Below are 71,452 nucleotides of genomic sequence, written 5' to 3'. Positions count from 1 at the left end.
TATATAATACATACTTTCACCTAAATTATATAAAAATAAGCACAAAATCTCAGACAAAATTTGAGAGTATGTTTTATATGAACATCAACAAGTTTTAGAATGATCGATATAGTTTTATTAATGAAATTATTTTAAAATATTGCTCTTAGATGGGTAAAAATAAGTACAATTAAGAAAGAATCGAAAATAAGTACAATTAAAAAAGAATCGATCAAAGTAGGCAAATAGTTTGAAAATCAACAAGTATAAATGCACCATATGACGAAATTGAAACATAAACTAGTTTTATATGTATATTTTCAAGATATATGTACTTGTTTATGTGTAGTAGCACATTTAATTTTATAATTATGCAAAATATACAAAAATATAACAAAATTATTTTAGTTTTGAGCGGGGGCACTTGCCCCCACGTGCCCCCCTTTCCCTCCGTTCCTGTGAACAGCACTGCTTGGAAGCAGGGGATATTACGGAAGCAGGGGATATTAACTCAGTGGTCTATCATAGGAGATGTATAATTGAGAAGAAATAGAATCAGGATTGGTGGAGTAGACAATGAACAAAATAAAGAATATATATATATATATATATATAGAGAGAGAGAGAGAGAGAGAGAGAGAGAGAGAGAGAGAGAGAGAGAGAGAGAGAGAGAAAGAAATTTCCAGATCCACTCGCCCGGATTTTCTTATGGTCCGGATTTTCATTTCTCGATCGATTTACGATGATCCGAGCAGCTTAATGTGATCAGAACATGATTTTAAGGGTACGCGCGAGAAATCACAAAAAAAAATGACCAGAAAGGGCTTGATCCGAGCAGTTTTTTTATTGAACGGTTCAGAAAAAACTGCTCAGATCAAGCCCTTCCTAGTCTCTTTTTTTTTTTGATTTCTAGCGGGTACCCTTAAAATCACGTTCTGAATACATTGAGCAGCTCGGATCATCATAAATCGATCGGAAAATGGGAGCTAAGACACAAATTCGGATCATAAGAAAATCTGGACGACCGGACCTGAAAAGGACTCTCTCTATATATATATATGTATATATATTGCTAAAAAAAGCAATTACTCCACGACCACAGAAAAAGCTAAACTATATATCTCTTGTGGTATTTATGTATATAGAGTTAGAGGGAAATGGTGTTTACAAACAAACCTTCTCAGCCATAATTGAGACCTGGGGATAATCAGATCCGAAGCCAGAAATGAACGAAGTGGAGAGAGGGAGAGAGAGAGAGAGAGAGAGAGCGGGGGGGAGGGAGGGGCGCGGCGGGGGTGCTGGTTGAGGAGAGATCAAGAAGGCCTTGCTTTAAGAATGTTAAGAATGGAAGAAACGCTGTTGTCGTACGTAATGGAAATTAGCTTAAGAATGGAAAAGGGTAGAATTGAAAATTAGGCTGGAACCGACAAGGCGGTGACACGCGTTAAGGACGAAAAATTGTCTCCTTCAATTTCCGATAGAAACATCCATAAAAATTGTCTGCTGACTCTTCACTCTCCTCCACTCCACATTAGCATAACATGTTCTGCCCTTAGATTGACAGAACCATCTCACCTTCCAATTCTTCAATCACTTTGTGGACAAGACCCATATCCTCCATTAACAATCTATCTACCTATATTCTATCAGAATCTAATTACCTAATTATTTAAAACGAAATTCTCTCCTTGACTCTCTCTCCTATGTGACATTTTATAAGAATGTTGTTACTTAAATTAAAACGAAGCACTCTCCTTAACTCTCTCTCCTGCATGGAATAAGTGTGAACTTTGTGTGAAATTGAATAATTTCGAACACGTTCTGTGTCCCAAACATTTGTGTCTAGAATCTCCGCCGGCAAATGTTATGGATGTTGTGGAGGCTTCGGTAATCGTCTCGGTAATATAACCGGACCACCATCAACCGAGGCCTCATATTGACATGGGCCTGTGTATATCTTTCTGTTTACTCGCTCGGAGTCAAGTCTCCTGTTTACACTTCGGCTAGTTACCGAGGTGTACATTCCGCTTGGGACTTTTGGCAGAATGCAGCATAGCAGGAGGGGACCATGAGCGATACGTGGCGAAAAGGATCATCTGCCCATGTGCTTCGTAACCGTCTTATCCCGTGGCGTCATCTATGATGTCACCAAGGGCGGTTACCTAAGCGTGACCTCCACGCACTGGCTTGGAGCCCAAGTTAACCTAGGTCTATAAATACAAAGGGATATTCATCTTTGAGAGGTATGCCATCTTCCCCTAACCCTAGACCTAAAAGCAACTCTCCTTACATCTAACTTGATCGTCGGAGGGTCACAGAGCTATTCCAGCCTTAGTGACTTGTTGCAGGTCCATCGGCGGAGGAACGGAGCAGCGGAAGTGAAGTACAAGTTCAGGCGAAGGTCCTTCCTCCTAAATCGAACCCCTACAATTGGCGACTCCGCTGGGGACCTAGCCATCCTTTCAACTTTCACTTCCCCCCATCTGCTCCGTTAAAACATCCAGAATCAAACATGGTGGAGATCGACGACGCACATCACGGTGGTACCGCCCACGGGCTCGGTTCCCTCGTGGACCACAGCCTGGCTTCTGGAGGAGCGGCGGCCCATGGAAAGAACCACATATCCATCGGAGTTGGCGCCGGAGCATCAGCTCCAGACGCAGGCCCATCCTCCGAGCTCCACTCCTACATCCGCCATCTCGAGCGCAAAATCGATGATCTCACGACGGTTGTAGACCGCGACAGACACGTCCGAGACGAGTTGGCAGAGATTAAACACCTCCTCATCTCCCCATCTCATTCCTCCGGGAGCCGCGGCGGAAGAACAAACCGTCGCACCCCCCCACGCAGTCACGAAGCCGGTCACCTGCTAGAGCACAGATCCCGTCCTTCAGTCAAGGATCGTCTTGAGTCACCAAGACCGGTGGACACACGAGCCCCAAAAGAAACATCGCGCAGAGACCGTTCTCGCTCTCCTGCGCAACTTCGAAGGAGGCCATCGGCCTTTGACAGGCTCGGTGGTGGGAGCGTCTCTGCCTCCTCCACCCACTCCGTCCTTGTGGGCAGGACATGCCGGGAATCTACCCCTAGCCTCACAAGGGCATCCAGGGGAGATGACGGCCTTGTCGAGATCCAGACTAGAGGATACCGGGAGCGCCTGAAGGGCCCCCGAGCCAGAAGTCCCATCGTCTCGCACCCCGGCGTTGCAAACAGCAGGAGCCCGGTCACCGAGCGCCTCGAGGCTTCCGCTCGGGATAGCTACCGACATCATCGCCAGGAGCGTTTTCCCAGAAAAACGGTTAGTATCGATCCAAAGAGAAAGGAGCACGAACGATTGGACAAACTCGTCCCCAAGAAGCGTACAGCGACTGAGCGTCCAGACGGCCCCGACCGTTCGATCCGACCTCATCGCGATGCGCGACTTGCACGACTCTCGACCTCTCCATTCACAAGAGAGATCGACTCGGTTACCCCACCCAAAGGATTCTCCCAACCCAAGTTCGCAAAATATGACGGCAAGACCGAGGCGTACACTCATCTGGTCCAGTATAAAACCGTCATGTCTCTATTTCTTCGGAATGAACCCTCGGATGATGCTTTCCTGTGCAAAGTGTTTCCAGCAAGCCTCGGCAACCTGGGCCTCACCTGGTTCAATCAACTCCCGGCTCGGTCAATCTCCTCGTTCGATTCCCTCTGTGACGCCTTCATGGCACGGTTCGTAACGAGCAACAAGCACGAGAAGGAGATCGACTCCCTCTTAGCCCTCCGTAAGAGGAACGACGAAACGCTTCGGCAGTACGCCGGCTGTTATTGGGAGTTGTTCAATGAGATAGAAGGTTGCGACGGTGTCATCTCTGCCCGAGGATTCAAGCTCGGTCTCACATCCCAGGACGAGCAAGTCTACGACGACCTCGCTCGCCATAAGCCGAACTCTATGAAGGACCTTATGACTCGAATCGAGAACTGGTGTCAGCTCATCGAGTCCAAGGCAGAGAGAGGCATCGGGAAGCCTACAAGTTCAAAAGCGTTGAACACTTCGGTATCCATACCGGCCCCCGCACCTGTCTCAACCTCGAAGAAACAGGTCAACACGATCAAGCAGTCGCCGAGGAGGGGGCCGAAGCCAAGCGACTTCAACGCCGAAAAGACCGTCTTCACCATTCCCATCTACCGGATCATTGATCAAGTGAAGGATCAGCCTTTTTTCTCCTTCCCCAATCAAAAGCTCGGAACCGAAAATGGGAAAATCAAGAATCCCATCGTTCGATGCAGCTACCATAGCGAGCAAGGTCACTTCACCACAGCATGCAAGCCCTTCAAGGCCTACTTGGAACAGCTTGTTGCTGGTGGCCACCTCGGAAACTTCATCGATCACGAGAAGACGACGGCTCGGACACAGAGGACCGAATCACATACCGAGGAAGAGGTACAGACAATCAACGTCATACATGGTCCCTTGAACCCCGAAGCCGCTCGAGTCATCCGGGCAGAATTGAATGAAGCCTCCTCCTCCAAGCAGGTCATGATAGTTGGCCCCGAACCGAAGCGCCCAAGAACCGACGACGGCTCCAAATGGACGATAACGTTTACCGAGAAGGATCTCGACCGTGTCCAACTTCCCCACAACGACGCCCTCGTGGTCACGCTACGCATCGGAAATTTCAATGTCCGTCGCGTCCTCGTAGACCAGGGCAGCTCGGCCGAAGTCATGTACTACTCCCTTTTCAAGGATCTGAAGATTCCCGAGACCGACCTCCGTCCTTCCGAAGTTCCCCTTATCGGCTTCAACGGAGCTCCTGTCTGGCCCATCGGTATGATCACTCTTCCTGTCCGTGCCGGCTCGGTAACGCTTGAAATAGACTTTGTGGTGGTCGACGTCCCTGGCCCTTACAACGCCATTGTCGGTCGAACCTGGCTGCATAGGCTTAAAGCGATTGCTTCCACTTATCACCAAGTGGTACGTTTCATCGGCACTAACGGGCACCAGGAAGACCTGTACGGAGACCAGACCGCGGCCAAGCAGTGCTACGTCAACGCTGTCCGAAGCACCAAGCAGACCCCCCGGGTGAATCTCATTGAAGCACCAGAAGCCCCAGTTTTGGAGGACGTCAGCAGATCCCCCGACGACAAAACCGTCGAAGATGTGGCCACAATCCCAATCACCGAGGACGGCTCCCGCTTCTTCCTTGTCAGTTCCTCACTTAGTGACACTGATCGGAACGAGACGGTAGCTTTTCTCAACCGAAACATTGAAGTGTTCGCCTGGACTCCCTACGAGATGCCGGGGCTCGACCCCTCTTTTATCTGCCACGAGCTCAACATCGACAAAGCCAAGCGACCGGTCGTACAGAAGGCACGACGGTCCTCTCCCATTCACTCCGAGGCCGTCATTGAAGAAGTCAACCGACTCCTAAACGCTAGGGCAATCAGAGAGGTCCAGTACCCCAAGTGGTTGGCTAACACCGTCGTAGTCAAGAAGAAAAATGGCAAATGGCGTGTCTGCGTCGTCTACTCCAACCTTAACGATGCTTGCCCGAAGGACTTCTTTCCTCTTCCCCGAATCGACCAGCTTGTCGACGCCACCTCTGGCCACGAGCGACTCAGCTTTTTGGATGCGTACCGGGGCTACCACCAGATCGCCATGAGCGAAGGCGATATCGAGAACACCGCCTTCATTACCCCCCACGGGATCTTCGGTTACCTCGTAATGCCCTTCGGTTTGAAAAATGCCGGAGCAACCTTCCAGCGAATGATAACCAAGATGTTCGAGCAATTACTGGGCGACACTATGCTGGCATACATTGACGACATGGTGGTTAAAAGTCTTCGTGCCGGTGATCATCTAACCCACCTTGCCGAAGTCTTCGAGATACTAAAGCGCCACAAACTCCGCCTCAATGCCGAGAAATGTGTCTTCGGCGTCAGCTCCGGCAAATTTCTCGGCCATCTCGTCTCCCGGCGCGGTATTGAGGCCGATCCTTCCCAAATTCAAGCAATTGATCAGCTCTCGGCTCCCCACAACAAGCGCGATGTTCAGCGTCTAACCGGGATGGCTGCTGCTCTGAATCGGTTTATAAGTCGCTCCTCGGACAAATGTCAGCCATTTTTCGCTCTACTAAAGGGCAGCCGACGAAGCTTCAACTGGACAGAAGAATGTGACCGAGCCCTCCAGCGACTAAAGGAGTATCTTTCCACGGCTCCACTCCTCGTCACTCCAAGGGACCAGGAAGACCTGTTCCTCTATCTAGCTGTCTCCCCGCACGCCGTCAGCTCGGTGCTCGTCCGACAGGAGGGTCGGGAGCACCAGCCAATCTACTACTCCAGCAAAACCATGACTCCCGCCGAGACGCGCTACCTCCCCCTGGAGAAGCTCGTGCTCGCCCTAATCTCAGCCTCCCGAAAGCTTGCCCCGTATTTCCAGTCTCATCGCATCATCATCTTGACCGAGTTCCCCCTCAAATCTCTTCTCCGAAAGGCCGATCTCTCCAACCGAATTTCACAATGGGCCGTTGAGATTGCCAATTTCGAAATCCACTTTCAGCCTCGGACAGCAATAAAGGCTCAGGTTCTGGCTGACTTCATCGCAGAGCTTACACCGCCCAACGTATCTGCTTCGGCACCCCCACCGAGCACCGAAGCAGTACTCCAGGCCAACCCTAGCACAGCTTGGCAGCTCTTTCACGGAGATGTATGGAAAATGTACGTCGATGGCGCATCCAACAGCCGAGGCGCAGGTGCGGGCGTCGTTCTTCTCTCACCCTCCGGTGTCTTGCACGAAAGCTCCTTCTCCATCAATTTCCCAGCCTCTAACAACGAGGCCGAATATGAGGCGTTAATCTCCGGACTCAAGACTGCCGAAGCCATTGGCATCGAAGAGCTCGTCGTTTACAGCGACTCCCAGTTGGTGGTTAACCAACTCTCTGAAGAATACGAAGCTCGGGATGACCGCATGCGTACCTACCTAAGCGCCGCTGTCCAGCTCATTCAACGCTTTAAAGCAATCAGAGTCGAGCATATTTCAAGGGAACAGAACGCCCACGCCGACGCCCTGGCAGGTCTCGCTTCGGCATTCTCATGCACTGGGCACCGATCCATTTCCTTCAATTCTATTGACAAGCCCAGTTTTGAACTCGAAGACCTACAGAAGGAAGTACTCAACATAGAGCTCGGTCCGAGCTGGATGGATGAAATCGTCCTTTACCTAAGGGAAGACTCCCTTCCCACCGACAAAAAGGACGCCCACCGACTCCGCAACAAAGCTGCCCTCTTCTGGCTCAATCCCAACGGTAAGCTTTACCGAAGATCGTTTACCGGGCCGTACTTATTGGTTGCACACCCACATCAAGTTCCGGGCATTATCGAAGAGCTTCACGCCGGTGACAGCGGTTGTCACTCCGGTGGACGATCGCTCGCCCACCGAGCCCTCACTCAGGGATATTGGTGGCCGACAATGAAGAAGGACGCTGAAGAGTTCGTCAAGCGTTGCAAAAAGTGCCAGATGTTCGCTCCCATTATCCATCAGCCGGCCCGGGACCTGAGCCCTCTCACCAGCCCCTGGCCCTTCTCCCAATGGGGCATGGATATCGTTGGAAAGCTCCCAGTCGCTCCGGGTGGATTCAAGTTCCTTTTAACCGCAACAGATTATTTCTCGAAATGGGTCGAGGCCGAGCCCCTGGTAACCATCGAAGAAACAGACGTCATCCGCTTTGTGTGGCGCAACATCATCTCACGCTTCGGTGTGCCGTTCGCCATAATTACTGACAATGGAGGGCAGTTTACAGGACAGAAGTACCGGGCTCTGCTTGACGAATACGGTATCAAATGGGACACGTCCACTCCGGCTTACCCCCAGGGCAACGGGCAGGCTGAGGCGGCAAACAAAGCAATTTCATCCGGGCTAAAGCGACGACTCGAGTCACGGCGAGGAAAGTGGGCCGAAGAGCTGCCCAGGGTACTCTGGGGCTATCGTACGACGCCTCGGCGATCAACCGGTCGCACACCTTTTTCCTTGGCATTCGGAATGGAGGCGGTCATCCCACTCCAAGTCGGACTCCCAACAATGAGAACAGAAAATTTTGATGAGTCGGTCAACAACACCACCATTGCTTCGGACCTAGATTTAGCCGAAGAAGAACGGGACAACGCAAGGATAAAGCTCGCTTCATACCAACAGGAGGTTGCAAAGGGTTACAACCGAAGCGTGCGCCTCCGGTCGTTTAAGCCTGACGATCTCGTTTGGAAAAAGGTGGTGGAGAAGTCCAAAAAGCGAAAGTTAATGCCCAATTGGGAGGGTCCTTACCGAGTTCTCAAGCACCTCGGTTCGGGTAATTACAAATTGGAGAAACTGGATGGTTCCCCCATTGCTAAGTCATGGAACGCCAACAATCTGAAGAAGTTCTACGGATAGTGCTCGGCCACCGAAGCCCGTTTTGTCCTTATTACGTTGCATTTTCTTTTAAGAAAGTTTTGAAAGCAATCTGCTTATGTATTGACAATACCCCGAGTTTTAATGAGAATGCTCTTTGGCACTATTCGTACACTGATTGTTTAAATTACTTATACTTGGCCTATTCTTGCCCGGACCATTTTATACCGACTTCAGGGATATTATTCTCCCATAGGTGATACCCTCGGAGAAAAATCCCCACCAAGTCGCCCGGGCCTCTTCGGTCGTCTAAATTTCTGGTCACTCGCTGTAAGGATACTCGGCCTTTTTCTCCGAGCCCCTTACACCGACCCATCAGCAATTTCTCACTGTTCGGACTCGCCGCGTCACGAACCTATGGCAGAAGCCATACCACTTCATTACGCCGGCCTACGTCCCTAGCAGTAATACAATCCCGCGCCTGCTCGATAAGCTCATTTCTATTAATCAGCAGGGGCGTGCAATGTCAAAAGTTCATTACAATGAATGGTTCTGATTCGGTCCTACTAAGCTGGGGCTTCGGAACGAGTCACTTTTTCTTGATTGAACATCTTTTTTATGCTTGGCAAAACGATTCGGTTAACGCTTCGGTTAAACTTGTTTCTACAAACTTTTTAAGTCCCACCGAAGCAGGGGCATCATAACCTAAGGAGCAAACCAATCAAACAAGCATTTCAAAGATAAAAACATTCAAGAAAAGAAGAGCATTCATTCACGAACAATAAACAAAAGGGGTATTGCTTCAAGTATCAAACAATTACAATCCCTGGAACGGCAAACTCCAAATGTCCGGAGCCGTCCAGTAAACCGACCATTCAAGCAAAAATTAAAGTACTTTTTCAGAGTTACAAAATATAAAGTTCCTACGCTTCATCAGGGAACAGGGGCACTAAGGTCAGCTGGCTCCTCGGTCGCTTGGGGCTCCTGGATCGGCACCTGCTCGTTTTCCTCCTCCGGTAGCACGAGCTCTTCAGGAGGGGGCTCAGGCACGGTTCGAAGCTCCGAACCCTCTGGCAGAGTAAGCTTGCTTATCAAGGCCTCGTGGCCGTACCGAAGTCCGTCCAAGAACCGATCCCTGAAGAGCTCGGCTTCTATCTCCCGGACCTGCTTCTTATATTCTACTCCGGCAGCATCCCAGCCCTCATCGTAGCCTTTGTTCCTTGCAAACTCGACCTCCCGAGCCCCAGCAGCCCTCAATGTGTCAGCATCCTCCTCAGCTTTTTTGGCTTTCGCTTCGGCAAGAACCCGCTCCCGGTCGCACCGCTGAAAGTCGGCTAGGTAGAGGTCACAAGTCTCCCTCGCCACTTTCAGGTCGTCCTCTCTCTGAGCAAGTGTCTTCCTCAGCAGCTCCATCTCCTGCTCCCGTGCCTGGCACTGTTCGTTCACAGCGAGCACCCGAGCGCCGGCCTACCAACACAATTAAAATTGATCAAAATTCCAATAAAACGATCGAAGGAGTAAGAAAAGAAACTTTCAGAAGTAACTTACTTTCAGAAGTGCCTGCGCTATCTCTCCTGTCAGATCCACGGTGCACCCCTCAACAGCTCGGGCGTCCTTCGGAAGAATACACGACCGAAGCAGCCCAAACGCCGTCCCAATGTTAGAAGACGCGCTATCAGCATGATGAATCAGGCGCCCCGAGTAGTGACGAACCTCGGGGGCCCAGGGGACCTCCCTCGCCGGAACGCGAGTCCTCGTCTCGGTTCCCCCCCGACTCTCCACATCCCCCTCATCTCCTCGGGCCCCTGTTTCATCTATCAAGATCGGCTCCCCGCCCCTCCCTTGTCCGAAGCCTTCTTCCTCGGTGCGAGCCCTCTTCTCCGGCGGCTCCTGAGGAGAAACAGGGATCACCCTCGAGGTTCCGGTCCCCGGCGAGCCAACCCTGACGCCAGCACCCCGCCCTCGTGGCCTTTGGCGCCGAAGGTTGAGCACTTCCCTTCCACGACCGGTCATCTCTCCACTAAGTCCCGTCCTTTCTGGGGTCTCCCGGTCGATTTCTTCCCGGATCACGCCTCGGGGAACAGACTCACCAACTTCGCCTTCTGTCGCCCCGGCTCCTCCTCTCCTGCCTTCTCCTCTTCCTTGGTTTCTTCCTCGGCCACGTCCTCGTCCCCCTCGAGAAACTCCTTGCTGCCTCGGCTTCTTTTTCAAATAACCGGTGTAAGTCGGTTTGTATCCGAGCAGATCGGGTGCATACCGACTCGTGATAGGGATTGCGTAGGCCGCTGTTATTTGCGCTCGGTTAGCTCTTGCCCGAAGCTCTGCAACGATGCCCTCGGCTGAAAGATAGAGAATGGAAGAATCAGTATACAATGAGGAAAGAAAAATGTGCAAACATAATAAAGCTAAGAAGATGTTTCTACCGACCAGGAGCCCCGGTTTCGAACTGAACTGTGGTGGCTGTGTCCGCGCTCTCCCCGGGTCCAAACATAAAATTCCCGGTGACCGACACATAAATACTCGCCCACTCTTCCGAGTCAGGAAGATGGTCGATAAGGAAGGTGTCGTATCCCGTCCTACATGAGAGGTAGTGACGGTCGCTCTCCCGGTTAACTCCAACGAGGTATACACCGAAAAGCTCCTCGAGTCCGAACGTCAGGTTATATTGTCTCCTCAGCTCTATAATGCTCGTGATGATCCGATAGGAGTTCACCGTCAGCTGAGAAGACGTGAGGGAGAGAGCTCGGAGAACCCTTCGGACAAACTGATGAAGGGGGAATCTAACGCCCCCCTTTGTGATAGCCATCAAGGGGAATATATGAGTGCTCCCTCCCGGTGTGGAAGGTCCTTGGGGTCGCTGTTCGGTAAGATCCGAATGTCAACGTCATGAGGAACGCTGTATACCCTCTTAAATTCGGCATAAGAAGCCGAGGAGCCGTCAAAGTATTGATTTCGGTATGGGCATGGCCTCATCGCCCTCCTGCGTCCCCGTACCTCCTCGGGGGCATCGGCGAATGGACCCGGACCTTGGTTCGAGGTACTTGGGGCTTCCATATCTTGGGAGTCAAACGTCGTCACCTCACGAGGAGCTCTCGAGGGTTCAAATGGTTCAACGCAGTCGATTGGAGTCCGGAAGAATGCCCTCTCCCGAAGTGTCTGGCGAATGTCCTCGGGAATTTCAACAGGAGAAGAACCTGAACTACCGGAACTGTCCGAAGAGAGCTCGATGACCATTCGCTTCTGCCTAACCAAGGAAAGGAATACAAAAACCCGTTAGCTATGTGCTCAGGGAAAAAATCAATGTCTAGCGCTCAGTGCGGAATGGTCATCGCTCCCCGGAGTCCTCGGACAATCGTTTCCTATAAAGGCGTTTCCCTCTCGGAAGAATTTCTAAAAACAGAAGTCCTTTCCCTTGGGATCAGGGTGAGTCTAGGTCTCGGGATGAGTTTTGGCCTCGGGATGAATCTAGGTCTCGGGATGAGTTTAGACCTCGGTAATAGCGTGAACAACGCTGGAGAAGCCCAGCGCCGCCTTGAACCAGACGGTGGCGAGCGGTTGCTCAGCCGTAACAAGTGCAAGAAAACGGCGAAAAACTCAAAACAATGGTCAAAACGTGAAGAATAAAGCAAGAAGGTCGACATACCTCAAGTTTGTGCAAGATCTCCCAACCAAAACGATCGAAATCTCGACTGAAAGCTGGAAGTATACGGCGGCGGCGGTTCGACTTCAGAAGCAGAAGAAAGGGTGACGATCTCACCTCTGTCTCTCCTATTTATATTGATAGAGATGGAAAGCTGCGCGGGAAACGAAGCGTCGTGCATTGAGCCGTTAGATCATCGACATGTGTTATCATCGAACGGCTAGTATCAAGGACTCTGCACCGAGGATAGGCGCCGGATATTCGGACCTTAGGCATGTTGACGCGTGTCACCGAAGCGACGTTTCGTACCAATCAACTGGCATGGCACGTGCCGAGGCAGCTTTTTGATTCTGAGATCTCGGCAACAGTTGACACGTGGCTCTTCTCTGGCGCGGGTTGAACGAAATCTACCGAAGCAACTTCACCCTTCGGTTATTCTCTAAAAAGAAAGATCAAGGCCTGATGTCTCATACGATAGGATCAAGACCCTGAAGTAGAGGTGCAACGCTCCAGGGACTTGAGGGGCTATTGTGGAGGCTTCGGTAATCGTCTCGGTAATATAACCGGACCACCATCAACCGAGGCCTCATATTGACATGGGCCTGTGTATATCTTTCTGTTTACTCGCTCGGAGTCAAGTCTCCTGTTTACACTTCGGCTAGTTACCGAGGTGTACATTCCGCTTGGGACTTTTGGCAGAATGCAGCATAGCAGGAGGGGACCATGAGCGATACGTGGCGAAAAGGATCATCTGCCCATGTGCTTCGTAACCGTCTTATCCCGTGGCGTCATCTATGATGTCACCAAGGGCGGTTACCTAAGCGTGACCTCCACGCACTGGCTTGGAGCCCAAGTTAACCTAGGTCTATAAATACAAAGGGATATTCATCTTTGAGAGGTATGCCATCTTCCCCTAACCCTAGACCTAAAAGCAACTCTCCTTACATCTAACTTGATCGTCGGAGGGTCACAGGGCTATTCCAGCCTTAGTGACTTGTTGCAGGTCCATCGGCGGAGGAACGGAGCAGCGGAAGTGAAGTACAAGTTCAGGCGAAGGTCCTTCCTCCTAAATCGAACCCCTACACACATTCCCTGCGCGTCTTATGTGTGGAGATTGTTATGAGGTAACTTTGTGCTACTTCGTGGGATGAATGGCCCAACTGAGTGTTTGGGATATTGATTAACAAAATTTTAAGGTTGAACTCTGGAAGTTACTTGGCTGGTGAGCTTTACCTCCAAAATTAGTTGCCTTATGAGCTGCTTTGCTTTATGGTGCTGAACCAGCACCTTAGTAATATGAGGCCGGATTCCTCTTGGCGAAAGAGGAAGAGACAATAATACAATCTCATTTATGATATTTTTTTCTGGTTATCAGATCTATCTGGACAATGTTTTGGAAGAAGATGCCCCCTTTGATATATGTAGATATGTAGTTGCCAGGTGAGCGATTCGTTTGTTGTTATGTACGATAAATTGATTTTTTTTTTAAATTTTAAAATCTTCTATTGTTTGTTTCTTTTTGGGTTATACATTTGCTTTTACTTTAGGAATAATTCCAGGAAATGATCTCTCTGCAAACTATTTGACAAATCCGATTCCTTGTTTGCTTGTGATTGGAAATTAATGCCATATCTCTAGTCAATTATGCAAGTTCTGCATTTTGTTTTCTTAGTTTTTGAGTTTAATGGATTATCGATGGTTAATTGGCCTCCAGTAGATTTTATGGAAACTTAATTTTGTAGTTTGCCATGCATTACTCCTAGTCTACTGAGGCACATGCATGTCGGGCCTTGGCCAATGTATCAGCATTGCTTCGTCCAGGAGGCATTTTTATAGGAACTATGCCTGATGTCAATGTTATCATCAAAAAACTAAGAGGTGTTTTTTTGTTCTGGTTTTCTCTTTTTCCTTCCAGTATTTACTGCAATGAAAAAGAGTCTAAATCTTTGAGTGGTACATATGGTGAATTGTTGGCAGTTGCTCTCTGCAGCTAGTCTTAATGTAGTCACTCCTTATTGGCTCTAAGGCCTTTCAATGAGCACCCTAAGAGAGCCCTGAAAGACCTTAGAGCAAAAAATTCATTACGACCATCTATGATAAAATGATCAAAAAAATAAGTTCTTCGCACCGGTTCAACCGGATTAAAAATTGGAGCACTTAATTTTTTAATCATATTTTTCCGTAAGTTTCATTAATGGTGTTAACGATTTTACCAATTTGGAACGTAAAACAAACTACAGGGATGAAATTGAGACAATTGAAACTAGAGGGACGAAATTGAGACAACCGTAAAACTAGAGGGACGACTACGAAAATTTGCCCAATAATGTTTATAGGTTAGAAGAAATGATAATTTCACCCTCAACCGGTCCAAAAACAAATCATTTTTGGAAAATTCTTGCATCACCCTCAATTTTAAATCAGATCAAAGCTTATTTTATAAGTATCAATAAAGAGGCTATTGAAAGTAGTAAACTAACAGGATACAGGCTTGAGTTGGTAAGGGTATGCAGGTTTGGATAAGGTCCAGCTACTAATAGCAAATGATCGGCGATTAAGATTTAAAATATGTGTATGCAGTGGAGGTTTGAGATTGGGGTGAAAGTTTAGCTTGGGGAGCTGTAGTTAACGTTTCTACAGTTGGATGCTTGATGGTAATGCTGTTTGATGCTGTTTTAGAAGAAGTGTCACTCATATTTTCTACTTTTGTGACTGGATGCTGCATTATGACGTTGATGTACTTTTCAATAGTGTTGTTTTTCAGAAGTGTTTCAAGGTGGTCGTTCATTTTATGATTAGCTTGCTTGAAGAGGTTAGCTACAAATGAGAGACTTTTTAGATGGGGGATGACGATTGATCCTGGTTGTGTGTTGTGCTATCAAAGTGATGAAACGCTGCAACACCTGTTCTTTGAATGTAGCTATTCTAGTAGCATTTGGAAGGTTATCCTTAACAGATTCCAGTGGCAGGCTGGCAGCCATCGAAGAAAATTGGAACTCTAGCAATGATGATAGTAATTTTGAAAAGTATGGCAAGGCTTGTTTAGTCCAAGAGCAGCTTAGACACGCCCATTCAGACTCCAACGAGAGGCGGCAGTGGAGAATTTGGTAATGGAGCAATACACACGGCGGATACATTCTTCCAATGTGCTACTATCATCATCAAATAGTAAAAATCAGTTACTCCTCCAAACATCTATTTAGCTGGTAATGTTTACTAAATGGAAGCTTATATAATTGCTGCACAAATCATGAAAACAAAAATTGTTAACGACCCGCGCTAGCTAACCTGCTTACATTTAGCCTAATCACGAGACTTAAAAAGTTAACTTCAAATTATACAGTAGCTGCTCGCGTTTCCTAGTAAAGTTTAAATTATTTTGTTACCTGAAATATTTTCGTTTTAACAGCAATTGTCTAGAATATTAGGTTTTCTTATTTAGATTGATTCTATTTTCTTTATATTATTTTCTTGTTTTTTAAGACTTAGATTTAACTTTTCATTATTTTAGTTGTTTCTTAGTTTTTTTTTATGGTAGAATAATATCAATATAAATAAGGATGTAAGTCATAGGGCAAGATGATTGGTTTTTATTAACGAAAAATCGAGATTAATTGTCAAATTCGTTTGTTCAAAGAGGAAGTACCTCTAACTCAAATATTAATCGTTCTAGTTTCTTGTTGCAAAAAGTTTCGTATAAGAATGTTGTGCTGCATTAAGCAATTTAAAAATAAAAGCATCGAATTTACAAATGCATTAATTAAACAATTTAAAAATAGAAGCATCAAATTTACAAATGCATTAAACAATTTAAAAATAGAAGCATCGAATTTACGTGGTTCACCTAAGAAACACTACGTTTACTGCGAGTGTGAAATTTACTATGATAAAAGAACTATAAATTTTTGCGATTACAAGACTAGATAATACCAGAAGCACTTATCATATTAGGCTTCACGGTTCAGATCATTGGCCTTGTTCGTTTTGGGTTTCAAAACTCCTGAACACGGTCTCTAATAAATTTTTTCTATATTTCTCCACTCATTAATCTTAAAAACCACCCACAAAATCCAAACGGAATAGGGCTACGACTGGTGACTTTTCCAACATACATTTCACTCGTTATGTTATAAAGTGCAAGCTTGAACCAAGTCCAAGTGTGAAACCAACCACAATGACAAATAACGTTTTAAGAATCCATCTCCAATCACCTACTAAGCTTTCACTTCTTTTTGTCTCCATGTTCACCTTCTTCTTCTTTCTGTTGATCCCTTTTGCAACCCCTCTGGAATTCAGTATCCCATCCATAACACCGGACAATTCATTGGCATTCAACTCCATAAACACCACCGAAGATGCTTACATCTCCGCCAATGGCATCCAACTCACTCCAGACCCAATTGACTACACCAACACTTCATTTCTCCAACATAAGATTGGCCGCGCCACCTATTTCCAACCCCTTCACTTGTGGGACAGCGCCATGGGAGATCTCACGGACTTCAGCACGAATTTCTCCTTCCTGATTCAAGGAGAAAACTACGGCGAAGGGATTACCTTTTTCCTTTCTCCTAATGGTTCTAACATTCCACCGGACTCGGGTGGCGGTGGACTTGGCCTGGTTAATGAGAATGGAACATCTACGTTTGTTGCAGTGGAATTCGATACTTCTAGAAACACATGGGAAACCAGTTTTCCCATCAATCATGTGGGTATAAATATCAACACTATGAAGTCTGTGAAAAATCAGTTTTGGGAGAGTGGTATTTTTTTTGGGAAAAAAAATGAAGCCCGGATAAAGTACGATTCGAGGACCAAAAACCATAGTGTTGCATTCACTTAGTTGATCTAAGAGCTCATTTGCCAGAGTGGGTTACTTTTGGTTTCTCTGGTTCAACGGGGTCGTCCTACGAAAAAAATAGCATCCAGTCATGGGAATTTTCCACTGCCCGTTTAGATTACTAATCGCACCCCGTGTCAGACCCCCCCGACACGGGTTCACTCCTATTACAAAAATACCCCGCTTAGCCCAAAAATATCCGAACCTATTTTCTTGTTATTTTTTCTTTATTTAATTAATACTAGTATTTATACGTACTCTGTATCTTTTTTCTTTATTTATTTATTTAAAATTATTTTAGTGTTCCGATTTTCAATCAGGTTGAATCGATGGAAATATCTTGTTTTTTTTTATCATTTTATCTTCAATAGTCATAATGAATTTTTGGACTTGTAGAATCCAATATCTCTTAGGGCTAATCGACGAGAGCCCTAGAGTCAAAATTTAATTATGACCATTTAGAATAAAATGATCAGGAAACTAAAATCTTTCCACTTGTTTAAACGGATTGAAATTTGGAACACTTAATTTTTTAACTATATTTTTAAATATATAAACTGTCTAAAAAGGTTTAAAAAATTAAGTGTTCCAAATTTTAATCCATTTGAACCAGTGGAAAGATTTTAGTTTTCTGATCATTTTATCCTAAATGGTCATAATTAAATTTTAACTCTATTGCTCTCGTTGATTAGCTTTAAGAGATATTTGATTTTAGAATTTTCTTAAGGCTATTCAACGAGAGTTGTAGAATCAAAATTTAATTACGACCATTTAGAATAAAATGATAAAAAAATAAAATCTTTCCACTGGTTCAAACGGATTGAAATTTGGAATACTTAATTTTTTAACTATATTTTGAAATATATAAATTGTCTAAAAAGTTAAAAAAATTAAGCATTGATTCCAAGTTGTCTATTGGTTCAAAAAAATTTAATTATGACCATTGGTTCAAATTTGCAAATTGTCTAAAACTGTCTGAATTGCCCGTTGGTTCAAAAAAAATTAATTTACCATTAGTTCAAACTTGCAAGAGATTGAACAAAATTGGGTGCTGTACGATTAGTTTTATCCATAACGTGATTATGTATACCAGGTGTTACAAAGACTTCGTTGCTTTCAGCCATCGGCACCAAAGGAACATTGGATGGATTCTATACCATTGGGACTTGTCATCGCATCAACATACAACGTTGTACTGCATACATTCGATATGATTGCTTCGAGTTGTCTCACTCACTTGCCGTTGAGCTCCAATCCAGTTCTATTCGCAGCGCCCAAACATATAGCTATTGGTCATATTAATGGCAATCACTTCGTGCAAGTTTTTCTATACACTCATTACCATGTACCATCCATCATCATATGGTGGAGGTCAAATGCATTAGATGAAGCACGCGGATGGGCTCATCCTTATGAAGCATGCCTCCAATTGTGGTATGAAATAATGCAGATAGATCTGTCGGGACGACGACCACAATTTGGCAGAAATATTGACTAAATTAGTGTATTTGTTTATGTTCACATATTGATTTTATATACTCAATTATAATTAAATAAAGTTTGATTTCAGTTTGCATTATTAACTGTTCAGAGAAATATAAAGTAAATTTAAGTGGATTCAACATACATAATTTACTTGAAAACTCAAATATAGAAGTTTAAAAAAAATAAAGGAAAAAAATAAAAATAAAGAGATAATATATTGGGCCCAAAAAATTAAAAACAAAGAGATAATATGATTAAAAAATTACGTGTTCCAAAGTTCAATCCTTTTGAACCGGTGGAAAGATTTTATTATTTTTATTATTTTATCCTAAATGGTCATAATTAAATTTTGGCTCCAGGGCTCTCGTTGATTAACCCTAGGAGATATTTGATTCTATGATTTTCTTAGGATTAATCAACGAGAGCCCTAGAATCAAAATTTAAGTATGACTATTTAGGATAAAATGATAAGAAAACTAAAATCTTTCCACCGGTTCAAAAAGATTGAAATTTGGAACACTTAATTTTTTAATCTCTTTAGACAGTTTAAATTACCACCAAAATATAGTTTTTTCATTTTTTATTATTTCACCATCAATATTAGGCTCGTTTAATAGGTTTCGTTGAGTAGATTTCAAAAATATAAAATTTATTAAAAATAAATACTTGAAAAAAAAGTTATAAACATTCGTGGGATTGAGCGTTGGTTTTGGTGTGTTTGATTTTTTAGGGTTGTGGAGAAAAAGTAGAGGGAGAAAAAAGGACGAGCCATTACCAATACGAGAACGATCAATGGACGATGAATTCAAAAGGGGCACCGGGGTAGGAAATTCTCTTATGAGGAATTGGAGATCGCGACAGAAAATTTCTCGGAGAAAAGGAAACTTGGAGCAGGGGGATTTGGTGGGGTTTACAGAGGATTTCTAAAGGAAATGAATTCCGACGTTGCTGTTAAGAGGGTGTCAAGGGAGTCCAAACAAGGCCTAAAAGAGTACGCATCGGAAGTGAAAATCATCAGTCAGTTGAGGCACAGGAACTTGGTGCAACTCATGGGCTGGTGCCACGATAAAGGCGAGCTCTTGCTAGTTTACGAGTTCATGCCTAATGGAAGCCTGGACTCTCATTTATTCAAGGCGAAAAGTTTGTTAACTTAGGATATAAGATACAAAATCGCGCAAGGCCTAGCCTCAGCATTGTTCTATTTACACGAAGAATGGGAGCAGTGTGTGGTGCATAGGGACATAAAATCGAGCAACGTGATGTTGGATTCGAATTTCAATGCCAAATTGGGAGATTTCGGGCTAGCTAGGCTGGTCCACCACGAGGAACAGGTCGAGACCACAGTTGTGGCGGGGACCAGAAGTTACATGGCTCCAGAGTGTCTTATCACGGAAAAAGCTAGCAAGGAATCAGATGTCTACAGCTTCGGGGTCGTGGCATTGGAAATAGCATGTGGAAGGAGGCCCATTGAGCCCAATGCACAGCAAAATGAGGTCAAAATGGTGGATTGGGTGTGGGAACTGTATGGAAATGGGAAAATTCTGAAGGCGGTTGACCCGAGACTAGGTGTCGAATATGATGAAAAGATCATGGAGTGTTTGATGGTTGTTGGGCTTTGGTGTGCGAACCCGGATTGGGTCCATAGGCCCTCCATCAGGCAAGCAATTCTGGTGCTGAATTTTGAAGTTCCATTGCCTGTACTTCCTGAGAAAATGCCCATGCCGACGTCTTTTGGTCCTCAGGGAAATTCTTTCGGATCTTATGCTAATTCATCGTTCTACGCATCCGGGGGCAGCAGTCAAGTTCAGTCTTCAAGCTATAGTGGCAATAGCAATAACAGTGTTGCAAAGTCGCTGCCTTCTCATCCTTCTCCTGCCGCTGTTTCGTTTTCCTCTCCCCACGGGATTACAACCTAAGTCGATCTAGCTAGTTTGAAATTGTTCTGTTTGTTTCTCGTTGGATGTTGTATTTTCTGTTTTTCTTTATTTTTGTTTTGCATTATATGTTGTATTTTCTGCTTGGGTATTGTTGTCGTTTTGGGTTTTCGGTTTTCGTGGTTTCAGATGCAATGACAATGAAATGTTCAAAATCCTCGACGTTTTCATTCTTGTGTGAAATAGTTTCCGACGTCTTGGTGTTTGACTGAAAGTGAATTGTTTTCCTAATTTTTGTCGGGAAACTGTTTTCGGAAGCAGTTTGCTAGCCGAACAGGTTTTCGACTTGTCTGGAATGAAAGCAAGCAATATCCGATGATGTGAGATTCTCATTTGGTATTTTCGTGGGTGCAAATGTTACAGCCCTAAAATTTTAAGAATTTGGAAGAACATCATGCTTGCGATATCAAAGAACTCATCAGGTGTATTTCACCGGCCCCTTGTTTCTCATGGCATGCTTGGACCAAGGCACAATTTGTCAATTTTCTTACGTGAAACTTCAGCTGGTGTCAAAGCCGGCCCTGATATCTTCAGGACGTTTGGCGAAATTGTAATAGGGACCCTTATGTAATTAGGTTACAAAAATGTAAGTCAAATAAACTTTCAAATAAAATTATCATGAGGTTGAAAAAACACAATAAACGATAAAATGTTTTTCTAGCTTCAACTCAACTGATTCAGTTCAAAGTTGTTGAAGATTATCGGATTTGCATCTATCATATCACAGCAGTCCTCATTCTACATGTGCTGCAAATCTGATCAAGATGTCTCCAATTTAATGAAGTAATGTTTGTGAACTTTTGGAGCCCTAGCTCATTCACACCCAACTTGGTTCAACCGTGGACTAGAAATAGGGACTGATTTCTGCCTATATCCATATAACAAGGGAGGGGAGGTATCTAAGATTCCAAAATAATACTCCTTTTCCTGCCATCTCAACCCTCCAATCTACCCAATCTAATGGATCAAAATTGTCCCTCTCACAAACTAACTTTAGGATGGAAATTCAGTAAATATAGTGAAACACTGAGGTTACTTCTACAAGCGTTTATGGCACCTACAAAATGTTCAACTTTGTTCCAGAATTCAAGCCTGAATTCTAGAGCAAAGTTTGGATGTTTCGTAAACGCTTTTACCGATACCGGATTGAGCTTATTTTTTGCAAGAACCATAAGCAAAGTATTTTAAATAAAATGAGTGGTTCCGATCATTTTTTTTAGACCCAAAATGGGCCCAAAGATGGATTTGTGCCCACTGGTACCGATTTTATATCTGTACCATTAGACTTTATGTATTTGAAATAAGTACTTATTTCTCTTAGCGGAACGGAACTGTAGTGTTATAAATACTATTCCTAAAATCCATTAGTTGAGTAAGCCAATAAAAATGACATATCGAAGTGTTTTCCTATTTAAACATTTCGGTCCCAGGCTGGGATAAGAATTTATAATTTGCATTTTTTTTTTGTAAAGTTATGATCTCTTACAAAAAATATATAAAGTTGCAATATAAAGGATGAAAATTAAAGCAACTAAGTAATGCGGTGATACCTGAGTGCTTAAGGTTTTGGGGGTGCTGAGTTTGAATGTGGGTGCTACCGAGAGAAATTAGATTTGAATATTAATACTGTTCAAAAGAAAATTATTAATACTAATAATACAAAGAAAAACGAAGGCAATGAGATTCGAACTCATGCCCTGCGCGTGAAAGGCGCCTGATGGGGCCCTGTAAAGCCACTGAAAGAAACCAACAAGCCTAATACTTACTAGATCCACTGAAACGGTGGTCCTATTTTGGGCCAAAAATTGGAGGTCATAGACGGTGGCCTAGTTATAGGCTTAACAGGCCACTGCTTAGGTCGGCTGGACCTGATTAGTGTTTATTGCTTGTACTCCCTCCGTCTCTAAATGTTTGGCACTTTTGCGAGTTAAAACTTTTAAGGAACAAATATTATTGTATTGTGCAAAAATCAAGTGTCCAATCTTACACTTCTAGTGTACTTTGAATAATACTTGAAAATTTGAATTTAAAATTTGATACCCAAAAGAAAAGAGTAACATAGGAAATTTATCATATTTTGCTTTTGACTTTTCAAAATGGACAAATAATATGGGACAATAAAAAGCATGAAAGTGCCAAACATTTAGGGACGGAGGGAGTATAAGATAAACAATAATAGTTCATATCCGCGATTGAATAGTGATTTTCACATTTCAATTTCTACCATTTGCATGCAACATTATCCTTTTTTTTTTTTGCCAAAATGGTAGGAGTTGTATTATATTAGAAAACAGCCGTATACATTGAAGTTGGATATCGTCCCAAGGGGAGTAAATAACCAAATAAGAGGCTTAGCTACCCAAGATCACCCACTGGAGCCTCGCAACCATGTTTTGCCAGCTAATCGGCCATGAGAAAGAGCAACACAAACCCTCAGCTACGGCAAAGATAACCAAAAGAACACTAGTCCTATTAAAGGGAGAGAACCAAACTAACAAAATCCAAAATAAACGAAACCAAAAAGAGACAGGAAAATTAAAAAAAACCCGGCCAAGGACGCTGTTGCTGGAAGCCACCGCAACGGATCCGTCGGCTTATTCGCTGGATGAACAAAGCCAAGCCATCCTATCTTCAAATCTTCACTAGATCGGCCCCAACAAGGCCGGACAAGCAGCGCAAATGGAGCAGGACAAGACTAGGAGGTAAAGAAGAGGGAGGCCGAAGGAAGGGGAGAGGTGGAGGTAATTAAGGAGTGGCGGCCACCCCCACCCCCGAAGAAAACCTTTGGCTCTGAATATTTGTCACAAGGGAGAAGTAGATGAGACAAGGAGTTTGGTGGAGCGGGTTTGGGGCCTCTACGGGAGGGGAAGGCTGCTAGTAGCTGTCTTAAAACCCTGTGAAGAGTTCAATGTGGAAGAAGTGGAAAGATTGATTGTTGGGCTTTGGTGTGCTCTTCCAGATATAGAGAGTGTTGACGATAATGGAAACAAGGCAATGGAGCGCTTCAAAATCGAGAACTTGAATCGCTTCCCTTATCGAAGGGCCGGAGCTCGCTATCATGTCGAGCACGCCAGAGACCAAGAACCAACAATCTTACCATTTTGTGCTTATGGAAATTTTAACACAGTTTTAAGTCCACAGCTCCAAGCAGCTTTCCCCTATCGTACAGTTCCCAGACCCAATCCACCAAACTCCTTGTCTCGTCTTCTTCACCCTCATAACAAGTTGGCTAGTTTAATGTTTCCACGACTACAGAACAAACAAAAACTACAAATGCATAAAACAAAAAATAGAAGCATTGAATTTACGTGGTTCACCCAAGAAACACTACGTTTACTGCTAGTGTGAAATTTACTATTATGATAAAAGAGGCAAAGTCTACTTTGACCTCCCGTGGTTTGGTTCAAAAGTGTACACATAACACAATGTGGTTTGTGAAATGTGCAGCCTTGTGCAGCCACACCACTGCCGTTATGTTTTCCGTCTATATTAACATACATAGCATTAAAAGACTTTTTTTGTCCCCTTCTTTCACCTCTCTCTCCTCCCTCTTTTTCTGTCCTCCGCTCCGCTCCGCTCCCTCCCTCCCTTTTCTCTTCCTCTCCCCCACCGACAAAAGCTGTAGTAAACCCCCTTTTTTTTGAAAAATTTGAAATACTGGGCAATTTAATGAAGGGCGGTTGTTAGAGAAGGGCAATGCATCGGAGGCTGGAGGGAATTTGGTGCGGTTGTGGTTGATGGAAGATGTGGCGTGGGTGGGAGAAGGGATTGAAGAAGCCAGCAACAACGGTGGTAACGCTAATTTGAAGGATTGAAGGAAACGATAAAGGAAAGTGCAAAAGGATATTTCTTCTCTTATATTTTTTATTCAAAATTCAAATTCTGTTAATATGGATAAAAAATATGACAGCAGGGGATGTGCGTACATTTCACAAACCACAGGGTATCATGTGCACACTTTTGAATGTAAAAGGTGTATCTGCACATGACCCAAATCATATGGGGTCAAAGTGGATTTTGCCAGTGGCGGAGCCACATGGAGACCAGTGGTGGCACGGCCCCCATTGCAATTTTCAATAATATCAATTTTATTCCAAAAATTATAAAGGTCATGATAATTTGTATCTGAAAGTTTTTATAAATATTTTCCCTCTTGTAGCACTTACATCCCTAATATCTTTGTCAATTTTTTTTGAAACAGCAAAAATTTATTAAAAATTCGACAACAGGTAAATCGAGAAAGCAGAAAGAGAGGAAAACCACTTGCTTCATGATATTGATACATGAAGAGAGAGAAAGACCCAAGAATAAAAACAAGAATAACCACATCCAACAAAAAGTTGAATGGAACCCAAAAACTCCACAACCTGCACCTCAACAACACTCAAACTGATATCCACCTAAACCCAAAACACACAAAGATACAAGAACACCAGAACCCCATCATAGATAGATCACCGAAATGCCTTCTATTTAACCATATAATCTGACATTTCAAGCTCCTGTCACGAATGATTGATCGCCAAATTGCCATCTGTCTTTGCTTCACATGAATCTTGCAACCTTAACAACCAATATCTGATTCCAAACCCAGATTCTGTTCGACTTTGAAACAAATAGACCAGCTTCTTCACTGCGATTAAACCTCAAAAAATGACACCAACGGCCGGAAAAAAAAAAAAAAACAATCAAACCCCAAACATCATCAACACCAAATTTTCACAACTCCGCAATCAAAGCCCCCAAACCATCAGAATACACACGAAGCCAAAAAATACGTTCTTTTACGTATTTGTTTTTCATAAGACCCATTATCCATCTGTAAATTGTAACAAAGTTTACATTCTAAATTCATTTCTTTTATATTACAGTTGTTTACCATGGAAAATAGAAAATTCTAAGAACATATTAATTAATGGTGCCGCCACCAAGCTAAATTCCTCGACTTTGCCCATAAAAGAATTTCTATATTTACAATTACAAGACTAGACATTAGATAATATCCCCTCTGTCCGATTTGTTCGTCCAGTCTCAGATTTTCAACTTATTAAGGAAACCAAATATGATCCATTGATTTAAAAATTTACATAATCTAATCCATTAATTTTGAAATTGAACAATCAATTTGAGACACGTTTAAGTCAAAAAGGAAACAAATAAATTGGGACGGAAGGAGAACCAGAAATACCTATCATAGTATGCTTCACGGTTCATGAAACATTTAACCAATGGTGACATACGTTTCACTAGTTATAATCTATATAATAAAAGCTTAGTTTTTGAATCTTATACATATAGAATAGTTCCTTGAATCCAAGGGCGAGGATTCTAAGACTGGCCATTTTTTGAGAAGATCCAAATCAATTCCTCTCTCTCTCTCTCTCTCTCTCTCTCTCTCTCTCTCTCATGATTATTCCAAATTCAATTCTAAAACACACTCTCTCTCTCTCTCTCTCTCTCTCTCTCTCTCTATATATATATATATATATATATATATATATAAAATAAATACCAAATAGGAATTCCACAAAAAATAATATGAGGTTCTCTATAGGTAAGGTTTGATTGTGAACTTGAGAATGTCATCTCAACTAAGTTTAATTACGATTATGATTTGTTTAGTAGGTAGAAAATATTAAGAATACTGCAGCCATAAGATCTTCTTAAAAATATTAAGAATATTATGGATTTCGGCTCCCATTCACATTGTGTTATTATAAAGTGCAGGCTTGAACCAACTCCAAGTGTGAAACCAAACACAATGATCAAATAACCTCTTAAAGAATCCATCTCCAATCACCTAAGCTTTCACTTCTTTCTGTTTCCATGATCACCTCCTTCTTCTTCTTTCTGTTATTCCCTTTTGCGACCCCATTGGAATTCAGTCTCCCATCCATAAGACCGGACAATTCATTGGCATTCAACTCCATAAACACTACCGGAGATGCTTACATCTCCGTCAATGGCATCCAACTCACTCCAGACCCAAATGACAACCCCAACACTTCATCGCTCCAAAATAAGATTGGCCGCGCCACCTATTTCCAACCCCTTCACTTGTGGGACAGTGCCACGGGAAATCTCACAGACTTCAGCACGAATTTCTCCTTCCTGATTGTAGGAGAAAACTACGGCGAAGGGATTACCTTTTTCCTTTCTCCTAATGGTTCTAACATTCCATCAGACTCAGGTGGCGGTGGACTTGGCCTGGTTAATGAGAATGGAACATCTACATTTGTTGCAGTGGAATTCAATACTTATAGAAACACATGGGAAACCAGTCTTCCAGTCAATCACGTGGGTATCAATATCAACACTATGAGGTCTGTAGTATCTCAGTATTGGGAGAATGATATTAGTGATGGGATACCAAATGAAGCCCAGATTAAGTATGATTCTAGCCCCAAAAACCTTAGCGTCACTTATTTTAAGAATGGTGGTGCAGTTTTTCAGAATCTTTATTACCTAGTTGATCTAAGTGCTCATTTGCCAGAGTGGGCTACTTTTGGTTTCTCTGGCTCAACAGGGGTGGCCTACGAAAAAAATAGCATCCAGTCATGGGAATTTTCGACTTCTCTTTTAGGAATCGATGAGGGAGGAAAAGAGGCCGCGAAAGGGGGGGACAAGACGGGATTGCTGGTGGGATTGAGCATTGGTTTTGGTGTGTTGGTTTTGATTGGTTTGATTTTTTTAGGGTTGTGGAGAAAAAAAGACGAGCCAATACCAAAAGAACCATCGATGGATGATGAATTCAAAAGGGGCACGGGGGCTAGGAAATTCTCTTATGAGGAATTGGAGAACGCGACAGAAAATTTCTCAGAGGAAAGGAAACTTGGAGTGGGGGGATTTGGCGGGGTTTACAGAGGATTTCTAAAGGAAATGAATTCTAATGTTGCTGTCAAGAGGGTGTCTAGGGGGTCCAAACAAGGGCTAAAAGAGTACACAACGGAAGTGAAAATCATCAGCCAGTTGAGGCACAGGAACTTGGTGAAACTCACGGGTTGGTGCCACGATAAAGGCGAGCTCTTGCTTGCTTACGAGTTCATGCCTAATGGAAGCCTAGACTCTCATTTATTCAAGGCGAGAAGTTTGTTAACTTGTGATATAAGTTACAAAATCACGCAATTAAGGCCTAGCCTCAGCTTTGTTCTATTTACACGAAGAATGGGAGCAGTGTGTGGTGCATAGGGACATAAAATCGAGCAACGTGATGTTGGACTCAATTTTTAATGCCAAATTGGGAGATTTCGGGCTACCTAGGCTGGTCGACCACGAGCAAGAGGTCGAGACCACCGTTGTGGTGGGGACCAGAGGTTACATGGCTCCAGAGTATCATATAACGGGAAAAGCTAGCAAGGAATCAGATGTCTACAGCTTCGGGGTCGTGGCATTGGAAATAGCATGTGGGAGGAGGCCCATTGAGCCCAATGCACCGCAAAATGAGGTCAAAATGGTGGATTGGGTGTGGGAACTGTATGGAAATGGTAAAATTCTCGAGGCAATTGACCGGAGCCTAGGTGACAAATATGATGATAAGATTATGGAGTGTTTGATGGTTGTTGGGCTTTGGTGTGTGAACCCGGATTGGGTCGTTAGGCCCTCAATCAGGCAAGCGATTCTGGTGCTTAATTTTGAAGCTCCATTGCCTGTGCTTCCTGAGAAAACGCCCGAGCCAATGTCTTTAGGTCCTCCGGGAATTTGTTTCGGATTTTATGTTAATTCGTCGTTCTGCGGATCCATGAGCAGCAGTCAAGTACAGCCTTCAGGCTATAGTGGCAACAGCAATAACAGGGTCACAAAGTCGCTGCTTTCTCCTGATTCTCCTGCTGCTGTTTCTTTCTCCTGATGTCATAGTGTCACAAAGTCGATCTAGTTAGTTTCAGATTGTTACGATTATTTTTGCCTGGGATGTTGTATTTTCTGTTTACTGTTACGTTTCGCCTTTTTTTCTTTTGGCGTTGTAGTATGTCATATTTTCTGCTTGGTATTGTTTTAGTTTTGGAATTTTGTTTTTCGTGGTTTCATTCTTGTGTGAAATAGTTATTGAGTTCTTGGTGTTTGCTGGCCAGAAAGTGAATCGTACTCCTATTTTTTTTGTCCGGAAACAGTTTTCGGAAGCAGTTTGCTGAACGCGTTTTTGGAATTTCTCCGGAATGAAAGCAAACTGTCTTCGGAAGCAGTTTGTTTCTCAATGCATACACGGACCAAGGCACAATTTGTCAACTTTCTTACTTGAAGCTTCTACTAGTATCAAAGCTGGCCCTGATATCTTTGGGGCCTTTGGAAAAATCGCAATGGGGACCCTTACGTAATTAGGATAATAAAATTTAAAATAAAATATTTTTCTAGCTTCAACTTAACTGTTTTAGTTTATTAGTGGATATTCACGGTTCAAAATAAGAAAATTTCAACTCCAAGCGCTAAGATCATCGATCATTGTCCGAAATCGCTGTCGATGAATTAAGATTGTCACTGAAGCGCAATCATTTTGATGAATTAGTCCTTGTGTACTGATTCAAATCTGTTAATAGGGAAAAAGTACTGTGGAGAATTATATTAGGTGCGTAGATTTTCAACGATTATAAAATGTCATGCATCAAACTTAAAATTGCCGTCACCTTTTATAATTAAGTTAGAAAATGACTAAATAATTAAGCATGATCAATTTAATGAAATCATCTCAATCATAAGCACATACGATTATTTAATCAAAGTACTCAAACATGATTATTTTATCAACGATGTATAAGGAATGAAAGAGAAGGAGTTAAATCTATGTTTTTGTGGTGTACGTACTAGATGGAATTAACTAAACATGGAAATATAGGAAAAGAAACCTTCACTGGCCGGCCGGCAAACTTGATGCCAAACTTAGACAAAGTCTAGTCGATCGTCTAATTAAGAAAATGTTATGGATGATTACTTCTGATGATGTTCAATGTCGAAGGATGTTTAATCTTAGTGATTTTAACCTATTCTTTGGTGTACGTACTCCACCGGCGTCCAAGATTCCTTGATATTGCTAGATATAGAAAAAACAAATCTCCGCCGGCAGGCAAACTTGATGCCAAAATTTGGCAAAGTCTAGTCGTCTAAGAAAATATTTTGGATGTTTCCTCCGGATGACAAAAGCAATTAAAGGATGTTTAACGTTAATGGTTTATAACTCATTCTTTGGATGACGTATTAAGTCAGTCCGAGTTTCTCAGCAAACTAGACGTCCGGTTGACACAACATTTCCTTCCTCATGATCAATCCATGGATCAAATGTACCCAACTGGAATAAGCGTGGTAATGATTCAAGTGAACTTCTTCAAATGCGGTGGTATGGACCTCGGCATGTACTGCTCTGGGCGGAACCAGGAATTAATTACACCCTGGACTGACCGAAAGTATACATATATCAACCCAAAAGAAGCGAACTTGTACATTTTTTAACAAAAGAAAAGTCCAAAACACGTACACTATTGATGTTGTACCCTACGATGTTTCACAGAGTAGAAATCATTTATTATTGAATCTGAGTTGATATCCTCAACATGTTCTCACTTATATACGGAGTAAGATTGTAATTTGTAAGAACCAACATTTTTAAATCAATTCTAAGCACATCAGCAGGTGCTTTGCATAATAAGTGAATACTTATGGATCTGAAGCCTCGCAAGCGAATAAGAGAGATATACTCTAAGACTCTGCAGTGTGTAGTATATATTAGTCGTGTGGTCCATAGGTTCTGCATTTTAATTTCGAATAAACTTAAACACAAATTAAAAAGCCCTAAACAGTAAACATAGTATCAAAAATCCCTAATTAGAAAACCCTAATAAAAACTTCCAAATCAATAAACTATTGTGCAAGTAAAACAAGTGGAGAATAAACTATACTATCAAATACTTCCAAATCAAGTGGGGAATATGCATATATAAGTCACCGTCGGCTGGACGTGGCAAATACTTACCGATATCGACAAAGACTCACAGTCGCAATTACAATGGCGGAACTCGACTGTGAAGGGCTTTGTTGAGTGCGGAGTGAGTCGCAAACAGCCGATCGGAGACGAGTTCGAAGAATCATTCCAATCGTAAACAACTGATGGGGCCTTTCGGACTTGACTCTCGAGTCTGTTGAGTGGATTGGACTAAATCTTTTGGACAGAAATTTTACACATATTTTTGGGAAAATGACGGAAAATGACGGCCAATGACATGTTTTGATAATTAATACCCGCCAAGGACATTTTCAGCATTAACAATTGTTCTTAGCATGTCTTTGGAGGGTATTAATTATCAAAACACGTCCTGGGCCGTCATTTTCCCTAAATTTTTTTTTTGAAAGCCCACCTAGGCTACAGCCCAACCCAGCACTGTGCTGGTTCTGCCCACAGAATCTCCCACTTGCATCACATTTCTAAGAGCACGGGCAGAAACCGCACAAGGCTCAGGAACTGAAGTAATCCCCCGTTTAGGTCCATGTAATTCTCTCTTCCCGCAAATTCCTTCGCTGCCTAAAGATTCAACGTTGCTTATGTGGCCTTCGATGTTCAACCAAAGCAAATACGTAACAAGGAGGTTCTTATTTCATGCCTCGGCATTAAACAGCATCAAGGCCAAAGTAGCTAGCTCATCATTCGTCCCGACACGTGTTGAGGCACTATTGGGGTCATCTGGAAATGCGCCTGTGGGCTTCCCGTCCGGCGCGCGCTCGAAGAGTCGCCACTCGGATTTTTGAGACGGATGATCCGAGAAACCGAGAACTCGTTTGAAAAAAGCTTTTGGTCTAGCGAAAACGTAGAGACTTTGGGTTCGGGAGCCACGTTACGAGTGGGGAATGTTTTGTTGAAAAGCACCCCATTCGCCAGGTAAAACAGGTCTCTACTAAACATTTTCAAATGGGGAAAAATTTCATAATCTTCCGGAAAATGGAACTCTTTTAATAAACAAGTAAAGGGCGAGGGGTCATAGAATTTTTTTTTGGCGTGCACATGGTGTTGTCTGTACATGAATGATAAGGGTATGACATTGTGACATGAAATAACTAACCAACGAACTGTCCGGATTAGAACCATTCTTATACGGCTTAACATAATACCCCGCGCGGCATTACGGTACACCGTGTGGTTTACCTGTTCTGCTATTAGACTATCATTAGTATTCAGAACAACGCCCGGTGTTTTGAATATCTCGTGCGATGTTCCTAACAGACATTAGAAAGTTCCCAGCTACTGTCCCACCTTGAAATGGTACCACTTCTTCAAGTCATGAATGTAAAACAACTTTCGATACATTTGATCACTTCAAGATAACCTTGTTTAGGAAATAAAATATGGCTTGTAAATATGATCTTATTATGAAAATACTGGTGACAATATCTCAGCAACACAAATAGGCCCGATGTAGATATGGTCATGTTCTAGACAACTCAAACAAATAAACAGTAACTAATGAAAGACCGTGCTTGAACATATTACGCCGTGTGACGCATCAAAACACCGCGGTGTGGTATGTCCAATACAGTGACTGTTTTCTATTTTCGAAAATGGTTTTTTAAGTCAGCGTTTAACCAAAAGGGGTAAGCCTGACTACAGAAAAGTCCCCTCAGGGCCAGGACAGAGCCTAGCCAAGGAAACTTGACATTTTACCTTTGATCTTGAGCTTGAATGAGAACGGATGATGACGGATGAGAGTGAACAAGATCGGGTGAGAAAAGATGAGTGTGGGTGTGAGTGGTTGTTGGGTGTTTTGGTAAGTAAGGTCTCAAAGTGAGTAAAAGACTAATTTTGATGGTGAGAAAAAAAATGAAGCATTTTGAGAAGGAAAGTGACTAAAGAATGTTTTGAGAGCAACACTCTCAAGACTTTGGGAATGGAAAGAGTGAATGTATGGACAAAATGAGAGAGAAAGGGATTGAGGATTCCAGCCATTTTCTTTAGAGTGGAGGGGTGTATTTATAGGCAAGAGCCAATGATTTTGAATTCAAATGGGGGAGGTGCTTCTCTAGGCGGGCTAGAATTGCTTTTTCAACTAAGCCATTTTGTAGCTGTGGCTGAAATGAGCATGGCCGACAGCTTTCTGAGCCAACCGAAACTTTATCTAAAATGTCGTGCGGTTAACCTCATGACCTCGTGCGGCGTAATAAGTTTTATTATGCTGTGCGGTGTAGAAGTGTTCCGTACGGTATTCTAGGTCCAGTCCAGGGCTTCTTGGATTTTTGGTTTGAAGGAGTCCTTTATCCAAGCTCTCAAAGGTATTATTTTCTTTATTTCATCATCGGGGGATTTAAAGAACCTCCGAGGTCCGGATTGGAGTGGTTACAGCACCATTTTGGCTTCGAAATCAAGATTTGGTTTCCAAAGACCATCCGTTTTGTCACTTGCTGTAAGTCTACGAAGCAAATTCTTTCCACCACCGTCACAATTTGCCATGGGGAATCCCCTTTGGAGTGCGGTTGCACAAAGCAAAGCGGATACTGGGACAGAGTTGCATCGCTTGGTGAGGAATTTGAGAGATGCCACATCGAAAATCGATGGCGGTTTTTTCCATGGAATACAAGGGGGTGAAGGTTTTCCCAAGGTTACTGAGTGTCTCAAAGAGTTACGGGAATTGTATTCGAACGAGGGGGCAAATTACTACGCGTGTACAAGTAAGTGTAATCTTGGGATGTATGAAGCAGATTTCGGGTGGGGGAAGCCTATTTGGGTGAGTCTAGGTGGAAACGAGGATCCGATGGTAATGAATCTTATATATTTGTTGGATACGAGGTCGGGCGGTGGAATCGAAGCCTGGGTGAATTTGAGTGAGGAAGACATGGCTGAATTCGAGCGTGATCCTGAGCTACTTGAGTTCACTTCTTTGGATCCAAGTCCTCTTCATATTAATACTCCTAGCAGTCATAACGTATGTGCTCTCATGTAATGTAGTTTACTTGATTGAAAACTTATGTCTATGATCAGTATTTTGAATGGGCGGGATGGGATCGACTGTGTGTGTAATTTCATAATAATTTGCAATTGTGATTGACAGTAGAACTTTTTAAGTTTATAAATAATTATGTGCCCCCACTGTAAGAATTCCTTGGTCCACTAGGTAGCTTCCATTTTATGACAGTTAGTAAGTACCTGTAATGTCAATTACATACCTGAATAGACTATTGGACACGACGTTAACGATCCTTATGCCCAAAAGCTATCAGATATTTGCACAATGAATTTTAGGGCTTACAGTTAAATTCATGCTGCTGATTGCCCTTCATGCATACAAGTGCAGCATGATTCCGAGTATACTGTCCAGTGCAATTAGGGGTGTCAAACGGATCGGGCTGGCACGGCACGGTCTTAGTGAGCATGTGGACGGGCATGGGCATGGTCTTGGCCGGGCATGGCACGGTTTTAGTGGGCACGTGGACTGGCATGGGGCACGGAAGTGAGCGGGAACGACATGAGCACGGCACAAAAGTTGGCCTGGCATGGCATGACACGACACGGTTTAGCCGGGCACGGGCATGACACGGTAGTTGAACGGGCACGGCACGGCATGACACGGTTCTAGGCCTAGTCGGGCGCAGCACAGGTTGATGGGCATGACACGGGCATGGGCACGACATGGCACTACCCAGTTCTAGCCGGGCACGACACGAGTTTGATGGAAACGGGCACAGGCAGGGCACGACACGACACGGTTCTAGCCGAGCACGACTCGGGTTGATGGGCACGGGCACGGGCACGAGCATGGCATGGGTTGACGGGCACGACACAAGGCACGGGAAAAAAATTATTAAATAATTTGACTTGTGACTCATAAATATAATGTGATTAATTAACAATTTTTAATTACAAAACAAGGCATTTTAGTTTTATAATTTATAAAAAAAATAAGCTTTTAAATTGGAACAACTAACAATAAATAAGAAAAAAAAAACTAATTTAAAAAAAAAAACCTCCATGTGATTCAAACCCAAATCCTATGGAACTTGTCCCACATCACAAACCACCAAGGCAATTAGTCATGTTATGTTTTTACTTGGAACAACTAATAATAAATAAGAAAAAAAATTGGTGTGGGCTACCACAGCCCAAGGTGGATTGGGACGGCCCGAAAAATAAAGTTTTGATTCGAAAAATTGAGGAGTCGCCACCTGGATTTGAGGTTTACTACCTGAGAAACCATTTACTTTTGAAAATGATTATTTGAATTGAAAACCGAAGATTTGTTTGAGGGTTTGGAAACCATGTTATGAGGGAGGAAGGGTTTTACAGCACCCCCCTCGTTCGATATGAAATCGGTCTCTACTAAACATTTGCGGGATTCTTCGGACGAAAACATTTTGCTTCATTAAACAGTTAGCAACAGTTAGCAAGTATCTGCAGGTATATCAAGTAAGAAAGTACATGCATGTGCTGGTGCACAGTATCTATTGATGAAATGATGCAAGGTGTAAAATGATATAAAAAGAAAATCTGTTACTGAGAACACTCCCGAGCGCTCGGGACTAGTATTGCACTCCTGAGCGCTCAAGAGTACTGCTATCTCGTCCTGCAAATTTGGTTGGACAGGCAAATTGAAATATTCAAAATGACTATACACCATTATTATTGTATAACAATGCTCAGCAAAGAGTTTAAGCAGCCAAGAATTGGTCATGACCATTCAAGCCCTGCTTCCTTGCATCCGAAATTAGACTGATTAGGCTCTGGAGGTATTGGATCACTTCCAACGCTAAAAATGACTTCTAAGAAGAATATTCAAAGAAAGAAAATGATTTTTCCAGCTGATATCACTTTTGAACTCTCAGGAGCAGTCCTGAGCGCCCGAGAGTGTCCCAAAGCCTATTTGAGAATTTTATTTTGTAGCTCTTTTACCCTTGATTTTACACTAAGGTCATTCAACCACACATCCAGTATGAGAGACTGGAGTGGGCTGAATGACCTTCCTCGAAAGGATGATAGCCCTTGTGATTTAAAAAGTAGAAGAATTCTACCTTTTGGAATGGATCTTTGCTTCTTTAATGGATTTTGGAGATGGAAAGGAATGGAAAAATCCCAGGAATCAGGACTGAGTGTAGTTCCTAACTTCCTGAATTTTTCTTGAAGTTGTTTTGATTTTTGGCTAGGCTTGAAAGGTGATTTTCTTGCAAGAAGAGACTTTTTTTTTCTTCTGAAAATAACAAGGCCAGGGGGCGATATTTTCGTGAATGCCTAAAATGCAGCCTAATGCTGCTATTTATAAGGCATGGAAAAATGATTTTGAATTTTGAAAATTAATTAAAAAATAAAATGAAAATATTTGAAAGGACAAAAACATGATGATTTAGTCTTCTGCTGCTTCAGGTGTAGAACACTGTAGCAAAGACCAAATATGTTGAATAAACATGACCATGTGCTCCTGAAAAAGCTGAAAGCTCAAGTTTTCATTGGGCAACACAGTGGACCAGAGCGCTCGGGAGTGAGCAAAATCTGAGTTTTTGGAAATAAGTCTTAAGCGCTTGGGACTCAATTTATCAAATTGTTTTTTATTTTTGAAAGTCCAAGAAGCAAGATCCAATCATAACCGAGGCTTGTATTAATCCAAATTCATCATTGGGGGGCCACGGAGCCACAAATTAAGGAATTTCAAGATGTTCAAATTGTCTACAATTGGTTTTAAAAAAATAATCTCTATGGGGTTCAAACCTAAGTCCTTGGGGATTTGACACACATCTCAAACCATCAAGGCCATCAATCATGTTATGCTTGTGATTGGAACAATTAATATATATTATATAATTCTATTCTATAAAAACGGGTCTCTTGTATGGTAGCCACACAATTGCAACATAATTATGACGATCCATACCGTTTATTGTTGTTCTTGGTGTTTTAATCACTTTTGCAAATTTTCGGGTCTATCGGGTTTTGGAAGCCTTTTTATTGGGACATAGATTCATTAGTAGGAGATTTTTTGTTATGTGCGATCAAATATATAACGATAACCAATTTACTTTATTTTTTGCACGAATGATATAATCACTCCCACATAAAAGGTAGACAGTTCTGATTTTCAAAAAATAGCTCGGGCGACCTTTAAGTGCTGGATTATAGGACTTTAACGCCTTTGGAAGCACGGAATGTGTTCCGATCACGTGGTTTCCAACATCCGATTATCTCCTATTTAGGGGGAGAATGATAAATTTGATAAGATCTTAAATCGTAACGGTTTAGATCGAACATTCAAAAAAATGAGTTTGCAGCTACCTTTCAAATCTATACATCCAACTTATCTGGTTTTAAACCAATGTATTCCGCTATAGTCTAATATACGGTAGTCACATGATTGCGACACAACTATGACGATCCATACCGTTCATTTTGTTGTTCATAGTGTTTTAATCACTCTCACAAATTTTTGGGTCTATCGGGTTTTGGAAGCCCTTTTATTGGGACATAAATTCGTTAATAGGAATTTTTTTGTTATGTGCGATCAAGTATATAACGATAACCAATTTACTTCATTTTTTGCACGAATGATATAATCACTCCCCCATAAAAGGTAGACGGTTCCGATTTCAAAAAACAGCTCGCGCGGCCCTCCAGTGATACATTATAGGACTTTACGAGAATTTTTCGCTATTTGGTGGCATGGTGCACATAGATTGTGGTGTGACATATGCACACACTCACACTCACACACATTTGGTATATATAGAAAGAGACCGGCAGCTCACCCAACACCACAACCCTCTCGTCTCTCTCACTCTCTCACTCTCTCATTCTCTCTCTTTCTCACTAGCGTCGTTCCCGTTCGACGCACGGGACAAACACCAAATTTTGTGCAAGCTCAATATTTTATAGCGGAGTTACAAAAATATTTTGTCTCGTGCATCGAACGGAAATGACACTAGTAAAAAAATGTAGGGGTGATCTCAAGTCTAACCCCATGCAGGAAGTTAGGAAGTGGGGGCAGGATGTTGCCATTCTCTGTCCACGTGTTTTTTGTAAACCAAAAAATATATAAAATTCAGAAAATTAGGATTAGGAGTATGGAATATTGTGCCCGTTCCATGCACGGGGTCAATTGCAATGCAACATTTTTTTTCTGTTGTCCCATGTATTGAATGGGGAAAACGCTAATACATTTTGAATTTTAGAGCAAAAAAGACGCAAACTACATATGCCCAGCACCGTGAACAAATTCTCATAATTTAAAATAACCAAAGAGGACTGGAAAAAGAAGAAGATATTGTATGACTACATATGCCCAGCACCGTGAACAAATTCTCATAATTTAAAATAACCAAAGAGCTAGGACTGAAAAAAATAGATATTGTATGAACTTAAGCCTGAAGTACTAAAATATGAAATATACACGGTGAAGAACAAAAGCAAATATGCCCAACACAGTGGTCAAATGCATGAGTAGAGATGGAAACAGACCTTCGTGCAATTGGTATGTGTTCCTTGAACAAAACTCATACCAATCAGAGGCTTACTTGGTAGTACTTAAAAATGTGTGAACAAATTCTTGTAACGGATGGAGCCAAACTTGCTAATTAAAATTTCATGAACAATTTCTTGTACCAAACCGAGCCAAACTTGCAGTGGAGGATCATAGATTGGAACCATGAAGTGAGCTTATTAGAATTGCAGTGAGGAATTTCGGATGGGTGGTGGGAATAGGAGCATTGCATTGCGATCTGCGAGCAAACTTTTTGGTAACTTTTTTTCCCGTCATTATATACTTTCAAGTGGGCAATGTTTGGGCGAGACGTGGGTGGCGGTTTTTGTTTGTTTTGAATCTTTTGATGGTAAAGATTTCAGTTACAAAGGGTGTAATAGGGAACGCGGATGAGAAGTGGGTGGGGATGTGGGGTGCAGGTTATGTGGGAGATATAACTTCCTTAGTAGAGAGAATTAATCAGGGAAAGGAAAAAAAGAAAAATAGGAGAGTGGTTAAGTAACCTACTTTCAAGGAGGGGTTAGAATTGAGGGTTTGGAGGTTTGTGAGGCTCTCAACTACATTTCTATACTATATTGATAGATAGATTTCAGTTATAAAGGGTGTAATAGGGAACGCGGATGAGAAGTGGGTGGGGACGCGGGGTGCAGGTTGTGTGAGAGATATAACTTCCTTAGTAGAGAGAGTTAATTAGGGAAAGGAAAAAAAGAAAAATAGGAGAGTGGTTAAGTAACCTACTTTCAAGGAGGGGTTAGAATTGAGGGTTTGGAGGTTTGTGAGGCTCTCAACTATATTTCTATACTATGGTGATAGATAACGTCTCTCGAGCATCTCCTAGATGCAGCAGCCTCGCCTCACGATCGTCAATCGTAGCAGCCGCTACAGTAGCTCGCTGGTCCTGCCGTGCTACTGTAGCACTCGCTCCCAGCGATTTTCCCTATCTCTCTCTCTCTTTCTCTTTCTTCCCCCTTGTCTTCACAAGCATTAGATCTGTGTATTTTACGGCGACGTCGCTGTCGTTTGGCCCCAGCGAAGGTAAGAAAGGTTACCCCTCCCTCTCTTGCCTTCTTTGTCTGATGTTCTATTTGAGTTTTCCGGCAGCGATTGCGAGGAATGTGGCCGGAATCGAAATGTTTTCAGATTACTCCATCTGGGTTTTGATGCTGGATTTTCATATATTGTGTATTTTTGATTCAAAGGTTTTCAGATTACTCCATTTGGATTTTGATTTTCCGGCTAATTTTTAGTGTATCGAAATCGAAGTTAAAATCGATAGAGTTTGGCGGTGGTTTTGATTTCAATTTGGATGTCGGTGGCTGGTGGGTGTGCCTTTTTTTTTTTTAAAAAAAAATTTGGGATAATTCCTGAACATTTCGACAGTTCAAGACGTTATTCTTAACAGTGGGAATACAATAATAAAAATGGGGAGAACAAAAAACGAATTTGCAAGGGAAGAGTGCAATATGTGTGATCTAATTGGCATATTTGCTAAACCAACAAGGTGCAATTGAAACAGGGAAATAGTGAAATGCACTACAAAGCCAACTGTTATCGATACACAATTGTGAATTGTGGGATTACATGCTCTTCCTTCCGGACTTTATAATGAAGAATGTGATCAAAAGGTATATATCAATGTTATACCTCACGTGTACCCCTAAACACTCCTTTTTTTGGAATGTTAAGCTGAACATGGCTAGTTTTCCTTGTAACCTTGTCATTAATTCAGTTTTGAGAATGGATTGTAGAAATCTCATTTACGAAATCCAAATAGCTAGAAAAAAAATGAAAATATAAAAAGAAAAATTCAAAAATTATGCTTCCAAACACCCCATTGTATAGCATTGATATATACCTTTTGACCAAGTAAAACGGGGCAAGGCACGAAGCACGACACGATTGAAAAATGGCACGACACGACACAATCAAGTAAACAGGCTCGCACGGCATGACACGATTAAAAAACGGGCCAGCACAGCATAACACGATTAAGTAAATGGGTCTAGCATGGCCCGACATGATTGAAAAACGGCACGACACGACACGATTGAAAAACGGCACGGCACGACACGACACGTTTATGTAAATGAGCACGGCACGACACGATACGATTGATAATGGCACGGAACGGCACGAAACTACGGTTGGCACGAAGCTAAACGGGCCAGGCTGGCACGACACGACCCGTTTAACACCCCTAAGTGCAATGCAAGGCCATCCTCATTGTTTCCTAAGTTTAACATTTAGGGTGAGTTTGGACTAACTTTTTAGGGGCATTTTGCTTATTTTAGATTAATTGACTTTGGGTAAAAGATAACTTCTTTAAGCTAACTTACTTAATTGTGAGGTAGTTGACAAAAGCCCAAGTGGTGACAGGTAAAACAACCAGAAAATGTCTTTGCATTTAGCCCAAACTATGAACTTATGGTAATTCTGTTTGCCCACGAAGTCTAAAAAGTTCAATAAGTAGTTTGTCCAAACTTAGCCTTACTGAATGTCACTATTTGTACGGTTGAGAGAGAGAGAGAGAGAGAGAGAGAGAGAGAGTGCGTGTGTTGAGTTAAAAAAATGTGGTTGCAAATGCCAGGCCTCTGTTCCATCCGGCTGTGATTGGATCTTACATTTGTAATCAGAGTTGTGGGTGGAAAAATGAGATATATTGAACACCACTTGTACATGTCCAGACCCAAAAATGGACGGCAAGGCAGTTGAGCCCGGGCGAATCCGCGACCATCTTACCTACTATTCGATTTTCCACTAGATTACAACATTTTTTTTCCTCAAAATCTTTAAAATTATATAAGTCCGTCGACCCCACATTGATTAAATAAATAAACACCCGCCCAACCAAGAGTTTTGAGAAACAAAATGTTATTCTTATCAATACTTTAAGTTTTTGGATCGGAATACTAGTTGCTATTTAATATAAACGGAGAATACTAGTAGATTATATGCATTTATAATTGTGAATGATTATATCTTAGTAATTAAATAGGTTGATCAACATCTGTGTCATAATTTTTTAGTCTTATTTTCAAATTTTAAATACATGCGAAATTAAGATTGTCTTTTCTATGTTATGTTAGTCCGTGCAACCTTTCTCCAAGCACAGATTTAGACACATACATGTCCACAGCCTTCTGATGCTTGTGGGTCTAAGGTGTATCGTCTAGGATTCACGTCTATCGAACAGCTCAAGACATATTTTTATTCCAATATATGTCCAAACATACTAGTGTTAAATAAATAATAAAAAAGCAAAGGAAAGGAAAGGAAAGAAAAGACAAAAAAATGTACTATAGTTTATCCAATTTCTTTTCAATGTACTATAGTTTATCCAATTTCTTTTCTTTCTTGTGTGGCATGTGGTGTAGGAGCCCATAATTCAAATGAATTGACCATCACTTGTAAACTGATCATGTTTTTCTTGGTATGAAAGGCTGCTAAGATGTTTCCCTTCTATATATAGCAATTCCGTGTGCCTAGTGCCTACTTTCTCAAATCCCTTTCACTCTCCTTTTATAATTTCAGTGCTATAATTAAAGTTTTTCATCTTTTGTCCTAAAAGCATATTGGTATTGCTAGCTGAGGAAAAGTTTAATATATGGACTTTTATTGACTAATAATACATCTAGTATTTTTTGATGGGCAATAATACACATATTATTACTGGTTTGACCAATCATGAATATGTCTTGCATATCATGGAAATATATTCTAGTTACATGACCTTGCATAACTCTAAGGTTTGTATCCACCTGCTTGTAGAGTTATGGAAACACGTCTTTATTCCCTATTTTTTAGCTCCATGGAACAATGTTACTGCCTGAAACACGGAAGAAGTGAAATATGAGATCAAAACACTATGTATGGATGGTACGAATTGTTTAAACAAGAATTTTTGAACAGCGAACTTCGGATATTCACAACCAAGAAGTATTGGATAATCTTTCAGATAGGCCCGGAAAGGCGAAGGAAGGCTGAAATGCCAACATGCATCTATTATTGAACTCACCCCACCTTAGAGTACCTATTTTGGAACGTCCAGTGCCTAAGTCACTGAATGGTTAAGTCACCAATCCTTAAAACAGACTATGTAATATACTTTAACTGCTGGGTTACAATCATGCATTTTACCAGAGGTTTCTTTCTAATTTACATTCTTGTTGAAACATATACTGGGGGGTGGGTGGGTGGGTGGGTGGGTTGTGCAGGGCAGATGGTTTTAAAGTAGACTCCCCATTAATTTGATATAAAAGATCACCAAGATCTTGTGATTCGCTGCTGAACTTATTCCAATTCCAAGAGCTCGGATCGAATCGGTATTGATATACCGACTCGATCTGAGCTCTCTTATTGATGAATTGTTCATTCAATGAGCATTCTCAATATTATGCCTTGAAGAGGATTCGAACCTCTACGCTTTTTAGCAAGAGATTTTGAGTCTCGTGTGTCTACCATTTCACTACCAAGGCATCTTGGAAGTGAAACGTATTCCATGAATATGATATCTATCTAGTGTGATGTATGGAATATATGACAAAGGTGCGGTGTTGGATTATTGCTATTGATCGATCATGTCATGTCATATAGGCCCAAGTCGGACACCCAATTGCTTCGATTTGCATTATCCGGAGGATGCTTTAATATATCAAATAAGGTGAACAATCAAATCTATTTCTCGATTCAATAGAAGCCCAAAGAGGTGAATAGGGTCCCAAAATAAGGAAAATCTGTAAAAAGCAAATCCGATTATGTCTCTTTTTAATCCTAAATGAAATGTACGAATCCATAAAGAAACAAAGTATCTATTTCGATACGCTCAATTAACCCCTTCTCATAATGAGAATCTATATCTCTATTCCGATCTAGTCCGGTAGAGAATGAACTTATAATCATGAAATCAACTCGATCATCAGATTATAGATTATAAGTTTATAACCCTAGCCCATTCCCATTTTGGACGGAATAGATCTACTAATTCTTTAATTCTAGTTAGTAAGATGGGTCTTGAACTAAGAAATAGACCCTACAAGCTAAAAAAGGGTATCCCGAGCAATTGAAATAATCGGTTTCATTGATATTCCTGTATAGTAGATGCTATCACACATACAATCATACTCAATTCGATGGAATTCGTTGATCTTAAAGGAGATCGTCAATAATTTCGCACGCAAGGGGTTATTTCTTGGTTTCGTCCAATTATATATTACTAACTTGATTATTTTTAGATAATAGTAGACAGAAAGAGTGCTTGTAATGAGTCTTATTAAAACCAAGAAATATAGACCTGCCTACCATCCACACCAGAATAAATAGAGTTTTTCAAAAAACCCTGCTAATGGAGGAAGACCCCTTTTTGGATAAGAGACATAGGGCTAAAGAGGGAGTCAAAAAAGGATCTATCGTGTATAATCTTGCATAATCTCGAATGTTATCAGTTTTGGTATGTAGACCAAATAATACAATGCAAGCAAAAGTTCCTAAATTCATAGAGATATAGAACAACATATAAATTATCATGCTTGCATTTCCATCATTTAAGTCTCCAACAATTATGCCAATAATTACATATCTAATTTGACCTATGGATGAATATGCAAGCATACGTTTCATGCTTGTTTGAGTAATAGCAATGAGGTTTCCCAATATCATGATAAGAATAGCTAAGATTTTGAGAAGAAGATGCCATTCGTTTGATGAGAAATAAAAGAGAATATCGAAAATTTGAGTTGCTAAAGCTGAAGCAGCTACTTTCGAAGTAACAGAAAGAAAGGCTATGACTGGAGTGGGAGAGTCAGAGTCGAAATAATTATTCGGATGTATCATGGAAATTCTTGAAAAGAAAAGAATCAAATAATTTTTGTGGGATCGAACAAAATATCTATCATTTCTCCTTTGAATCGATTCTGCGTTTTGATTTCCAAAGGAATGTTATTATGTTGTCTTAAAGGGGGAATTAATCATTTGAATCCGGTACCAATGGGTATCATTCCCTCCAGAATAACATTATCTTTCAAGCCTTTCAACCAATCGATACGACCCCGGAGAGCAACTTTTGCTAAAACTAGAGCAGTTTCTTGAAAACTCGCTTCAGATATGAAACTTTGAGTATTCAGAGATGCTCTTATTATTTCCAATAAGACAGCTAGGTAATGGATCGCTTCTTCCAAAGCACGCCCCATTCGTTCAGCTCAGAACAATCCAATTAGTTCTCCGGGCCGGGTAAGAAAACATTAGACATTTCATCTTCTGAAACCAACACTTTTGATGTTATTTGACGTACAATAAGTTCGATATGCCTATTATGGATCTGCACCCCCTGGGATCGATAAACCTCTTGGATCTTATTAACCAAAAAGATATGTTTTTGCACTATAGTTAGCTCAGCACCAATAAAAAATCCCCAAGGAATTCCAAGAATTTTTGTTAAACATTCGTTCCAAGCCTCAACCCTCTTTTCTAGATTCATCGATATTGACTCAATCGAACACACTTCGAACATTTTTTCCACTTTTGGAAGACTTTGCGTTATATCACTAGATCTCGATTTTTCATATAGAAATGAAGTAATGTATCTCCTTCGTAAAGGATGTCCCCATAATGGCCATTAATAGTTGTTTCTAGAGTGGCCAAATAGGGCTTAGCTGATCGTATTACTATTATAGAGTCAACTTAAACAATTAGAACTTGACCTGATTTTAGGTGTGGTCCTTTTTTGGCTATATATACATTTTCACAAATAAACTGTCCGAGCCTCATTTTTATAGATGTTTTTTCACAATAATTGTGATAGAGAAAATACCAGTAATCATCAATTATTGACATTGGTAAATGACCCAAAGCAATTTGATTGTAATTCAATTTGTGACGATCATAAGTAGAAAGTTCATATTCTTCAGTCATTGATAAACAATTTGTTGGACAATACTCAACGTAATTGCCTCAAAATATACAGATTCCAAAATCAATACTGTAATTAAATAAATGTTTCTTTTGAATATCGGTTTCCAATTTCCAATCTACAACGGGTAGATCTATAGGACATACACGAACACATACTTCACAAGCAATGCATTTATCAAATTCAAAGTGGATTCGACCCCGAAATTGCTCGGATGTGATCAATTTTTCATAAGGGTATTGAATAGTTATAGGGATATGATTGACGTGGGATAAGGTACTCATATTATTTGTGAGTCGCTGATCTAACTTCGAAGGAACAACAAATCATGTAAGATGAAACAAAAGCACATGCAGAGTATATGATTAACGAATAATCTTATTAACCATAAATCATTACATATCACCATATAACCCCATCTCAATTGACTATTTGGCCGCCACCACCAGACTACCAAACTCGTTATTGACCTTTTTTGTATACTTGTATAAAATCATAGTCCAAAAAACATAACCCCCCATATACCCGCAAACAAGTATGCCTTTTGTTTTCCAACAAAAGTAATCAAAAAGCTTGATCATGAGGAAGCACTACTATCACATGATCGTGCAACCAGAAGTGTTTTCTTCATTAAAGTACTCAACGCAACGACTTACTGGCCTACCACACCCCTCATAACATGGGCCCCCTGGGATACCCTTGTAACATGGCCCACAACATACCAGAACCGATACATTAACAGGGGGAGGGGGCGGGGGGGGAGGGGGATGTTTGATCTCAATGCTCTCGATTGTTTTCCCACCTTTGCAACACAACTTGTCACGAATCTTCTCCGGGCTGCAGCATACTATAGTGATCGTCACCGTATTCTGCTTCTCGTCGTAAGCCTGGCTTCGAATTTCTATAATTTGTCCCCAAAAGTTTGACATCGAACAAAAGTCAGTTTCTTATACGAAATGTTTAGAAAATATCGAAAAGCAAATAGTAGTTGTTTTACTTACTTTTTATCTTGTTGTACTCTTGTTCCCATCTTTATTCACGTAAATGCATCAAATTCTTCTTACCTCTTTATTTGATTTTTATGTACAGATAATAATTTTGTACTATTTGTTGTTTCGTGTGAATGAAAGCAAGAAAAGAAGTGTAAAAATCATTCTCCCTTCGATAAATATGCCGGTGGTATGAATAAAGAAATAATGAATAAATAATAATAATAATAGGTGCGGGTCTCACGGGGAAATTTGGCAAGAACTTTCTTGATCTTCCTGTAGCAACTAGGACACTGAAGGTCCACCTTCAGCACCATTGTTGTAACCTGTTACACGATTGAAAAGAAAAATACAAGAGTTACATATGAACAGCCAGGGACGGATTCAGAAATGTTGCTTAGTGGGGGCACCTTGTTAATCATAGTGGCGAAAATTTATTTTTTTAGTTAACCACAATAAGATTGTTACATAATTAAGGCATGCAATACAAACTACAAAAATATATAACACATACTTTCACCTAAATTATATAAAAATAAGCACAAAATCTCAGACAAAATTTGAGAGTATGTTTTACATGAACATCAACAAGTTTTAGAATGACCGATATAGTTTTATTAATGAAATTATTTTAAAATATTGCTCTTAGACGGTTAAAAATAAGTACAATTAAGAAAGAATCGAAAATAAGTACAATTAAGAAAAAATCGATCCAAGTAGACAAATAGTTTGGAAATCAACAAGTATAAATGCACCCATATGACGAAATTGAAACATAAACTAGTTTTATATGTATATTTTCAAGATATATGCACTTGTTTATGTGTAGTAGCACATTTAATTTTATAATTATGCAAAATATACAAAAATGTAACAAAATTATTTTAGTTTTGAGCGGGGGCACGTGCCCCCCTTTCCCTCCGTCCCTGTGAACAGCACTGCTTGGAAGCAGGGGATATTACGGAAGCAGGGGATATTAACTCAGTGGTCTATCATAGGAGATGTATAATTGAGAAGAAATAGACTCAGGATTGGTGGAGAAGACAATGAACAAAATAAAGAATATATATAGAAATTTTCAGGTCCACTCGCCTGGATTTTCTTATGGTCCGGATTTTCATTTCTCGATTGATTTGCGATGATCCAAGCAGCTCAATGTGATCAGAACGTGATTTTAAGGGTACCCGCGAGAAATCACCAAAAAAAATGATCGTGAAGGGCTTGATCCGAGCAGTTTTTTTTATTGAACGGTTCAGAAAAAAACTGCTCAGATCAAGCCCTTCCCAGTCTTTTTTTTTTTGATTTCTAGCGGGTACCCTTAAAATCACGTTTTGAACACATTGAGCAGCTCGGATCATCGTAAATCGATTCGAAAATGGGAGCTAAGACACAAATTCGGATCATAAGAAAATCTGGACGACCGGACCTGAAAAGGACTCTCTCTATATATATGTATATATATTGCTAAAGAAAGCAATTAATCGACGACCACAGAAAAAGCTAAACTATATATCTCGTGTGGTATTTATGTATATAGAGTTAGAGGGAAATGGTGTTTACAAACAAACCTTCTCAGCCATAATTGAGACCTGGGGATAATCAGATCCGAAGCCAGAAATGAACGAATTGGAGAGAGAGAGAGAGAGAGAGAGAGAGAGAGAGAGGGGACAGAGCAAGAAGGCCTTGCTTTAATAAGTATGTTAAGAATGGAAGAAACGCTGTTGTCGTACGTAATGGAAATTAGCTTAAGAATGGAAAAGGGTAGAATTGAAAATTAGGCTGGAACCGACAAGGCGGTGAGACGCGTTAAGGATGAAAAATTGTCTCCTTCAATTTCCCATAGAGGTAGAGGTGGCCTATGATTGCTGTCTGCTGACTCTTCACTCTCCTCCACTCCACATTGGAAATAACATGCATGTGCTGCCTTTAGATTGACAGAACCATCTCACCTTCCAATTCTTCAATCACTTTGTGGACAAGACCCATATCCTCCAATAACAATCTTTCTACCTATATTCTATCAGAATCTAATTACCTAATTATTTAAAACGAAATTCTCTCCTTGACTCTCTCTCCTACGTGATATATTCTATAAGAATGTTGTTACTTAAATTAAAACGAAGCACTCTCCTTGATCTCTCTCCTGCATGGAATAAGTGTGAACTTTGTGTGAAATTGAATAATTTCGAACACGTTCTGTGTCCCAAACATTTGTGTCTAGAATCTCCGCCGGCAAATGTTATGGATGTTTCCTTTGGATGACAAAGGCGAAGGATGTTTATTGTGAATGGTTAGTACCTATTCTGTGCTTTTTGATTTCGTTAGGAAATTGCGTGGCACAATGCAAGATTTTTTTGTTTAGGTACATATCCCCGATTTCCCACGGGAACTTCTGTTCTCCGTTTGGGACGGGGATGGAGGGTCATTAAATAAATTTACCAGTTAAGATCAAGGCGGGAACTGGGACTGAATATAGGTTCGGGGAGGACAGTGGTATTCACTCCCACCCCGCCCTGTTGCCAACCTTAGCTAAGGGGTACAAATAGGCAATACAAATAAAAGGTTGAGGATTGACTAAAATTTTCAGGACTAAACAAACGGGAGTTAACAGAAGGGATTCAACATATTAGATCATATAAAGTAAGGAATGAGAGACAATCACTCTGCTTGGTTTACCATTTTGAGAGTAACTTTTACTCTCGACACAATTTTCAATAAATTTTTCTCTCTATCTCTCTCCGCTCATTACCACTCAATTTTCAAAAATAACTTTCTAAAACCTCAACCAAACAAAGTGAATATTCTTCAGAACTACAATGATGAGGCTACTATATTCAATAGGAAATGGATCCTGTTCGGTCCATGTGAAGAGACAGTCCAGATTGGAACCGTTCATTCGTTGCAATCAGTGGTTTGAATGTATTTTTACACTTTTACCGGTGATAGTGTATTCTTACCGGTAAAAGTGTGAGAAAATCCGAACTGTTAAATCTACCAATGGATTGTCCCAATCTAAACTGTCTCGTCCAGTTCAAGCCATTGAACTGCTGAGAGGCCGGACCTATTCTCCGGACCCTATTCAATACTATTTACTATTGAAAACCTCAGAGAGGCCAGTCTAATTTTTCCACGAATACAAAACTAACACATGGACTGGAAGGACTGGACGGGTTGCCAAACCCTTTCACTATCAGCGGTCAAGATTCTGGTTAACTTCCGCGGTTCCACCCTTAAACCGTTTCGGCTGTAAAGCGGTCAGTAAATAGACGAGATTTAGCCATGAAATTGCGTGTGTCAACGTGTATCGAACGGCTTTAGATTTAGATACTGTTGATTTTAACGTTGTGTTTTGAAATTGCGATCCCGGTATTGCTTTTTACTATCCAGGTATCTCGATCTTTGTCTCTCTAGCTTGAATGTGATGCATGGTATTTTCGTATATATGCACACACGCAGAGGTTGTAAAAAGAGATCATATTTCTCCTTCGTCTTTGGGAAGAATAATCATTAACCCAACAAAAATCATTGCTAGTTCAAAAATATTTACACTTCGGGATCTCCAACCTAGTGGTAAAAAGAAGTCCTAGGTTGGATATAGAATATTTTCCACTTCCTAAAAACAAAATCAAACACAAAAGGGATTGTGCTCATGAGGGAACGTCTTTAACTATCCATTTGGATGCCTCAGTAGTAAATGTGGAGGCTTCGGTAATCGTCTCGGTAATATAACCGGACCACCATCAACCGAGGCCTCATATTGACATGGGCCTGTGTATATCTTTCTGTTTACTCGCTCGGAGTCAAGTCTCCTGTTTACACTTCGGCTAGTTACCGAGGTGTACATTCCGCTTGGGACTTTTGGCAGAATGCAGCATAGCAGGAGGGGACCATGAGCGATACGTGGCGAAAAGGATCATCTGCCCATGTGCTTCGTAACCGTCTTATCCCGTGGCGTCATCTATGATGTCACCAAGGGCGGTTACCTAAGCGTGACCTCCACGCACTGGCTTGGAGCCCAAGTTAACCTAGGTCTATAAATACAAAGGGATATTCATCTTTGAGAGGTATGCCATCTTCCCCTAACCCTAGACCTAAAAGCAACTCTCCTTACATCTAACTTGATCGTCGGAGGGTCACAGGGCTATTCCAGCCTTAGTGACTTGTTGCAGGTCCATCGGCGGAGGAACGGAGCAGCGGAAGTGAAGTACAAGTTCAGGCGAAGGTCCTTCCTCCTAAATCGAACCCCTACAATTGGCGACTCCGCTGGGGACCTAGCCATCCTTTCAACTTTCACTTCCCCCCATCTGCTCCGTTAAAACATCCAGAATCAAACATGGTGGAGATCGACGACGCACATCACGGTGGTACCGCCCACGGGCTCGGTTCCCTCGTGGACCACAGCCTGGCTTCTGGAGGAGCGGCGGCCCATGGAAAGAACCACATATCCATCGGAGTTGGCGCCGGAGCATCAGCTCCAGACGCAGGCCCATCCTCCGAGCTCCACTCCTACATCCGCCATCTCGAGCGCAAAATCGATGATCTCACGACGGTTGTAGACCGCGACAGACACGTCCGAGACGAGTTGGCAGAGATCAAACACCTCCTCATCTCCCCATCTCATTCCTCCGGGAGCCGCGGCGGAAGAACAAACCGTCGCACCCCCCCACGCAGTCACGAAGCCGGTCACCTGCTAGAGCACAGATCCCGTCCTTCAGTCAAGGATCGTCTTGAGTCACCAAGACCGGTGGACACACGAGCCCCAAAAGAAACATCGCGCAGGGACCGTTCTCGCTCTCCTGCGCAACTTCGAAGGAGGCCATCGGCCTTTGACAGGCTCGGTGGTGGGAGCGTCTCTGCCTCCTCCACCCACTCCGTCCTTGTGGGCAGGACATGCCGGGAATCTACCCCTAGCCTCACAAGGGCATCCAGGGGAGATGACGGCCTTGTCGAGATCCAGACTAGAGGATACCGGGAGCGCCTGAAGGGCCCCCGAGCCAGAAGTCCCATCGTCTCGCACCCCGGCGTTGCAAACAGCAGGAGCCCGGTCACCGAGCGCCTCGAGGCTTCCGCTCGGGATAGCTACCGACATCATCGCCAGGAGCGTTTTCCCAGAAAAACGGTTAGTATCGATCCAAAGAGAAAGGAGCACGAACGATTGGACAAACTCGTCCCCAAGAAGCGTACAGCGACTGAGCGTCCAGACGGCCCCGACCGTTCGATCCGACCTCATCGCGATGCGCGACTTGCACGACTCTCGACCTCTCCATTCACAAGAGAGATCGACTCGGTTACCCCACCCAAAGGATTCTCCCAACCCAAGTTCGCAAAATATGACGGCAAGACCGAGGCGTACACTCATCTGGTCCAGTATAAAACCGTCATGTCTCTATTTCTTCGGAATGAACCCTCGGATGATGCTTTCCTGTGCAAAGTGTTTCCAGCAAGCCTCGGCAACCTGGGCCTCACCTGGTTCAATCAACTCCCGGCTCGGTCAATCTCCTCGTTCGATTCCCTCTGTGACGCCTTCATGGCACGGTTCGTAACGAGCAACAAGCACGAGAAGGAGATCGACTCCCTCTTAGCCCTCCGTAAGAGGAACGACGAAACGCTTCGGTAGTACGCCGGCCGTTATTGGGAGTTGTTCAATGAGATAGAAGGTTGCGACGGTGTCATCTCTGCCCGAGGATTCAAGCTCGGTCTCACATCCCAGGACGAGCAAGTCTACGACGACCTCGCTCGCCATAAGCCGAACTCTATGAAGGACCTTATGACTCGAATCGAGAACTGGTGTCAGCTCATCGAGTCCAAGGCAGAGAGAGGCATCGGGAAGCCTACAAGTTCAAAAGCGTTGAACACTTCGGTATCCATACCGGCCCCCGCACCTGTCTCAACCTCGAAGAAACAGGTCAACACGATCAAGCAGTCGCCGAGGAGGGGGCCGAAGCCAAGCGACTTCAACGCCGAAAAGACCGTCTTCACCATTCCCATCTACCGGATCATTGATCAAGTGAAGGATCAGCCTTTTTTCTCCTTCCCCAATCAAAAGCTCGGAACCGAAAATGGGAAAATCAAGAATCCCATCGTTCGATGCAGCTACCATAGCGAGCAAGGTCACTTCACCACAGCATGCAAGCCCTTCAAGGCCTACTTGGAACAGCTTGTTGCTGGTGGCCACCTCGGAAACTTCATCGATCACGAGAAGACGACGGCTCGGACACAGAGGACCGAATCACATACCGAGGAAGAGGTACAGACAATCAACGTCATACATGGTCCCTTGAACCCCGAAGCCGCTCGAGTCATCCGGGCAGAATTGAATGAAGCCTCCTCCTCCAAGCAGGTCATGATAGTTGGCCCCGAACCGAAGCGCCCAAGAACCGACGACGGCTCCAAATGGACGATAACGTTTACCGAGAAGGATCTCGACCGTGTCCAACTTCCCCACAACGACGCCCTCGTGGTCACGCTACGCATCGGAAATTTCAATGTCCGTCGCGTCCTCGTAGACCAGGGCAGCTCGGCCGAAGTCATGTACTACTCCCTTTTCAAGGATCTAAAGATTCCCGAGACCGACCTCCGTCCTTCCGAAGTTCCCCTTATCGGCTTCAACGGAGCTCCTGTCTGGCCCATCGGTATGATCACTCTTCCTGTCCGTGCCGGCTCGGTAACGCTTGAAATAGACTTTGTGGTGGTCGACGTCCCTGGCCCTTACAACGCCATTGTCGGTCGAACCTGGCTGCATAGGCTTAAAGCGATTGCTTCCACTTATCACCAAGTGGTACGTTTCATCGGCACTAACGGGCACCAGGAAGACCTGTACGGAGACCAGACCGCGGCCAAGCAGTGCTACGTCAACGCTGTCCGAAGCACCAAGCAGACCCCCCGGGTGAATCTCATTGAAGCACCAGAAGCCCCAGTTTTGGAGGACGTCGGCAGATCCCCCGACGACAAAACCGTCGAAGATGTGGCCACAATCCCAATCACCGAGGACGGCTCCCGCTTCTTCCTTGTCAGTTCCTCACTTAGTGACACTGATCGGAACGAGACGGTAGCTTTTCTCAACCGAAACATTGAAGTGTTCGCCTGGACTCCCTACGAGATGCCGGGGCTCGACCCCTCTTTTATCTGCCACGAGCTCAACATCGACAAAGCCAAGCGACCGGTCGTACAGAAGGCACGACGGTCCTCTCCCATTCACTCCGAGGCCGTCATTGAAGAAGTCAACCGACTCCTAAACGCTGGGGCAATCAGAGAGGTCCAGTACCCCAAGTGGTTGGCTAACACCGTCGTAGTCAAGAAGAAAAATGGCAAATGGCGTGTCTGCGTCGACTACTCCAACCTTAACGATGCTTGCCCGAAGGACTTCTTTCCTCTTCCCCGAATCGACCAGCTTGTCGACGCCACCTCTGGCCACGAGCGACTCAGCTTTTTGGATGCGTACCGGGGCTACCACCAGATCGCCATGAGCGAAGGCGATATCGAGAACACCGCCTTCATTACCCCCCACGGGATCTTCGGTTACCTCGTAATGCCCTTCGGTTTGAAAAATGCCGGAGCAACCTTCCAGCGAATGATAACCAAGATGTTCGAGCAATTACTGGGCGACACTATGCTGGCATACATTGACGACATGGTGGTTAAAAGTCTTCGTGCCGGTGATCATCTAACCCACCTTGCCGAAGTCTTCGAGATACTAAAGCGCCACAAACTCCGCCTCAATGCCGAGAAATGTGTCTTCGGCGTCAGCTCCGGCAAATTTCTCGGCCATCTCGTCTCCCGGCGCGGTATTGAGGCCGATCCTTCCCAAATTCAAGCAATTGATCAGCTCTCGGCTCCCCACAACAAGCGCGATGTTCAGCGTCTAACCGGGATGGCTGCTGCTCTGAATCGGTTTATAAGTCGCTCCTCGGACAAATGTCAGCCATTTTTCGCTCTACTAAAGGGCAGCCGACGAAGCTTCAACTGGACAGAAGAATGTGACCGAGCGCTCCAGCGACTAAAGGAGTATCTTTCCACGGCTCCACTCCTCGTCACTCCAAGGGACCAGGAAGACCTGTTCCTCTATCTAGCTGTCTCCCCGCACGCCGTCAGCTCGGTGCTCGTCCGACAGGAGGGTCGGGAGCACCAGCCAATCTACTACTCCAGCAAAACCATGACTCCCGCCGAGACGCGCTACCTCCCCCTGGAGAAGCTCGTGCTCGCCCTAATCTCAGCCTCCCGAAAGCTTGCCCCGTATTTCCAGTCTCATCGCATCATCATCCTGACCGAGTTCCCCCTCAAATCTCTTCTCCGAAAGGCCGATCTCTCCAACCGAATTTCACAATGGGCCGTTGAGATTGCCAATTTCGAAATCCACTTTCAGCCTCGGACAGCAATAAAGGCTCAGGTTCTGGCTGACTTCATCGCAGAGCTTACACCGCCCAACGTATCTGCTTCGGCACCCCCACCGAGCACCGAAGCAGTACTCCAGGCCAACCCTAGCACAGCTTGGCAGCTCTTTCACGGAGATGTATGGAAAATGTACGTCGATGGCGCATCCAACAGCCGAGGCGCAGGTGCGGGCGTCGTTCTTCTCTCACCCTCCGGTGTCTTGCACGAAAGCTCCTTCTCCATCAATTTCCCAGCCTCTAACAACGAGGCCGAATATGAGGCGTTAATCTCCGGACTCAAGACTGCCGAAGCCATTGGCATCGAAGAGCTCGTCGTTTACAGCGACTCCCAGTTGGTGGTTAACCAACTCTCTGAAGAATACGAAGCTCGGGATGACCGCATGCGTACCTACCTAAGCGCCGCTGTCCAGCTCATTCAACGCTTTAAAGCAATCAGAGTCGAGCATATTTCAAGGGAACAGAACGCCCACGCCGACGCCCTGGCAGGTCTCGCTTCGGCATTCTCATGCACTGGGCACCGATCCATTTCCTTCAATTCTATTGACAAGCCCAGTTTTGAACTCGAAGACCTACAGAAGGAAGTACTCAACATAGAGCTCGGTCCGAGCTGGATGGATGAAATCGTCCTTTACCTAAGGGAAGACTCCCTTCCCACCGACAAAAAGGACGCCCACCGACTCCGCAATAAAGCTGCCCTCTTCTGGCTCAATCCCAACGGCAAGCTTTACCGAAGATCGTTTACCGGGCCGTACTTATTGGTTGCACACCCACATCAAGTTCCGGGCATTATCGAAGAGCTTCACGCCGGTGACAGCGGTTGTCACTCCGGTGGACGATCGCTCGCCCACCGAGCCCTCACTCAGGGATATTGGTGGCCGACAATGAAGAAGGACGCTGAAGAGTTCGTCAAGCGTTGCAAAAAGTGCCAGATGTTCGCTCCCATTATCCATCAGCCGGCCCGGGACCTGAGCCCTCTCACCAGCCCCTGGCCCTTCTCCCAATGGGGCATGGATATCGTTGGAAAGCTCCCAGTCGCTCCGGGTGGATTCAAGTTCCTTTTAACCGCAACAGATTATTTCTCGAAATGGGTCGAGGCCGAGCCCCTGGTAACCATCGAAGAAACAGACGTCATCCGCTTTGTGTGGCGCAACATCATCTCACGCTTCGGTGTGCCGTTCGCCATAATTACTGACAATGGAGGGCAGTTTACAGGACAGAAGTACCGGGCTCTGCTTGACGAATACGGTATCAAATGGGACACGTCCACTCCGGCTTACCCCCAGGGCAACGGACAGGCTGAGGCGGCAAACAAAGCAATTTCATCCGGGCTAAAGCGACGACTCGAGTCACGGCGAGGAAAGTGGGCCGAAGAGCTGCCCAGGGTACTCTGGGGCTATCGTACGACGCCTCGGCGATCAACCGGTCGCACACCTTTTTCCTTGGCATTCGAAATGGAGGCGGTCATCCCACTCCAAGTCGGACTCCCAACAATGAGAACAGAAAATTTTGATGAGTCGGTCAACAACACCACCATTGCTTCGGACCTAGATTTAGCCGAAGAAGAACGGGACAACGCAAGGATAAAGCTCGCTTCATACCAACAGGAGGTTGCAAAGGGTTACAACCGAAGCGTGCGCCTCCGGTCGTTTAAGCCTGACGATCTCGTTTGGAAAAAGGTGGTGGAGAAGTCCAAAAAGCGAAAGTTAATGCCCAATTGGGAGGGTCCTTACCGAGTTCTCAAGCACCTCGGTTCGGGTAATTACAAATTGGAGAAACTGGATGGTTCCCCCATTGCTAAGTCATGGAACGCCAACAATCTGAAGAAGTTCTACGGATAGTGCTCGGCCACCGAAGCCCGTTTTGTCCTTATTACGTTGCATTTTCTTTTAAGAAAGTTTTGAAAGCAATCTGCTTATGTATTGACAATACCCCGAGTTTTAATGAGAATGCTCTTTGGCACTATTCGTACACTGATTGTTTAAATTACTTATACTTGGCCTATTCTTGCCCGGACCATTTTATACCGACTTCAGGGATATTATTCTCCCATAGGTGATACCCTCGGAGAAAAATCCCCACCAAGTCGCCCGGGCCTCTTCGGTCGTCTAAATTTCTGGTCACTCGCTGTAAGGATACTCGGCCTTTTTCTCCGAGCCCCTTACACCGACCCATCAGCAATTTCTCACTGTTCGGACTCGCCGCGTCACGAACCTATGGCAGAAGCCATACCACTTCATTACGCCGGCCTACGTCCCTAGCAGTAATACAATCCCGCGCCTGCTCGATAAGCTCATTTCTATTAATCAGCAGGGGCGTGCAATGTCAAAAGTTCATTACAATGAATGGTTCTGATTCGGTCCTACTAAGCTGGGGCTTCGGAACGAGTCACTTTTTCTTGATTGAACATCTTTTTTATGCTTGGCAAAACGATTCGGTTAACGCTTCGGTTAAACTTGTTTCTACAAACTTTTTAAGTCCCACCGAAGCAGGGGCATCATAACCTAAGGAGCAAACCAATCAAACAAGCATTTCAAAGATAAAAACATTCAAGAAAAGAAGAGCATTCATTCACGAACAATAAACAAAAGGGGTACTGCTTCAAGTATCAAACAATTACAATCCCTGGAACGGCAAACTCCAAATGTCCGGAGCCGTCCAGTAAACCGACCATTCAAGCAAAAATTAAAGTACTTTTTCAGAGTTACAAAATATAAAGTTCCTACGCTTCATCAGGGAACAGGGGCACTAAGGTCAGCTGGCTCCTCGGTCGCTTGGGGCTCCTGGATCGGCACCTGCTCGTTTTCCTCCTCCGGTAGCACGAGCTCTTCAGGAGGGGGCTCAGGCACGGTTCGAAGCTCCGAACCCTCTGGCAGAGTAAGCTTGCTTATCAAGGCCTCGTGGCCGTACCGAAGTCCGTCCAAGAACCGATCCCTGAAGAGCTCGGCTTCTATCTCCCGGACCTGCTTCTTATATTCTACTCCGGCAGCATCCCAGCCCTCATCGTAGCCTTTGTTCCTTGCAAACTCGACCTCCCGAGCCCCAGCAGCCCTCAATGTGTCAGCATCCTCCTCAGCGTTTTTGGCTTTCGCTTCGGCAAGAACCCGCTCCCGGTCGCACCGCTGAAAGTCGGCTAGGTAGAGGTCACAAGTCTCCCTCGCCACTTTCAGGTCGTCCTCTCTCTGAGCAAGTGTCTTCCTCAGCAGCTCCATCTCCTGCTCCCGTGCCTGGCACTGTTCGTTCACAGCGAGCACCCGAGCGCCGGCCTACCAACACAATTAAAATTGATCAAAATTCCAATAAAACGATCGAAGGAGTAAGAAAAGAAACTTTCAGAAGTAACTTACTTTCAGAAGTGCCTGCGCTATCTCTCCTGTCAGATCCACGGTGCACCCCTCAACAGCTCGGGCATCCTTCGGAAGAATACACGACCGAAGCAGCCCAAACGCCGTCCCAATGTTAGAAGACGCGCTATCAGCATGATGAATCAGGCGCCCCGAGTAGTGACGAACCTCGGGGGCCCAGGGGACCTCCCTCGCCGGAACGCGAGTCCTCGTCTCGGTTCCCCCCCGGCTCTCCACATCCCCCTCATCTCCTCGGGCCCCTGTTTCATCTATCAAGATCGGCTCCCCGCCCCTCCCTTGTCCGAAGCCTTCTTCCTCGGTGCGAGCCCTTTTCTCCGGCGGCTCCTGAGGAGAAACAGGGATCACCCTCGAGGTTCCGGTCCCCGGCGAGCCAACCCTGACGCCAGCACCCCGCCCTCGTGGCCTTTGGCGCCGAAGGTTGAGCACTTCCCTTCCACGACCGGTCATCTCTCCACTAAGTCCCGTCCTTTCTGGGGTCTCCCGGTCGATTTCTTCCCGGATCACGCCTCGGGGAACAGACTCACCAACTTCGTCTTCTGTCGCCCCGGCTCCTCCTCTCCTGCCTTCTCCTCTTCCTTGGTTTCTTCCTCGGCCACGTCCTCGTCCCCCTCGAGAAACTCCTTGCTGCCTCGGCTTCTTTTTCAAATAACCGGTGTAAGTCGGTTTGTATCCGAGCAGATCGGGTGCATACCGACTCGTGATAGGGATTGCGTAGGCCGCTGTTATTTGCGCTCGGTTAGCTCTTGCCCGAAGCTCTGCAACGATGCCCTCGGCTGAAAGATAGAGAATGGAAGAATCAGTATACAATGAGGAAAGAAAAATGTGCAAACATAATAAAGCTAAGAAGATGTTTCTACCGACCAGGAGCCCCGGTTTCGAACTGAACTGTGGTGGCTGTGTCCGCGCTCTCCCCAGGTCCAAACATAAAATTCCCGGTGACCGACACATAAATACTCGCCCACTCTTCCGAGTCAGGAAGATGGTCGATAAGGAAGGTGTCGTATCCCGTCCTACATGAGAGGTAGTGACGGTCGCTCTCCCGGTTAACTCCAACGAGGTATACACCGAAAAGCTCCTCGAGTCCGAACGTCAGGTTATATTGTCTCCTCAGCTCTATAATGCTCGTGATGATCCGGTAGGAGTTCACCGTCAGCTGAGAAGACGTGAGGGAGAGAGCTCGGAGAACCCTTCGGACAAACTGATGAAGGGGGAATCTAACGCCCCCCTCTGTGATAGCCATCAAGGGGAATATGAGTGCTCCCTCCCGGTGTGGAAGGTCCTTGGGGTCGCTGTTCGGTAAGATCCGAATGTCAACGTCATGAGGAACGCTGTATACCCTCTTAAATTCGGCATAAGAAGCCGAGGAGCCGTCAAAGTATTGATTTCGGTATGGGCATGGCCTCATCGCCCTCCTGCGTCCCCGTACCTCCTCGGGGGCATCGGCGAATGGACCCGGACCTTGGTTCGAGGTACTTGGGGCTTCCATATCTTGGGAGTCAAACGTCGTCACCTCACGAGGAGCTCTCGAGGGTTCAAATGGTTCAACGCAGTCGATTGGAGTCCGGAAGAATGCCCTCTCCCGAAGTGTCTGGCGAATGTCCTCGGGAATTTCAACAGGAGAAGAACCTGAACTACCGGAACTGTCCGAAGAGAGCTCGATGACCATTCGCTTCTGCCTAACCAAGGAAAGGAATACAAAAACCCGTTAGCTATGTGCTCAGGGAAAAAATCAATGTCTAGCGCTCAGTGCGGAATGGTCATCGCTCCCCGGAGTCCTCGGACAATCGTTTCCTATAAAGGCGTTTCCCTCTCGGAAGAATTTCTAAAAACAGAAGTCCTTTCCCTTGGGATCAGGGTGAGTCTAGGTCTCGGGATGAGTTTTGGCCTCGGGATGAATCTAGGTCTCGGGATGAGTTTAGACCTCGGTAATAGCGTGAACAACGCTGGAGAAGCCCAGCGCCGCCTTGAACCAGACGGTGGCGAGCGGTTGCTCAGCCGTAACAAGTGCAAGAAAACAGCGAAAAACTCAAAACAATGGTCAAAACGTGAAGAATAAAGCAAGAAGGTCGACATACCTCAAGTTTGTGCAAGATCTCCCAACCAAAACGATTGAAATCTCGACTGAAAGCTGGAAGTATACGGCGGCGGCGGTTCGACTTCAGAAGCAGAAGAAAGGGTGACGATCTCACCTCTGTCTCTCCTATTTATATTGATAGAGATGGAAAGCTGCGCGGGAAACGAAGCGTCGTGCATTGAGCCGTTAGATCATCGACATGTGTTATCATCGAACGGCTAGTATCAAGGACTCTGCACTGAGGACAGGCGCCGGATATTCGGACCTTAGGCATGTTGACGCGTGTCACCGAAGCGACGTTTCGTACCAATCAACTGGCATGGCACGTGCCGAGGCAGCTTTTTGATTCTGAGATCTCGGCAACAGTTGACACGTGGCTCTTCTCTGGCGCGGGTTGAACGAAATCTACCGAAGCAACTTCACCCTTCGGTTATTCTCTAAAAAGAAAGATCAAGGCCTGATGTCTCATACGATAGGATCAAGACCCTGAAGCAGAGGTGCAACGCTCCAGGGACTTGAGGGGCTATTGTGGAGGCTTCGGTAATCGTCTCGGTAATATAACCGGACCACCATCAACCGAGGCCTCATATTGACATGGGCCTGTGTATATCTTTCTGTTTACTCGCTCGGAGTCAAGTCTCCTGTTTACACTTCGGCTAGTTACCGAGGTGTACATTCCGCTTGGGACTTTTGGCAGAATGCAGCATAGCAGGAGGGGACCATGAGCGATACGTGGCGAAAAGGATCATCTGCCCATGTGCTTCGTAACCGTCTTATCCCGTGGCGTCATCTATGATGTCACCAAGGGCGGTTACCTAAGCGTGACCTCCACGCACTGGCTTGGAGCCCAAGTTAACCTAGGTCTATAAATACAAAGGGATATTCATCTTTGAGAGGTATGCCATCTTCCCCTAACCCTAGACCTAAAAGCAACTCTCCTTACATCTAACTTGATCGTCGGAGGGTCACAGGGCTATTCCAGCCTTAGTGACTTGTTGCAGGTCCATCGGCGGAGGAACGGAGCAGCGGAAGTGAAGTACAAGTTCAGGCGAAGGTCCTTCCTCCTAAATCGAACCCCTACAGTAAACAGTGGATTCATCATTGGATAATGGAAGAGGTGAAGATGAAATTCGGAGTCGAAAACATTGCCACGGGCATCGCCGATGGAAGACAAGGCGATGGAGCCTGAAAAATTAAGAACTTGATGAATCGCTTCTCTTATGGAAGGCCGGAGCTTGCTATGGGGATGGGTGCACATGCACCGGAGACCAAGGACCGACAATCTTTCCATTTCGTGCTTATTGTTTACCCAGTTTTAATTCTGCAGCTACAAGCAGTTTCCCCCTCCACCAAATTTGTTGTCTCGTCTTCTTTCACCCTATGGTCTCTGCCACACGCTATTTTCAAAGCCACGACTTCAAAGCTATAGACATCTGACACATTCCGGTGCGATGTATCTTATTGTCGCTGCCGCCATTGTTGTTTGTGACTCTTTTTTGGGATCAACAAGCCTAGCAAACCCAAAATCCCAATTTGGCATTGAAATTCGAGTCCAACATCACATTGCTTGATTTTACATCCCTATGCATAGTGGCGGAGCCAAGATTTTGAGTCCGGGGGTGCCGGCCTAAAAGATATTTTTTTTTATCGGAACATATACTTATTATGTCATAAGGCTTTTGCTTTTCGATTCACTACATTTGTACATTAAAATGATTCTTTAGGCTAATTCAACTGCCACATGCTTATTTTTTTTATTTATGAGCGAAATTGAGAAATAAGAATGTAAAATAATTGATTTTTTTATCAAATCGAACCAAAATTATTAAGATTATAAGTAGCTATACACGAATAATTATCAATAATATTCAAAATTAGGTATGTACAAAATAAAAATTTTAAAACTTGAACGCTCGGGGAGCTGGGGCCCAACATAGCTCCGCCCCTGCCTATGCACCACACAGTGCTCCTAATATTATTTGTGTAGCTAGCGCAATGCAAAGGTCAAACCTGGAGCAATTTTATATCTTGTTCCCCATGTCAACAAGCTTTTCGTTGGAAGATGGGAATCCAAGCTTCCAATTTCCATGTACTCATAAAGGAGTACGCAATAGTTCTTTCTTCTCATGGCATCCTTTTGATCTATTGGAATACGTTTTCGATCTATTGGTTTTGCCAACTACATCTCAGTTTGATTTCCTCCAGACTTCATACTCAGTACTTCTCTGCATTTTATTCTGCAGGAAACTCACAATAGACTTTTTAAACATGGTTTGCTTACTACTACCTTCTTGTTTTTCTAACTTGTTGGTGATTAAGCACTGTATCTTCCAGTTAATTTACATAGCCACATAAATAATGTTGTTTTGCGTGGAAGATGCGAAGACATAGCATCATTTTGACACTAACTATGCTAAATTTGTACTGATTTGAGTATTATTACACTCATATAGGGTGTTTGGGCTTTTGCCCAAATGAGTGTTCTTAATTGGGTTCTTGCCAATCGTAGATTTGGATATCAGTTTGGGTAGATGATTGTTCTTTGAACATAATGCTATTTCTTTGCTCATATTAGTCTTGTAACAATTTCAAAATAAATAAAAAAAATTTTGCCGTTAAAAAATGCTCTCTATATTCGATTACAGATATGCATGCTTTATCACAGGACTTCAAATAAACAAAGACTCTCAATTAACAAAGACTTTGAACACTTGCGTGAGAGAGAGAGAGAGAGAGAGAGAGAGAGAGAGAGAGAGTTGTTAGTTTTGACTGCTTAACAGAGAGAGAGACTTGTTAGTTTTGACTGCTTCAGAGTCAGCTAGTGGCAGCCATAGAAGAAAATTGAAACTCTAGCAATGATGATAGTAGAGAGAGAGAGAGAGAGAGAGAGAGAGAGAGAGAGAGAGAGAGTTGTTAGTTTTGACTGCTTAAGAGTCAGCTAGCGGCAGCCATCGAAGAAAATTGAAACTCTAGCAATGATGATAGTAATTTTGAAAAGTATGGCAAGGCTTGTTAGTCCAAGAGAGAGAGGCTTGTAATTTTGGAGAATTTGGTAATAATAGACACCGCGGATACATTCTTCCAATGTGATACTATCATCATCATCAAATAGAAAAAATCAGTTACTCCTCCAATCATCTATTTAGCTGGTAATGTTTACTAAATGGAAGCTTATATAATTGCTGCACAAATCATGAAAACAAAAATTGTTAACGACCCGCGCTAGCTAACCTGCTTACATTTAGCCTAACCACGAGACTTAAAAAGTTAACTTCAAATTATACAGTAGCTACTCGCGTTTCCTAGTAAATTTTAAATTATTTTGTTACCAGAAATATTTTCGTTTTAACAGCAATTGTCTAGAATATTAGGTTTTCTTATTTAGATTGATTCTATTTTCTTTATATTATTTTCTTGTTTTTTAAGACTTAGATTTAACTTTTCATTATTTTAGTTGTTTCTTAGTTTTTTTTTAATGGTAGAATAATATCAATATAAATAAGGATGTAAGTCATAGGGCAAGATGATTGTTTTTTATTAATGAAAAATCAAGATTAATTGTCAAATTCGTTTGTTCAAAGAGGAAGTACCTCTAACTCAAATATTAATCGTTCTAGTTTCTTGTTGCAAAAAGTTTCGTATAAGAATGTTGTGCTGCATTAAGCAATTTAAAAATAGAAGCATCGAACTTACAAATGCATTAAACAATTTAAAAATAGAAGCATCGAATTTACAAATGCATTAAACAATTTAAAAATAGAAGCATCGAATTTACGTGGTTCACCTAAGAAACACTACGTTTACTGCTAGTGTGAAATTTACTATGATAAAAGAACTACAAATTTTTGCGATTACAAGACTAGATAATACCAGAAGCACTTATCATATTAGGCTTCATGGTTCAGATCATCGGCCTTGATCGTTTTGGGTTTCAAAACTCCTGAATACGGTCTCTAATAAATTTTCTCTATATTTCTCCACTCATTAATCTTAAAAATCACCCACAAAATCCAAACGGAATAGGGCTACGACTGGTGACTTTTCCAACATACATTTCACTCGTTATGTTATAAAGTGCAAGCTTGAACCAAGTCCAAGTGTGAAACAAACCACAATGATCAATAACCTTTTAAGAATCCATCTCCAATGACCTACTAAGCTTTCACTTCTTTTTGTCTCCATGTTCACCTTCTTCTTCTTTCTGTTGATCCCTTTTGCAACCCCTCTGGAATTCAGTCTCCCATCCATAACACCGGACAATTCATTGGCATTCAACTCCATAAACACTACCGGAGATGGGCGCTTACATCTCCGCCAATGGCATCCAACTCACTCCAGACCCAAATGACTACACCAACACTTCATTTCTCCAATATAAGATTGGCCGCGCCACCTATTTCCAACCCCTTCACTTGTGGGACAGCGCCATGGGAGATCTCACGGACTTCAGCATGAATTTCTCCTTCCTGATTCTAGGAGAAAACTACGGCGAAGGGATTACCTTTTTCCTTTCTCCTAATGGTTCTAACATTCCACCGGACTTGGATGGCGGTGGACTTGGCCTGGTTAATGAGAATGGAACATCTACGTTTGTTGCAGTGGAATTCGATACTAATAGAAACACATGGGAAACCAGTTTTCCCATCAATCATGTGGGTATAAATATCAACACTATGAAGTCTGTGAAAAATCAGTTTTGGGAGAGTGGTATTTTTTTGGGGAAAAAAAATGAAGCCCGGATAAAGTACGATTCGAGCACCAAAAACCTTAGTGTTGTATTCACTTAGTTGATCTAAGAGCTCATTTGCCAGAGTGGGTTACTTTTGGTTTCTCTGGTTCAACGGGGTCGTCCTACGAAAAAAATAGCATCCAGTCATGAGAATTTTCCACTGCCCGTTTAGATTACTAATGGCACCCCCTGTGTCAGACCCCCCGACACGGGTTCACTCCTATTACGAAAATACCCCGCTTGGCCCAAAAATATCCGAACCTATTTTCTTGTTATTTTTTATTTATTTAATTAATACTAATGTTTATACGTACTCTGTATCTTTTTTCTTTTTTTCTTTTTTTAAAATTATTTTAGTGTTCCGATTTTCAATCCGGTTGAATCGGTGGAAATATCTTGTTTTTTTTTATCATTTTATCTTCAATAGTCATAATGAATTTTTGGACTTGTAGAATCAAATATCTCTTAGGGCTAATCAATGAGTGCTCTAGAGTCAAAATTTAATTATGACCATTTAGAATAAAATGATCAGGAAACTAAAATCTTTCCACCGGTTCAAACGGATTGAAATTTGGAACACTTTAATTTTTTAACTATATTTTTAAATATATAAACGGTCTAAAAAGGTTAAAAAAATTAAGTGTTTCAAATTTCAATCCATTTGAATCAGTGGAAAGATTTTAGTTTTCCGATCATTTTATCCTAAATGGTCATAATTAAATTTTAACTCTATTGCTCTCGTTGATTAGCCTTAAGAGATATTTGATTCTAGAATTTTCTTAGGGCTATTCAACGAGAGTTGTAGAATCAAAATTTAATTATGACCATTTAGAATAAAATGATAAAAAAATAAAATCTTTCCACTGGTTCAAACGGATTGAAATTTGGAATACTTAATTTTTTAACTATATTTTGAAATATATAAATTGTCTAAAAAGTTAAAAAAATTAAGCATTGATTCCAAGTTGGCTGTTGGTTCAAAAAAATTTAATTATGACCATTGGTTCAAATTCGCAAACTGTCTAAAACTGTCTGAATTGCCCGTTGGTTCAAAAAAATTTAATTATGACCATTAGTTCAAACTTGCAATAGATTGAACAAAATTGGGTGCTGTACGCTCAGTTTTATCCATAACGTGATTATGTATACCAGGTGCTACAAAGATTTCGTTGCTTTCAGCCATCGGCACCAAAGGAACATTGGATGGATTCTATACCATTGGGACTTGTCATCGCATCAACATACAACGTTGTACTGCATACATTCGATATGATTGCTTCGAGTTGTCTTACTCACTTGCCGTTGAGTTCCCATCCAGTTCCATTCGCAGCGCCCAAACATATAGCTATTGGTCATATTAATGGCAATCACTTCGTGCAAGTTTTCCTATACCCTCATTACCATGTACCATCCATCATCATATGGTGGAGGTCAAATGCATCAGATGAAGCACACGGATGGGCTCATCCTTATGAAGCATGCTTCCAATTGTGGTACGAAGTAATGCAGATAGATCTGTCGGGATGACGACCACAATTTGGCGGAAATATTGACTAAATTAGTGTTATTTATTTATGTTCATGTATTGATTTTATATACTCAATTATAATTAAATAAAGTTTGATTTCAGTTTGCATTATTAACTGTTCAGAGAAATATAAAGTAAATTTAAGTGGATTCAACATACATAGTTTACTTGAAAACTCAAATATAGAAGTTTAAAAAAAATAAAGGAAAAAAATAAAAATAAAGAGATAATATATTGGGCCCAAAAAATTAAAAACAAAGAGATAATATGATTAAAAAATTACGTGTTCCAAATTTCAATCCTTTTGAACCGGTGGAAAGATTTTATTTTTTTATCATTTTATCCTAAATGGTCATAATTAAATTTTGGCTCTAGGGCTCTCATTGATTAACCCTAAGAGATATTTGATTCTATGATTTTCTTAGGCTTAATCAACGAGAGCCCTTGAGTCAAAATTTAAGTATGACTATTTAGGATAAAATGATAAGAAAACTAAAATCTTTCCACCGGTTCAAAAAGATTTAAATTTGGAACACTTAATTTTTTAATCTCTTTAGACAGTTTAAACTACCACAAAAATATAGTTTTTTTGTTTTATATTATTTCACCATCAGTATTAGGCTCGTTTGATAGGTTTCGTTGAGTAGATTTCAAAAATATAAAATTTATTAAAAATAAGTACTTGAAAAAAAGTTATAAACATTTAAAATTTTATAACAAAAAATAAAATAAGAGAGAGTGAGACTGAAGTGAGAGAGAGAGAGCAGGTGAAGGTGAGGGTAAAAGGGAGAAAAGGAGGGAGCCCGTGTCAGGGGGGGCCTGACACGGAAGGGGCGATTAATAGCTCTCGTTTAGGAATCGACGATGGAGGAAAAGACGCCGGGAAAGGGGGGGGGGACAAGACGGGATTGGTCGTGGGATTGAGCGTTGGTTTTGGTGTGTTGGTTTTGATTGGTTTGATTTTTTTAGGGTTGTGGAGAAAAAAGGACGAGCCATTACCAATACGAGAACGATCAATGGACGATGAATTCAAAAGGGGCACCGGGGCTAGGAAATTCTCGTATGAGGAATTGGAGATTGCGACAGAAAATTTCTCGGAGGAAAGGAAACTTGGAGCAGGGGGATTTGGTGGGGTTTACTGAGGATTTCTAAAGGAAATGAATTCCGACGTTGCTATTAAGAGGGTGTCAAGGGAGTCCAAACAAGGCCTAAAAGAGTACGCATCGGAAGTGAAAATCATCAGTCAGTTGAGGCACAGGATCTTGGTGCAACTCATGGGCTGGTGCCACGATAAAGGCGAGCTCTTGCTAGTTTACGAGTTCATGCCTAATGGAAGCCTGGACTCTCATTTATTCAAGGCGAAAAGTTTGTTAACTTGGGATATAAGATACAAAATCGCGCAAGGCCTAGCCTTAGCATTGTTCTATTTACACGAAGAATGGGAGCAGTGTGTGGTGCATAGGGACATAAAAACGAGCAACGTGATGTTGGATTCGAATTTCAATGCCAAATTGGGAGATTTCGGGCTAGCTAGGCTGGTCCACCACGAGGAACAGGTCGAGACCACAGTTGTGGCGGGGACCAGAGGTTACATGGCTACAGAGTGTCTTATAACGGGAAAAAAGCTAGTAAGGAATCAGATGTCTACAACTTCGGGGTCGTGGCATTTGAAATAGCATGTGGAAGGAGGCCCATTGAGCCCAATGCACAGCAAAATGAGGTCAAAATGGTTGATTGGGTGTGGGAACTGTATCGAAATGGGAAAATTCTCGAGGCGGTTGACCCGAGACTAGGTGTCGAATATGATGAAAAGATCATGGAGTGTTTGATGGTTGTTGGGCTTTGGTGTGCGAACCCGGATTGGGTCCAAAGGCCCTCCATCAGGCAAGCAATTCTGGTGCTGATTTTTGAAGTTCCATTGTCTTTTGGTCCTCAGGGAAATTCTTTCGGATCTTATGCTAATTCATCGTTCTACGCATCCGGGAGCAGCAGTCAAGTTCAGTCTTCAAGCTATAGTGGCAATAGCAATAACAGTGTTGCAAAGTCGCTGCCTTCTGATCCTTCTCCTGCCGCTGTTTCGTTTTCCTCTCCCCACGGGATTACAACCTAAGTCGATCTAGTTTGAAATTGTTCTGTTTGTTTCCCGTTGGATGTTGTATTTTCTGTTTTTCTTTATTTTTGTTTTGCATTATATGTTGTATTTTCTGCTTGGGTATTGTTGTCGTTTTGGGTTTTCGTTTTTCGTGGTTTCAGATGCAATGACAATGAAATGTTCGAAAATACTCGACGTTTTCATTCTTGTGTGAAATAGTTTCCGACGTCTTGGTGTTTGCCTGAAAGTGAATTGTTTTCCTAATTTTTGTCGGGAAACTGTTTTCGGAAGCAGTTTGCTAGCCAAACAGGTTTTCGATTTGTCTGGAATGAAAGCAAGCAATATCCGATGATGTGAGATTCTCATTTGGTATTTTCGTGGGTGCAAATGTTACAGCCCTAAAATTTTAAGAATTTGGAAGAACATCATGCTTGCGATATCAAAGAACTCACCAGGTGTATTTCACCGGTCCCTTGTTTCTCATGGCATGCTTGGACCAAGGCACAATTTGTCAATTTTCTTACTTGAAACTTCAGCTGGTGTCAAAGCCGGCCCTGATATCTTCAGGACGTTTGGCGAAATTATAATAGGGACCCTTATTTGGTTACAAAAATGTAAGTCAAATAAACTTTCAAATAAAATTATCATGAGGTTGAAAAAACACAATACACGATCGATAAAATGTTTTTCTAGCTTCAACTCAACTGATTCAGTTCAAAGTTGTTGAAGATTATCGGATATGCATCTATCATATCACAGCAGCCCTCATTCTACATGTGCTGCAAATCTGATCAAGATGTCTCCAATTTAATGAAGTAATGTTTGTGAACTTTTGGAGCCTTAGCTCATTCACACCCAACTTGGTTCAACCGTGGACTAGAAATAGGGACTGATTTCTGCCTATATCCATATAACAAGGGAGGGGAGGTATCTAAGATTCCAAAATAATACTCCTTTTCCTGCCATCTCAACCATCCAATCTACCCAATCTAATGGATCGAAATTGTCCCTCTCACAAACTAACTTTAGGATGGAAATTCAGTAAATATAGTGAAACACTGAGGTTACTTCTACAAGCGTTTAAGGGACCTACAAAATGTTCAACTTTGTCCCAGAATTCAAGCCTGAATTCTAGAGCAAAGTTTGGATGTTTCGTAAACGCTTTTACTGATACCGGATTGAGCTTATTTTTTGTAAGGACCATAAGCAAAGTATTTTAAATAAAATGAGCGGTTCCGATCATTTTTTTTAGACCCAAAATGGGCCCAAAAATGGATTTGTGCCCACTTGTACCGATTTTATATCTGTACCATTAGACTTTATGTATTTGAAATAAGTACTTATTTCTCTTAGCGGAACGGAACCGTAGTGTTATAAATACTATTCCTAAAATCCATTAGTTGAGTAAGCCAATAAAAATGACATATCGAAGTGTTTTCCTATTTAAACATTTCGGTCCCAGGCTGGGATAAGAATTTATAATTCGCATTTTTTTTTTTAAAGTTATGATCTCTTACAAAAAATATATAAAGTTGCAATATAAAGGATGAAAATTAAAGCAACTAAGTAATGCGGTGATACCTGAGTGCTTAAGGTTTTGGGGGTGCTGAGTTTGAATGTGGGTGCTACCGAGAGAAATTAGATTTGAATATTAATACTGTTCAAAAGAAAATTATTAATACTAATAATACAAAGAAAAACGAAGGCAATGAGATTCGAACTCATGCCCTGCGCGTGAAAGGCGCCTGATGGGGACCTGTAAAGCCACTGAAAGAAACCAACAAGCCTAATACTTACTAGATCCGCTGAAACGGTGGTCCTGATTAGTGTTTATTGCTTGTATAAGATAAACAATAATAGTCCATGCATATCCGCGATTGAATAGTGATTTTCACATTTCAATTTCTACCATTTGCATGCAACATTATTCCTTTTTTTTTTTTTTGCCAAAATGGTAGGAGTTGTATTATATTAGAAAACAGCCGAATATACATTGAAGTTGGATATCGTCCCAAGGGGAGTAAATAACCAAATAAGAGGCTTAGCTACCCAAGATTACCCACTGAAGCCTCGCAACCAGGTTTTGCCAGCTAATCGGCCATGAGAGAGAGCAACACATACCCTCAGCTATGGCAAAGATAACCAAAAGAACACCAGTCCTATTAAAGGGAGAGAACCAAACTAACAAAATCCAAAATAAACGAAACCAAAAAGAGACATGAAAATTAAAAAAACCCAGCCAAGGACGCTGTTGCCGAAAGCCGCCGCAATGGATCCGTCGGCTTATTTGCTGGATGAACTAAGCCAAGCCATCCTATTTTCAAATCTTCACTAGATCGGCCCCAACAAGGCCGGACAAGCAGCGCAAATGGAGCACGACAAGACTAGGAGGTGAAGAAGAGAGAGGCCGGAGGAAGGGGAGAGGTGGAGGTGAGGAGTGGCGGCCACCCTGTTTGTACCATATTTCACCGCCTGTCGATCGACTGAAAGGTGGCGTTTATGAAAATGCTCTCTATTTTATTATTTCGTATTAATAATATATAACTAGTTTTTATTTATTTGTATTTTAATAAAGTGCAGGACACTTGGCATGCTCCTATACATTTGGAAGTTAAAAAGACACTTGTCATTGCCCTACACACTTTGAAGTTGAAGAGGAGTTATTTGGACAAGTGGCATGCTCCTACACACTTTGGAGTTTGTGGGAAGTTATTTGGACACTTGGAAGATGATGAAGAGTAGTGAGAAGTTAGGAAGTTATTTCCTGCACATTTTATTTTCTATAAATAGCCTCTTTTGGCTTCATTGTAAACTCCTTCAACAAATCAAAGTCTACACTTTGTTCTTATTTTTGTCTTCCTAGGAGTAGGATTAACTTAACTCTCTTGCTTTCAATGAGGATCCGTCCTTTTTGATTGTAAATCTACCTTGAAAAAATAACAAAGTCCATTTGTTATTTTTCTTCCGCTACACCCCACTTCAATAAACCATCAATTCATTCCGCCCAATCGATGGGTCGATTCCGTTCTTGAAGATTGGCGGGTGACGGTCTTCTTTTACGAGTCAATTCATCACCACCAAAAATAGCATTTGATTCATTTGCCATTTCTTTTCCGGTGAAGTCCTGAAATACGGCAAGGAACCTCAAATCCGTTTGTGGAGACAAGCCGCATTCGCCTTTACTTTTGTTGTTGGCTTTGTTTCCCGAAATCTCCGTCGATTTCGATCGAAGGAAAAATTGGTAAACACACCACCCACCCCCCGAAGAAAACCTTTGGCTCTGAATATTTGTCACAAGGGAGAAGCAAATGAGACAAGGAGTTTGGGTGCAGCGGGTTTGGGGCCTCTACGGGAGGGGAAGGCTGCTAGCAGCTGTCTTAAAACCCTGTGAAGAGTTCAATGAGGAAGAAGTGGAAAGATTGATTGTTGGGCTTTGGTGTGCTCTTCCTGATATAGAGAGTGTCGACGATAATGGAAACAAGGCAATGGAGCGCTTCAAAATCGAGAACTTGAATCGCTTCCCTTATCGAAGGGCCGGAGCTCGCTATCATGTCGAGCACGCCAGAGACCAAGAACCAACAATCTTACCATTTTGTGCTTACGGAAATTTTAACACAGTTTTAAGTCCACAGCTCCAAGCAGCTTTCCCCTATCGTACAGCTCCCAGACCCAATCCACCAAACTCCTTGTCTCGTCTTCTTCACCCTCATAACAA

The 71,452-nt window shown here is 42.8% G+C and overlaps 5 protein-coding genes and 3 pseudogenes across 5 annotated transcripts in view; 4 read left to right on the top strand and 4 right to left on the bottom strand.

Moving 5' to 3' along the window:
• LOC131307218 (protein PYRICULARIA ORYZAE RESISTANCE 21-like) overlaps positions 1-1,497 on the bottom strand; it is a 2,731-nt gene extending 1,234 nt beyond the window's left edge. The window contains exon 1 of the mRNA XM_058333625.1: positions 1,156-1,497. Within this exon, the coding sequence (XP_058189608.1) occupies positions 1,156-1,167 (12 nt within the window). The 5' untranslated portion in view covers positions 1,168-1,497. The remainder of the gene's footprint in view (positions 1-1,155) is intronic.
• Positions 1,498-16,042: 14,545 nt separating this feature from the next.
• Positions 16,043-28,089, top strand: LOC131307136 (L-type lectin-domain containing receptor kinase IX.1-like; annotated as a pseudogene).
• On the top strand, positions 19,032-20,393 carry LOC131307217 (L-type lectin-domain containing receptor kinase IX.1-like). The gene has a single exon (XM_058333624.1). The coding sequence runs from the start codon at positions 19,569-19,571 to the stop codon at positions 20,223-20,225; it is 657 nt and encodes a 218-aa protein (XP_058189607.1). The 5' UTR covers positions 19,032-19,568; the 3' UTR covers positions 20,226-20,393.
• A 13,948-nt stretch (positions 28,090-42,037) lies between the features above and the next one.
• LOC131307135 (NAD(P)H-quinone oxidoreductase subunit 2, chloroplastic-like) lies at positions 42,038-43,358 on the bottom strand. Its single transcript, XM_058333545.1, has 3 exons — positions 43,136-43,358; positions 42,887-42,963; positions 42,038-42,146 (listed from the first exon to the last, which is right to left on the bottom strand). The coding sequence occupies exons 1-3, from the start codon at positions 43,322-43,324 to the stop codon at positions 42,038-42,040; spliced, it is 375 nt and encodes a 124-aa protein (XP_058189528.1). The 5' UTR covers positions 43,325-43,358.
• Positions 43,359-43,481: 123 nt separating this feature from the next.
• LOC131307134 (DNA-directed RNA polymerase subunit beta''-like) lies at positions 43,482-44,575 on the bottom strand (annotated as a pseudogene).
• A 116-nt stretch (positions 44,576-44,691) lies between these two features.
• LOC131307133 (protein PYRICULARIA ORYZAE RESISTANCE 21-like) lies at positions 44,692-47,257 on the bottom strand. Its single transcript, XM_058333543.1, has 4 exons — positions 47,131-47,257; positions 45,807-45,888; positions 45,296-45,474; positions 44,692-44,706 (listed from the first exon to the last, which is right to left on the bottom strand). Exons 1-4 carry the CDS (start codon positions 47,140-47,142, stop codon positions 44,692-44,694), a joined length of 288 nt encoding a protein of 95 aa, XP_058189526.1. The 5' UTR covers positions 47,143-47,257.
• A 16,393-nt stretch (positions 47,258-63,650) lies between these two features.
• On the top strand, positions 63,651-64,175 carry LOC131307132 (agglutinin-2-like). The gene has a single exon (XM_058333542.1). The coding sequence runs from the start codon at positions 63,684-63,686 to the stop codon at positions 64,173-64,175; it is 492 nt and encodes a 163-aa protein (XP_058189525.1). The 5' UTR covers positions 63,651-63,683.
• A 2,448-nt stretch (positions 64,176-66,623) lies between these two features.
• On the top strand, positions 66,624-67,924 carry LOC131307212 (L-type lectin-domain containing receptor kinase IX.1-like; annotated as a pseudogene).
• The last annotated feature ends 3,528 nt before the right edge of the window (positions 67,925-71,452 follow it).

The sequence above is a fragment of the Rhododendron vialii genome, chromosome 11a (genome assembly GCF_030253575.1).
Source record: "Rhododendron vialii isolate Sample 1 chromosome 11a, ASM3025357v1".
NCBI lineage: Eukaryota > Viridiplantae > Streptophyta > Magnoliopsida > Ericales > Ericaceae > Rhododendron > Rhododendron vialii.
Note: the sequence above shows the minus strand (reverse complement) of the source record. Positions and strands in the feature narration are given on the sequence as shown.

Bases quoted from the DNA above. Each gene is read 5' to 3' on its own strand.
- LOC131307217 (XM_058333624.1), top strand. From the start codon at position 19,569: ATGTTGGATTCGAATTTCAATGCCAAATTGGGAGATTTCGGGCTAGCT.
- LOC131307135 (XM_058333545.1), bottom strand. From the start codon at position 43,324: ATGATATTGGGAAACCTCATTGCTATTACTCAAACAAGCATGAAACGT. The intron at 42,964-43,135 runs GTATTATTTGGT...TGTGGATGGTAG, and splicing joins TAGGAACTTTTGCTTGCATT to GCAGGTCTATATTTCTTGGT. The intron at 42,147-42,886 runs GTTAGTAATATA...TTCACTTCCAAG, and splicing joins TATTATCTAAAAATAATCAA to ATGCCTTGGTAGTGAAATGG.
- LOC131307133 (XM_058333543.1), bottom strand. The intron at 45,475-45,806 runs GTGAGACCCGCA...GACAAATTATAG, and splicing joins AGTTCTTGCCAAATTTCCCC to AAATTCGAAGCCAGGCTTAC.
- LOC131307132 (XM_058333542.1), top strand. From the start codon at position 63,684: ATGGGCGCTTACATCTCCGCCAATGGCATCCAACTCACTCCAGACCCA.